Raw genomic sequence first — 72,089 nt, forward strand, 5'->3', positions numbered from 1 at the left:
TCATCTCTATGCTATACGCGCGGGTGCGCTGTGCACCTCCTAATCCACAAGTCAGGGCCAGGACAGAATGGGATAGGGACCTAGACGACCCGCTTACTGTTGATCAGTGGGAAATGGCATGTCAGCAGATTGGACTGGTATCTGGTAGTAGCAGGCTACGCATGCTCCATTTCAAATTCCTGCATAGACTGTACCACACGCCAGCGCGCCTACATAGGCTGCATCTCAGGGACGACGACAGGTGCCTTAGATGTGGACAGGGCCCGGCGGATTTCAAGCATCTGGCATGGTTCTGCCCTAGAGTTGCTGAGTACTGGAGGGAGGTCTTTGCGGGACTCATTGAGATGCTGGCAACCTATATCGAGCCGCATCCCACCAGGGCCCTACTGGGCCTGGTTGCAGACATCAGGACACCACATCGCAAATTTCTAACTATGTGCATATTACTAGCTCGAAGACAGGTAGCATGTAGATTGGGCAGGGGCAGAGCGCCTAAATTTAAGGGGTGGATACAGGACATGACCACATGGCAGGAATATTTACAAGCTTATGCGGAACAATTACCGATGAAGTCCCGGCCAAAAGATATTTGGGGCCCCTTGATATCTTACCTTGTGAGTCAGCAGGGGGGGGGATGATTCGGGTGACATAGGAACAGAGGTCGAAGAAGCTGTTGAATGAGATGTGAGAATGCGGGGTGCGTGGAGGGCGTTGGAGGTGAGGGGAGTATTGGAGACGTGTGGAGGGGGGATGGGAACTATCTTGGCGGTGTGTGGTGCCATGTAGCTTGTATCTCGGAACTATGGTTAGATGGAAGACTAGGATAATGTGACACACGTACTGGACTCCATCACGAACTCACTGGTGGACTATACCCAACCCACGGAAATTCACTTTTGAAGACCTTAGGGGGGCTCAGGGGGGAGGTAATGGAGGGGGGGGGGGACATTGTGGGGGGAAGTTTTGGTTAGAGGAGTGTATACATGAATATGGAACCATTAATGCATGGATGCACAATATGTACAGCATGTCATACAATGTACCATGATAAAAGTATACAAATAAAGGTTTAAAAAAAAAAGTATGTTGGTTGGAACTCATGCATTCTAATATCACAAGAGAAGATGCAAACTAACTGTGTTTACTGGAAGACTGTTATTGTTGATGATTTCCATAATGATGATATCTAGTTTAAATTAATTAATTCCAGCTTTAAATAGCATTTTTATCAACACAATCATAAAAAATAATTTGTAATATTAAATGATATTGTTTACCCTAATGCTTGACTGAGACAGTAACTGCTGCAGATGGAAGAATATAAATACTGCAGTCAGAGTGTGTACAACACAGATAATAAAAAACAATAAAAAGGCTTGAGGTTAATCATTCAAACTGCTCTCAAGAGACTTTGTGCCAAAGAACATCACACACGTGATGCGCTCAGTCATCAGAAGATTGAGAAACTGGTACCACATGATTCAAGTGCAGGGGTGCAAGGGATAATTTCTCTTCTTGGTATTTCCTTTGAAGTGATTACACTGCTGGAAGGGTTTTGTGGTAAGGCTTATGATTTGTGAAGAGTTTTCAAAGTATCTGTTAAGAAACAATCACACTGTGGCCTGTGACCCAGAAGAGATCTCCGCCTCGGTGGCTGCAACGCGCAAATCTTACCCACTACAAATTCCCTGGAACGACTCTGTAAAAATGAATGTCACAGATGTTATGAAAGGTGTGCACATATTCAGCGATTTCACTGCAGGACACTCTGTGGCTGACTAAACAACTCAGGCAGCCCCAGTGACAAGGCAAGTGAAGGGTTAGTGCTTCCAGTTCCAGCTGGTACTGTGGCTTCATTGATCCAGGTTTTGTCTCAGCCTGGACAGGTCTCGCTGTTGAGCCTGGATTTCGCAAGTTGTTTTTGCATATTTCTGTCTTCTTTCCATCTGCAGTTTACAATTCCTGTTGAGCGCTCAATTATATTACTACATTGTGTATCTAATTTCCACGTACCTTGCCTTTCTGTTTAAATTAGTCATTTATTAACATGTATGCTTAATTTAGTGTGCCATGTTGGGACGTCAAAAATGAAGTACAGTAGCTCTTTAAACATACATTTAGCATATCCCTCTCTTCATGTTTGTTGAAATCATATGTTGGAGTTCTTAATTGCAATAGTGGTGCTGTTCTTCCTGAAGTCCCTTCCAGTCCATCTCTTCCAGTTACCGCCCTGGTGTCCTTGAAGACGATACGCACATTCTGGGCAGTGTGAAGGGTGACTTCAAGGTTGATACAAGACTGCACATGGAATCCCAAAATACCACTTCTATTAGCCATGATGTTTGATGTCATGTGTTGTGTGGCAGAAAATGTATTAAGGATTTGTTCACCCTTACTGAACTCGTCTCACCTGGGTTAGAGGCTACAATCTGGGTATTCTTCAGGACACCTGCCATGCAAGAATGAACGTAAACCTGTGGTCACAAGGTGGATGAATAATGTTTATTGTGGATTAATTAATCCATGAAAATGTTTGAAAGTGAATTTAATACGGCTTGCATTGTGCCAAAGGTAGCTTCGCTGCGTGAAGTTGTCTGTGGTTTTCACTACAGGCAACCTATCTATGTTTTACTGCAACCTCTTCTGCATCCAGCATCTGCAGCTCGGACTATTTTTCTAACCTGATCCCACATTTTTCCTGTGCAAGGCTCGGCGGAGCCTGATAGTGAATTTCAGTGAGTGAAGTGTACATGTCTTGGCCAGTACTACACACCACACATACTAATAATGTGAGGCACATGGAGATGAATGGATTCCCAATAATCTCAAATTTATTGTCAAGTGCCAAATTTGGGATTAAAATCCAAGTTACCAGAATTGAAGGTCAGCAGAGAAGTCAGTAGACCACGTCTCCGCATTTAGTTAAGAATATTGACTCCCTTGGCCATTCTGGTGCTAAGACTGACTGTACAATTGACTATCTTCTCACAGTGAGTGTTCAGTTACCCTTGCCCCTAGGTCTGTCCCTCTCAATAAGATCCATGTTTAAATGTAGGAGTGATAAACCGTTCTTGTCCTTGCGTATTTACTGATATAGGTTCCACAATAGAGTGCACTGTTTTTTAACCCACACCACTGTCTCGGTGATAGCAGATTAATTTTATAAGAGCTCATACAGTCAGTGAAATACACAATGCATGCTACCAGTGCATTATTTAAATATATATTTTTATTTTTATAGTTCTGAGAGAGTAAATAGTGGAATGATGTCTAAGAATAAACTAAGACGAGGCACAGTGATAGGTGTCTGAGCAACAGAAACTTTACATGGCAAGAAACAAAGATCAAATGCATTCCTGTTTCAATTTCTGAAAAAGTTGTCAGGCATTCTCTACTTATAAGTTTACTACTGGTGTGTACAAGGAACATAAAATTATCGATATATTCTTTCCTTAGTAAAGTCAGAAATTCGGTAAGCTTGCTTTTCTAAACTTGTCTTTACTTTTAACGGTTCACAATTTACAAGAGGAGTTCAAGCATTCACATGTTTAGAAGAGGCGTTATTGAGAGCAACTTTCAATTTCCCATAGCTACTGTTTGTCATGACTTGACCCATACTGTAGTTATTGGTGGTGGCGCAAGAACTGTCTACAACGTAGCAATAAAGCATTTTCTACTATGACAATGTCATTTCCCAATTGTGTACCTTTAGCACTAAGCGTTTATTTGTTTAATCCATTGGGGCCTCCAACAGACATGACTTGAGCACAACGTGGAGTCTGATTTTAGGTCTGGGGGTGACTAATCCTATTAATTCATTACAAAAGGTCTCTATTTTGGTGCCTCCTCACCATATGTGGCTCTGCCCCATGTTTTGTCCCATACTTCAATATAAATGCAAGTAGATAAGTGTGCGCTTCTACTACCCTCATATTTGATCCTACGCAGGACGGTTTCTCTGACAGAACATTATTATCTCAGACTTGCGGCCTGAATTAGATCTCGGCAGACGGGATGCTTCACCACAATGGTGACGGATATCCAGTCTGCCGAAATATAAATCAGTTTATATCCTGTGGGATTTATATTTCAGTGGATGTCAGGTCACCGTTGACATGGAGTAACCCTTCCGCCCAAATGTAAATCAGGCCCTTAGTGCAGACCGGGCACCAGATATCGGTCTCATCTATGTTACCTCCATTTCTTTTGCTATGGTTTCTAGTGCAGAGGGATTCCTGGAAGGTGTTTCTTCTTGAAAGTGAGAGTAGTTAGCGGACCAGGGTCTCCCAGGGTATCAACTAGTCTCCCTCTACCTCTCATTGTGTCCTTATATTCCTACTGTTTTGTGCCCATCTTGTTCTTACGTCATGTCTTCTTTCATCTCTTCATTTGTGTCCACCAGTACCTGATTTCCTAAACTCCATGCCTCTTTGTGCTGTGCCACAACAGAGTTTCAAAACCTGAAATGGTACACCAGTCAGCCAAACCCTTTTTATGCTTTGCTATGCCTTAGTTGGATTGGGTTATATTTGCATACATTTAATGGCAAGAAATAATATTATTCCAAAATTGGAACAGGTTTATTTGATCATCTGGCTTAATCTACCAAATGTACTGGAAGTCCAAATGTTGTCAATTCTAGGCACTGTCGATCGAAGCTGTCGCAGAAGCTTTTCTCATCAATCCCAGGGCACTTATAATGCAACAAAAATGGCAGGGATTCCCTTTATTGCTTTGTTTCCAAGTTTTGCTTTTCCATTTTTTTACCACTAGTTATTCCATAATCCTGAGTGTTTCTTTCAGCAAGACACCATAAACCAAGGTTCTGATATGTCTAAAATCGTAGCTCCTGGTCTTTATATCCCGGCTATGTGTTAGGATCGCTGGCACCAGTTAGGAGAGTGAGGGCCCATCCTGTTGCTTTCTTTCCTGTGATACCACGCTTTACGCCGTGTGTGTCCTCTCATGTTGAATCAAGTGGGACTTCTGACTAAAGCTCTTCTGGCAGTCAGTGCACTGATAAGGCTTTTCTCCCCTGTGTGTCCGCTCATGTTGAGTCAAATGAGATTTTTGAGTAAAACATTTCTGGCATTCACCACACTGATAGGGTTTCTCTCCCCGGTGTCTCCGCTCATGGTGGATTAAACTGCTTTTAAAACTGAAGCTTTTTTGACATTCTCCACACTGGAAGGGTTTGTGGCCTGTGTGTTTTGCTCTATGCAGGTTCAAACTGTTTTTCTGAGTGAAGCTTTTGTCACAATCGGGGCACTGAAAAGGTTTTTCTCCCGAGTGTATTCTCACATGTAGTGTGAGGCTGCTTTTATAGGTGAACCTCTTCTGACATTCAGGGCACTGGTAAGGTTTCTGTCCTTTGTGGGTTCTCTCATGCAGAATTAGGCTGGCTCTCTGTCGAAAGCTTTTCCCGCATTCAGTGCACGGAAAGCAGTTGAGTCCGGTGTGTTTTTTTTCATGCATAGTCAAGCTAGATTTCCAAGTGAAGATTTTGTTGCACTCAGAGCACTGATAGGGTTTTTGACCAGTGTGTGTTTTCATGTGCTTAGTGAGGTTGTATTTCTCACTAAAGGTTTTGCCACATTCAGAACATCGATATGGTTTTTCACCCGTGTGTAGTTTCTCGTGCTGCACCAGATTACATTTCTCACTAAAACTTTTCTCACATCCAGAACACTGATATGGCTTTTGCCCAGTGTGGGTTTTTTCATGCTTAGTTAAATTGAATTTCTGGCTAAAGGTTTTTTTACATTCATGGCATTGATAAGGTCTCTGTCCAGTGTGAGTTCTCTCATGTTGAGCAAGATGAGATCTTTGAATAAAGCTTTTCTCACATTGAGGGCACTGAAAAGGCTTTGCTGGATTGCGACCTCTTTCGGGTACTATGGGATTGAGTTTAGAATTCAGCTTTCTCTCACATGCAGTCAGCACATCTGGGTTTTCACACATTTGCATTCTCCTGTAAATCTCAGGTTGCCCCCTTTCAGTGGACATATTCTTATGACCCAGGACTGCATCAGGCCTCCAATTTACCCGAGTACTTTGCTTGCAACTCAGAGCAGTTTCATTTCCTGCGTTACTCTCCCTCTCATCATTTGTGGTTGATCTCCTAAGACTTTGATGTAAAGTGAAATCCAATGGGTAACAAAGATCACTTTTGTTTTCTGGCATTTTCTCCATTTTCAGTTCCTGTATCGTAGAATCAGTTTCTTTTTCGTCGTAGTCTAGCATCTTCTCTTTCAGCCAAGCAGAACTTTTCACTGTATCGATTTTCTGAAGCATGTTACTAAATCCCCATCTTGCGTTTCCTGTCCAAGCTTTGGTCACCTGTAGAAGTAAACAGAGTGGTAATAGCTCTTCTTACAAATAACACAAATTAGCAGATTTCATGCTGAACATTATTCTCAGAAATGTTGTAACCATAGCCTGAAATTCTATTTAGAGTTGAAACGGTTCTGGAGCACTGCGCTTTCGACCGTATCTATTTTACAGGAAGCACATGGTGAACCGATACTCCTAAGTTTACTGGGAAACCATACCCATGACCAAGAGTAGTCTGTATCCACCCGATCAGTGATACTCCTCTTGTGCATGGGCTTCAGGGTCACTTTTCTCCTACAAGCCCTTCAGTTTATGGGAAGGTGTCGCAATAGCCTATCAGTCGTAATACGATGAGTATGCAAGGCTTGGTTATGGAAATCAATGAGAAAGGTTTGGCAATATGGACAAGAGGATAGAATAAAATGGGGAATGGCTCTAAATGTGAATTGTCCCCCTAACCAGAAGGTATGACTTGGGTATAAAGAGGATGTGTTTTGTGTGAATGTCTGGGATGTGTTCCTCTCAATAAGCCACAAACCTGATGGGAGTCTGTGGATTGATAAAAAGAGTTTAGGATGGATCAACAACAGAACATGAATATTCACTTGAGGGCAGACAGTGGGGCAGTACCTAGCGAAGGCAAAATATGCCATGCAACAGATCCGGACATGTGCTCCGGCTATAGCTCAGCAAGCGCGATAACAGCAGGGTGGATGTTGTGCACTTCATTTATTCCTTGAGTAGGGATTTTTTTTTTACAACTGAGAAGGCAGTTTAGATGCACCACGGGGTAATGATGGCTGAAAGCGATCATTTGGATTTGAATGTGATATAGGGACTCAGAGCTATTCAGATATTGAAAGATAAAATGTTAAAAACTCTTGGGCGTACTCACAAACTTAATTTTGTAGTACTTTTAATAGTACTTTTTTGTCCTCACATTACTAAAAGCTACTGCAATCCCAGGTGAACAAGATGGAGTGGCACTCATACCAGATAAGTGAGCAGTGGCCCTGTCACACCAACGAGGGCTTTTGTACCCATATCATATTGGCGCTTCGGCGTAATCATAGGACTGCAAATTATTCTGAATCCAGGGCACCACTCCATCTCAAAAAATCAGTCTAAATATTATCTGCTCGACCTGAGATACAGCCCAAGTCCATCCTACAAGTCCAATGCAAACCTCTAAACCAAACTTCCGGACAAGGGGCTGCAGAATCTAGCCATCGTTTACAGATCTTCCTTCTCGCTAAGCAAAAGGTAAAAAAGTAGAGACCTCCGCGTCCTACCCAACAGACTGTGCGACTCCATATCAGTTCCCACCAATACAGGACATGGAGGGGTTGAATCACCCTCCGAGCGAGGGGGGATCTCTTTACAGTGAAAGGTCTTTTAACTCGGGAGGCACTTAAGGCAAAGACTGGTGTCCCCTCCCTAGATTCAAATTTGTCCGGGTACGGGAGTGCTAATTTGGAGGTCGGTGGGGCTTGGGAGGTTGAAGCACTTTTGCAAGATGTGCAGCCCATATGTAAGGAGGTCTCCTTAAGGTATTGGAAGCTCTTGGAGGCTGAGGATGAAAGCTTGGGGGAACCCTACGGAGCTTAGAAGGGAAGGACCCCAGAATCTGTGCTCCCTCAGATATGGCAATGCTCTTTAAAGCTACTTTACTCTACAGTTCAACCAGCCAACCTAAATAATCTAAAAAATAATAACTTCTTCATTATTACTAGACTATAGTGGACTCCTCAAAACATGGCATGATTTGTGCGAGCCCCGATACCAAGATGTAAGAGATGTGGTCTCCCCGAAGCAAATGATGAGAATATGTTTGCTACCTGCCACGTGATCAATGTGGAATAATGTGAGCAACATTATAGCCGACATCTTTGGTCTCAGAATATTGTTAAGTCCTGTATTGACATTTAGTATCACTAAAACATTACTGCTCAAGAACTACACACCGCTATCTACAAACCTAAGTGCAAAGGTTTCTTCCTCTGCCCTCCTATCTTTTATGTGCGGAGATCTCTGCCCCGACTACAGAAATCTTCACACACATAGGCCTACGTTTGAGTAGTAAATGTGGGAGGAACAAGGCGGACTGGCTACAAAATGGAGAATACTTACTACTAGATGAGAGGGAGTTAGTACGGAAAAGTCCCTCACATGGTGATGGATGTGTACCCTTGCCCCGAGTGTCCCAGCTGCAATGATGTCAGGATCCCTGGTGCAGATTTTTGTTGTCATGAGAAAACAGAGATCATGCATGAGAGCCATGAGATAAGTCTGTCTCATGGACTGCGGTCTTGTTGAATTGGGAGGGACTCCCAAGCGCTACCCTCATAGTGGTGAAAGGCTACTGCATTTGCAAGGAGTTAAGTAGCACGACCGCAGTTGTGGCAGCGGACAGTGTAGTGATCAGTAGAAGTGAGTGGGCTCTTTTTACCTGTGTCACCAGAGTGAGGCCTACAGGCGCATTCATTTAAAGTTTCACTGCCGTGAGCTTAACTCACCCTTGATCTACTTCAAGTTTGTATGTAGCGCTGTGCAGTACGCATGTGCAGGGTGTATGTGTGCCTATGATTGGTACACAACATGGAAGATTCTGGTTTCATTTTGGGAGCTGAATGAGGAGGTAGGGGAATCCCGCCAGACAGATTTGTGGGTTGCTACATTCCTGCAAGCAAGGTGGGACACACTGGAGGGAGTAAGAGCCAGGCTCTTCCATACCCTTCAAGGGTGCTCTTCGATTCAGAGAGAGGGCAGAAGAAAGGGGCTTGGGCACATGTCAGGAAGGAGATGGGGTTGAGGAGGGAATAAAAGAGTAGGACTGAGGCCCTGGGTAACCTTTTGTTACAAATATCACAGTGGCGGACATCCAGGTGTGAACCTCTAGTCACTCCCATGGCCTGTGGTTGTGGGGCGATTAGGTTTGGAGTCACTCCTTATATGACAGACTGCTTTCCAGAGAAAGGGCAGAGGGTACTTTAAAAGGAATCAGACCCCCAACATAAACGTCAATGACTCAGACGCTAAATCACATTTGGTGTTGGGAAAATTACTTTAAGAAGGGGAGCTTGAGGCCCCCAAAATTGCCATCTGTCAAGCTGCAAGTCAGGCTGTGCAAGGAGGAGAAGCTCTGCAAGATTTCAGCCTGTGACCAGGACTGGGGATACGTCCTGCTAGTCTCCCAGTTGGGTAAGGAGACATCACCCAGGAAAGATCCAAGACCACCTTCCACTGGAGCCCCGAACACCAAGGACTGCCAACGTGCCACGACCACTGTGCCCTGTGAGGTCGAAGAGATTGCTAGAGCGAGCGGGTTCCAGCGGGGGATCTTGGTAAGTGTCCCTGTAGCGCGGTGTGAGGAGAGGACTGCTGAGCGGATCGGGCCGATGCCCATGGGTGGTTGAATCGGCGGCACTGTTTTTCGAAAGGGAACCGCAGAGAAGAAAAAAAGTACACTATTTTGTAAGTCGGTAAGTCCTAAAGAGTCAGTGCAAGTGACGTACATGAGGATAGATAGGGCAGTGAAACAGAGTCAGAGATAAATTTCATGAAACTAAGTAAGTGAATGGGATGTATTGCACTGCGTGGTATGCAATCAGGGCCCTGTCTCCATCCAGGCTCTACATTGACTGCTGGGATTGGAATGTGCTCTGCTTGGTGGACCGTTGCGTTCCTTGCCCTGAGCTCTCATTTCAGAGTGTCTTGGTTTTGGATTCATGTGTGTGAAGGTATAGGCCTGTTTCTTGATGTCAGTCCGTTCCGGGACCTCAAGAGGCACACCAAACATGCTCTCCACAGTGATAGAAAGTTACTGTGCCTATCAAGCATTCAAATGTCATGGGGTGAATGAATGAAAATATATGAATGAATGAATGAATACATGAAAATATTTACTGAGCGCCAGCTAATGCCCAGAGGCGCCTAGGCACTATGAAGACCAGACAAGTGATGAAACCTTGAAGTTTCCTAGTTTGAAGCAAAGAGCCAGGTTTTTAAAGAGTTTCTAAAATCTTGCAAACCGGTGGAGGATTTAAGCTTCCCTGGCAAGGAATTCCATAACAGAGCAGTCAATCGAAAGAATCCTTCCCGCCACCCCAAGTGGCTTTCCTAAAAGGGACAAATACAAGATTTTTTGCAGAGCTCGAGCAAAGAGTCCTGCTCGGAGTGTACCATCGAAAGTGCTCACTGAAATACACCGGACATTCCCATGGAGGGTCCTAAAAGCTGTGCACAGAGCTTTAAACTCTATCTGCTGCTTTACCGGAAGCCAGTGAAGTGCCCTAATGGCTCCCTCTGCAGATTCAAATCTTGACACCTTTAGGAGAAAGCGGGCTGGAGCATTCTGCAGAGTTAGCAGCTTTTTTTGGAGTCTGGCCCAAATATTAAGGTAAAGACTATTGCAATAGTCGATCCTTGTCAAAACTAATGAGATTACCACAGTTTTCAGGCCTTCGTAGGGCAGATATTTCTCCATTTTTTTTTATAAGCCTCAGAGAGTGGTAAGAGACCGAGGTGACTTTAGAGATTTGGTCCTGCAGCTTCAGATCTTTGTCAATCAGAATCCCCAGGTTTTTTGCCTTTGGAATTGGGGCAGCAGGAAGTGCTCCCAGTTCGGCTGGCCACCAAGAGTGTGACCAAAATGTGGAGTTGTTTCCAAACAAAATAACCTCCATTTTGGAGAAGTTCAACTCATCCATTCGTTTACTTCAAGCATACATTCCCTAAAGGAGTTCCCAGTCAGCTGTGTTTTTGGCGACAGACACTATAATGTGCGTGTTCTATACGTAAGATGCCATGGAGAATGAGAAGGACTTGATGAGTTTAGCCAGTGGGGTAACGTACAGATTGAACAACGTGAGGCTCAGGGATGAACCCTGCGGTACCCCACAGGTCAGGTGATAGGATTGATAAGTAAAATTACACACCAAGACTCTTTGCTGCCTATTTGTCAGGAATGATTGAAGAATGCTAAGTGCTGTACCCCTATTCCTATACTCCGCAGACGGTCAACCAGCACCGGGTGGTTTACCGTGTGAAACGCTGCATATAGATCCATCAACACCAGGGCAGCGTTCCCTCCTTTATCAAGAGTGGCTCTTATTTCTTCATTTGCCACTACCTGTGCGGATTCGGTACTGTGCTGTTTCCAAAAGCCAAACTGGGTATCATCCAGCAAGTGACTATCAATATAGGCCGTTCGTTTTTGATTAAGAATTTTTTTTGCCCGTTTAGCTGGATAAGGTAGCCTAGAAATTGGACTATATTTGCTCAACTCTTTAGTGTCAAGATTGGGTTTCTTCAAAAGTGGGAGAACTGATGCTGATTTCCAGTCATTGGGAAAGACTCCCTGACTGCACATTGCTGCCATAATATCGGCTACTCGAGGTGCAAATGGTCTTGTGCCATATGGAATACATGGTGGGCATCGATCATTTAATGATGGTGATCAGTTTTCTTAGCTGCTCTGCTACTGGTGGATCGAATTTGTTAAAATTCGAGCTCTCTAGCTCAAGGTCAGGGCATTGCATTGTAACTGTGGAGGCATTATTAGATGTAGTGAACTGATAGTGAATATTGATAATCTTCTCTTGAAAGAAGTAGGAAACTGAATCACCGAATTCTTGGTGTGTGGTTTGAGTGTAAACACAGTGTATAGGTAGATAACACAATAATGTTCGGAATGATAATGTTACATGTTGTATATATTTTTCATCTTCAGAAATCGTATTTCCCATGGAGGTGTAATGTTTCCAGGTTGTTACAGGTCGTACCGTATTCAACCTTTTTTCTAAGTCTATTCACTTGGTGAAGGTGGTGTTTGCTTTGTTTTTCACTACTATTTAAGTGCAACTAATAAAAGAACAAAGGCCCTGACGAATGCCATGGGATCTTTTACCCGGTATGCAGAAACATGTTGGACCGTTACAAGACAGATATTTGTTGACTGCCTCTTTTGCACTGTTCTTGGTTTTTAACTAGGAGGTGGGGTTCGTCCGCAGAATTAAGTTTTCTATAGGAGAACACTCCATCCTATTTTAATGTCACTATATAATTTGCGTTGCACTATTTTTCACTTGACCATCATGGATCGGCCATTACTGACGTTTCATTTGTAGTGGTGGTCCAAATCCTTTACCAGCAACAAATGGTGTGGCGCTTGATGTCCCAATGATCAGGGGACCAGCCGGATTTACACCTGGGTTTGGGCAGATGATAGGACTGATCATTGAGTCAATTTGATGGTAACCCATTGCTACAGTGTTTGGATTTGTTAACCATCTGTGATTCTTTCGAATGGTGTTGGGTCTTTCTATACACAGTGTTCACTCTTCATTATAACACGCTGTCTCCATGCGATTTATACGCTCTGTGATTTTGATAACTCGGTTTGACAGTGAAGCCATATAATAGATTTGGCAGACCCTCTGTTTTCTTGTGTTATATATATCGAAGTAGCTGGGGATAATAATCAGGTACAGGTCTTTAAACTATATATCCCTTGGACCCTCTTTAAATTGTTTTGTTGTTTGATGCTTGTGTTTTATGCCATGCCTTACTTGAGGAGAGAAAGTTCCTGGGCGCTTATCATACCATGGCCTGCGCTGATAGCTGCCATTTCACAGCAAAGTGGTCTGTCCAGGTTAGTGGGAAATTCACTGGGTCGCTAATATATGGGCTGTTGGAAAACATTACATCCAACATATGGCCAGCCTGGTGAGGGGAGCCCTTTGTTTTCAGCCGGAGTCCCAAGCCATTAATGGTTTCTAATAGTCTAACCGAGTCTCTATCTTTGCTGGACATTGATGATTCCAATAGGGCACATAGTCCATCTCCAAAAGTGGTTCTCGGTCCAGGAGGCCGATAAACCAAAAGACCATTGAAAGACTGAGATTTACAGATTTCAATGGAGAAAAATAGCACTTCAAGGACCTCCTCCTGAGATGGCATGAAGATTGCCTGAAAATGACTGTGGTGTCAAGATGTTGTGGAATATTTGGAATGTTGTGTCTTCCTTGAAATCTCAACATTAATGATGGTGGAGAGCCTATAGTAGTAGCCAGAAGTCACTACTTAGTTAATTCATCAAAATGAATGAGTTATCTATGCCCAAGAAATTTTCAAACTTTATTTTTCTTCTTCAGTTTCCCAGATTATGTTTTGTTCTGATACATTTCAATGGCTCAGCCAACACGTGTCGTCCCTGCCATGGGACTTCATCAGAGCAATCATTAATGTTGAGATTTCAAGGAAGACAAGACATTCCAAACATTCAGCTGTTCTGCATACTCACTTGCTAAGCTGGCAGCAACCAGGCTCCTGCTGGCTTAGCGAACGAGTGTGCAGTACCGCAGAACATGGTTTGAAATGAATGGACATCACATGGATAAGGCTTTTACGTGAATTAAAACATATTTCACTGCTGAGGAAAATCATACAATATTTTCCATCTATTTCTGACACTTTTTGGCCGGTGTTTAGAAGCTTGTACTTACTCTTACCTGAACAAATGGAATTTGACTAATATTTAGTAATTTGGGTATTTCAACACAGAGTGAAAAGCCATGAGAATAGAGTCAAAAGCAAGCTACTCAATGTTGCAGACAAAATGGTTACTGGGTTTCAGAGTAACACTCAAAACTCTTGTTAAGGACGTGGGATATTTTTAATGTTAGAATTACAAACAGGCAGAACTTTGCACATTGTGAGGTATGGTATGTAGCAAGGTAGAGAGGCTGCTAAAAAATCTCAGCTTTGTTGGTAAGACAATCGCATTAGAATTTTATCCAGGAGCCAGTGCAAGGACCTCGGAAATTGTGTTGGGCGATCAACTTTCATCAAATAAGTACTGAGAGGGGTGCAGAGTGAAGTACAGACTACTATAAGGGGAAGAGATGCATATTTTAAAATCCCTACTAAGATGGCACTTCCCCGTGTATGCATGAAAGCAGGATGGCTTGCACAGTGTTTCGAAAGGATTAAGGAGGGAGAAAGGGTTTATGCCTCCTAGGAGGTACAGTTTGGCATGAAGGAGGAAGGAAGCCACATGAGCACAGTGATTCAGCCATGATTGGGGATGATTCCATCATTTTCTCGGAAGGGATCCATAATTTGATGTCAGAGCCTGTTGGCCTTCCTGGGTCAAAGAGGTTGTACTTTGGCTTTGCAGGTTTAATTTTAAGGCAAGGTCATGGGCACCCAAGTATCTCAATTGTCTTGTCTGGTAACAGCAGGCGTGTGATGTGCTGCAAGTTGCTGTGGTTTAATACTATCTTCCACACCAAGTGCAACTGCATGGTAGTGCACAACTCAGACCTGAGAGATGAGGTATTATTTATCCTGTATCGCTACTCAAGACCTAGTGACCTATGAACCGCCATGTGAAACTTCTCTTAAACTCCACACACTGACATATTGTCTCCTTGGGCTACTGTGAATCCAATCACAATAAAGTTTTACTAAGACATGCAGATGGGCAGCAACCTCCTTCCAAAGTCAGGACAGATCAACATACTGCTCTATGCTCGGGAATCTTGCAAATCTGTGGACTGGGCATGAGGAAAGCACTTCTCAGTCCCAGAAGGCACAGGCTTACACTCCGTGCAACATGAGCCTCAAGTATAATGGAAATTGCAAAAAACACAGTTGATGAACAGAATGTAGAACAATGTCATACATTCACCCCAGTACAAGGATCTGGGCCTAAATCCCTCGTTTTTTTGCACTCCACACCACCCTGGGTTAGACACTGGCTATATGCAAATCAGCTCTGACCCTGTGCCTCATGGGAACAGTCCAGTCCGAACTACCAAGCCTAGTCTTTCCCAGACCGGAATCAAGCATCCAAGGACCGGTTTCTGGCTATCAGCCTTCATTCAGCCTGGATAGCTTGACTCCAGTGGTGTGGAGAGCCTGGGACTCACGTCTGAGCATCCCCAGCCCACTCGGGGTGAAAATTGCAAAAAACACAGTTGATGGACAGAATGTAGAACAATGTCATACATTCACCCCAGTACAAGGATCTGGGCCTAAATCCATCGTTTTTTGCACTCCACACCACCCTGGGTTAGACACTGGCTATATGCAAATCAGCTCTGACCCTGTGCCTCATGGGAACAGTCCAGTCCGAACTACCAAGCCATGTCTTTCCCAGACCGGAATCAAGCATCCAAGGACCGGTTTCTGGCTATCAGCCTTCATTCAGCCTGGATAGCTTGACTCCAGTGGTGTGGAGAGCCTGGGACTCACGTCTGAGCATACCCAGCCCACTCGGGGTGAAAACTGCAAAAAACACAGTTGATGGACAGAATGTAGAACAATGTCATACATTCACCCCAGTACAAGGATCTGGGCCTAAATCCATCGTTTTTTTGCACTCCACACCACCCTGGGTTAGACACTGGCTATATGCAAATCAGCTCTGACCCTGTGCCTCATGGGAACAGTCCAGTCCGAACTACCAAGCCATGTCTTTCCCAGACCAGAATCAAGCATCCAAGGACCGGTTTCTGGCTATCAGCCTTCATTCAGCCTGGATAGCTTGACTCCAGTGGTGTGGAGAGCCTGGGACTCACGTCTGAGCACACCCAGCCCACTCGGGGTGAAAATTGCAAAAAACACAGTTGATGGACAGAATGTAGAACAAAGTCATACATTCACCCCAGTACAAGGATCTGGGCCTAAATCCATCGTTTATTTGCACTCCACACCACCCTGGGTTAGACACTGGCTATATGCAAATCAGCTCTGACCCTGTGCCTCATGGGAACAGTCCAGTCCGAACTACCAAGCCATGTCTTTCCCAGACCGGAATCAAGCATCCAAGGACCGGTTTCTGGCTATCAGCCTTCATTCAGCCTGGATAGCTTGACTCCAGTGGTGTGGAGAGCCTGGGACTCACGTCTGAGTATACCCAGCCCACTCGTGGTGAAAATTGCAAAAAACACAGTTGATGGACAGAATGTAGAACAATGTCATACATTCACCCCAGTACAAGGATCTGGGCCTAAATCCATCGTTTTTTTGCACTCCACACCACCCTGGGTTAGACATGGGAACAGTCCAGTCCGAACTACCAAGCCATGTCTTTCCCAGACCGGAATCAAGCACCCAAGGACCGGTTTCTACTGTACTGGGGTGAATGTATGACATTGTTCTACATTCTGTCCATCAACTGTGTTTTTTGCAATTTTCACCCCAAGTGGGCTGGGTATGCTCAGACGTGAGTCCCAGGCTCTCCACACCACTGGAGTCAAGCTATCCAGGCTGAATGAAGGCTGATAGCCAGAAACCGGTCCTTGGATGCTTGATTCCGGTCTGGGAAAGACATGGCTTGGTAGTTCGGACTGGACTGTTCCCATGGGGCACAGGGTCAGAGCTGAATTGCATATAGCCATGTCTAACCCAGGGTGGTGTGGAGTGCAAAAAAACGATGGATTTAGGCCCAGATCCTTGTACTGGGGTGAATGTATGACATTGTTCTACATTCTGTCCATCAACTGTGATTTTTTCAAGTATAATGGAGACTGCGCTGGAAGTATGTGTGAAGCCTATGGACGAGACACAGATATGTACATATATCCAGTTTACAAATGTTGCCTTCTCTAATGTAGAGAAAAACATGTTGCACTGACTGTCAAATGTATTATGCAGCACAATGTTTCTGCTATGAATACGGCCCTGAAAACAAATGTACTTTTAATTGCTTCTTTACCTAATTTCTTTTCAAGATGCCAAAGCCCGCTCCAAAATTTCCAAAGTCCCCATAATCCAACTTATTCCAATACACTTTCTTTGCTGTTTAATCTTGCTTTCACAAGTAGCAGGGCCCTCTCCATATGGCGTTTCCAGCCTGCATCCCTGCACTTGTCACCAATCCTTCCGGTGAGTTTGTGGTCTTATTTCCACACTGTTCCCAGAATCACCTCCAGCCTTCCATCCATGCTTTCGGAGCACCCTGTATTTTTTTTAATCTTTCTTAAACTAATTAGCTCTATGTTGTACCTCCATGCAATGGGTGCAAAGATTGTAAGGCATTACATAACTTGTACTGCATAAAGAGAAGCCCTGTAGACCTTGCACCAGAAATTCTGTTCAACGATCCTTGCCCTGTGGCTACCAAAAGAGCTGCCTTGTTTTTTCAGGCCGGCTTTGGAAACAACTGTAGTTTCCGTTTGCTCGTCCCTTTACACAGCGTGATGCATTTTTTGTCATCTCCTTGGTCCAATAGCTTTTATAGAATCAAGGGGCATATTACCAACAAATAGCGATATTTATTGCTAAGTAGGGTTATTTTTATCGCCGCGCATCACCGGTTTTTATCGCAGAGATAACTTGCTAATAGCAAGGTTTATCTCAAAAGCGATAAAAATCAGGCGAAATGCGTGAATATCGCTGAGAATACAGTGATATTCACGCATTAGCGACAAAATGCTCTTAGCCATGTTATCCACCTCCCATTGGATAACATGGCTAAGAACTGGTCGGAGCAGGCGTTAGTTTTTGGCGATAGCGGGAATATTTCCATCGCTACGCCTGCCCTGCTAATAGGCGATAGCGACTTTGCTTGCAGTCGCTAACAGATTGGGTACGCCCACTTTGCATGTCATTAGCGATAAATATCGCTGACATGCAAAGCAGGCCCCAAATCGCTCGCTATCGCCTAAAAGCTGTCGCTAACATCAGTTAGCGACAGCTTGCTAATAGAGCGATAGAATTATTGCCGCTTAGCGGCCGAAAACGGATAATTGCATATCGCATCCCTTGGTAATATGTCCCCTACTCTCCCTTTCATTTAGAGGGAGAGGACCTCTCGTCCACAGCACATTTTTCACTCATATTACATACCTGATCATGCATTTTCAGTTTTCAGCCTTCTCTGCATGCTTTGCCCAGTACATAACATTTTTACCCCAAACCATGAAGTGTTTCCCACATTCTATGTAAGTAAACAGAGTTCATTTCTTTACCAGTTCAGTGGCGGGTCTTGGTCCTTCTTCTCCAGGGCTCCTCCTCATCGTTTGCGCATCTGCAAAATGAAAACATCTCTTAGGGAGCGGAGAGTCCAGGTGATCTCCCGCAGGAGAAACTCTGCACCTGTCCGATTTGGAACCATTCGGAACCTTCTGCTCCAAACATTCTGGACGACTTGGAATTATTTCAAGACATGAACATACATTCCAGATACAAAGTTTCTCTCCCCTTACAAATAAAAGCACACTAGATTAATGAGACAGATCAAAATGAGCATATCTGCAAATGTAGTCAGCACAGATCGGGAGGGACTTTCACTGTTAGGAGTCCTCACCTGTGATGCCTCTTTTCTCCCTCCTGCAGTGTTTTCGCATGTGCTGGTCTGGGGCAGCTTCTTTTTAGGGGAACCAGGGAAATCACTGTTCTGATTTATTTAGGTGGGGCATCAATTTTTTCTTCTACTTATATACATTTTGTCACCTAAGAGCCATTCGCAGAACATTTTATGGTGTTGTTTCCTTACTGGCTTGCAATGAATGTCACAGAGAGGTGGCAGCACTTGGGTACCATTGCACTACTAACTGGCAGCAAAAATCTAGTCGCAATTTGTCACCAGTATTTTTGTGACCAGCGAGGAATTTAACAAACCAAGCTTTGTACTGACAGGTTAGTTCACTAACTTCTGATTTCACGTGGGTTACAATCCAACCTCCTCAGTAATATTAATTAGGTAGGTCACAAACTGTGTTGGGTCAGCAAACCACCAGGTCTGTGACCGTCTTTTTTTATAAAGTAACCTTTTTTTCTTTTAGATGCAACCTGTTTTCCTTGAAGTAAATGTTGCTGTGTTTAAAAGAAATGTTTTCTTTTTGTGCCAAGTTATTTTGTGAGTTAGCAGTGGTTGCAAAGACCACTGCCTACTCCCCCAAAAACATTTTTTGTTTTACACTCACAAATGAGATGGGGTCCTAGGGGATCCCTTCCGCTGTGTCAATGTATTACTATCCCAAATCGGGAGTCTAATTCTAATTTTTCAATGTTTTGCAACAGAATGTAAGTTTCAGAACATTGACATATCTATTTTGAATGGACACCTAAAGACACTTCCTTTCAAATAGTGATTTGGATTAGAATCACAAAAACAGTTTAAGAGTTGGTAAAACCTGTGGTTTATTTTTACATACGCGGCAAATCAGATCTCCTTCGGGAAGCCCAACTCAAGTAGTTTCAATGTTCAGTACAGAACTAACATCCCTTCTCTCCTCAGATCCAACAGGCAACAATTATCACATGGTACTTCACTACGAGTTCAAAATACCAAGTGTTAAAAACTCTTATTATTTAACAAATCCCAAGCAGGTTATTGGGTAGAGTTACTGATTTTACGCTGAACTACTCTTCATAGGCATCCTATGATTTAAGATGCTGACAGCCCTAGTTATTAACCCAATCTCTACAACACGCTGTGCTATCTCACGCGACTGCCCATGTCTCTGCAGGACCCAACAGGGCAAAGCTGGTAACATGTCTGGATCTGCACAGGTGACATCCTACTGCCCACATGCAAGACCGACTCTACTTAAAGGGCGCTGATTGTCTTAGACATGCCGATGTTCATCATTACAAATTTCACAACTAGGAAGCCATGCAAAAACAAGGAAATATTTGCGGAATATTTATTTTTTTAAAACAAGTTAATGAAATTGCCTCATATTGCTTTGGAACAATGACAAAGAGCGCATGAGTTAACTAGCCAACAAATAATAATCCAATAGACACAAACATAAATGTAACCCTTTTAAAGTAGCAAACTCTCTTAGTGAAGCTGCATCCAAAATCTAGAATTTGATATCGCCCCCAACTGACTATAGCAAACAGTAGATACGTCCTTGGTAAGTGCACCAATACCATGCTGCCGATCAGCTACTATACTACCACGAACAACCGTGTGGTCTGTCCAGCTTTTTTTTTTGTGGTCTGTACAGCTTAACCGTATAGGGGTGGCCAGAAGTCAGTGGTCGACGGTTACCCTACATTGGCAAACACTGTGGAGGCACCTAAAGGCCCCTGTGGTGCAGAGCACCAGAGGGAGTCCTTTAGTATGTTTTAAACTCTGGCTTCCTGGGCAGTGAGAGTCTTTTTTCTGCAATGATGGTCAGCACGCCCTAAAGTGAAAGTAAAATGAGCCAACGGGCGTGATTTACTTTCACTGCTTCAGTGCTCAGGGGGCATATCTCAGCCCCTGCGCACTGGTTGGGGTTTGAAAGGTATTGTTTGAAAGGGAAGAAATCACCCTTTCCTATGATGTCTCTGCCCAAAGGATCCCTGCTTGGGGATCGTCAAGTAGGGATCCACCCACTAGCTCCAGGGAGTTTGGGGGAGCGACCCCTTGGGCAAGGGTGCTCACCGCGGCTGCAGGAGAGCCCTCCGTTCACATGCTGCCGCCCCCGCTGCACGGGTTCCCAAACTGGGGCTGTGAGCAGCTGGACGCAGGGATCCGGGGCACAGTTACAGCCCGGCTCGAGCCTCGGCAGCACCGCGACGCCTGTGGGCGAAATTCTGGGTATTACGAGGTCCAATCAGAACTTGGACTGAACAGCCCAGAGTTCAGTCAACAACCTGGACAACTGAAGGCTGTAAGCCACCCCCCTGCGCAAGGAGGCACCTCGGGTGGACAGCCATGAGCCACCGGCAAAGGGAGCGCCTAGGAGTCCGGGTTCCATCGGAGAGGGACGAGAGCATAGGAGGAGGAGGAGTTCGGGGCAGGGAGAGGTAAGGACGGCCCCTGCTTCCGGTCCCGGGTCCATGGAGGGTCCGGTCCGGATCGGCACCCCGCGGGATGTGCTTCTCGGGTGCGGAGAGCACCAGTGATGCCCTCTGTGTTGCTTACACACCCCAACCATCCATGTTATTTCCCTCCACCCAGGCCCTCCATGCCCAGAACCTGGATGCCTGGCCCTAAGATGGCGCCCTTCGCCACTAGGCAGTGCATAGAAAATGGGGAGCACAACAGGAGGCAAGAGACACGTTGCCCTACTAGAGCTGCCCAAGAGAAAATGGAGTACCAGCCTAGGAGTACTTGTATTGCCTTTACCGAACACCTGCTCCTTATGAGGGAAGCCTTTCACACTCTTCTGCTCAAGGACATTTACTCTGGGAACCCTCCCTTGACTGAGACCTAGCTATTCTGACTGATGCCCGGTGGAGCTACTCCAATAGCTATTGGAGAGAAGGGTTGTGGATTCCCTTCTCTGCAGTCTTCTGATGCCCTGTGGAGCTACCAGATAGCTAAAGAGGAGTTGGGTTTATGGACTCCCCCCCCGGAGGTCACCTACCCAGCCGGACCTTGGACAGATTTTCCCCTTGTCTCTACGTCTTATCTTCCTCCTACCCCTTTAACCTATCCCCTTACCCTTCCTTGCTCCATTCACCTTGTCCCCTATGTTCTTTAAATGCTTTTCTTGATACTTATGTACCTTTTAACTGATGTTAATTGCAACATTATTGTTCCTCATGTAAAGCACTCTGATTCCTTCGGGTCTTGCCTGCGCTATATAATAACTCATTAATTAAATATGTTCCCATTTAGTACTTTTTCTCTCTTTGTCTACTTCCCTAGCTCCTATCCCCTCTCCCCTGAATCTCTCCCCTTGCCTGCTACTCTGCCTAGCCCCCTGTCCTATGTGCCCTTTGACTAAGCACTCCTTCACCCCTTGTTGGGGAAAGATCCAATCGTTACCCGCTGAGAGAGTCCACTGCGCCAAGGGAGCCACTCACAGCTGAGGTATGGTATGGCACCCCTTGCCAAAGCACTCCTTCTCCCCTTTTTGGGGAAGGATCCAGTATGAAGGCCTTTCGAGTCACAAAGACCCCTCTGAGAGAGTCCACTGCGTAAAGGGAGCCTCTCGCAACATAGATAGTGAAGTGATACCACTTCCCCTGGGATCCCAGCTTACTGGACTTTGGACGTTGCTTTGACTCGTCTACCGGTTTGTGTCCCCGTCGCCCTTCCCCTCCTCTCTCCATACGGTGTCTCTCACCCTCCCCTCCTCTTTCCCTCCTTCATTATCTGTCTACTTTCCCTGCTCCTACCCCCTCCCCTGAATCTCTCCCCTTGCCTGCTTTTCCCCTCACGTATTTCTGTTTACTGTTTATCTCGACCTTACAAGTAACTATGTTGCCATGCTCTAATAACTGTGTAACCTTTGTAACGATTTAACCTGTAACTATGATCTGATTCTCATGTAAAGCGCTCTGATACCTCTGGGTCTGGCCAGCGCTATATAAAACCTTTAAAATAAAACAAATAAAAAATTTCCCCTCACTAACATGGCAGATCAGCCTTTCTGCAGCCCCCTGGGAGTGGATGGGGGAAATTATCCCTGATCTGACCCTCCCCCCCCCACACCCCAAGGGGTTGGAAAGGTGGCAGGGTGGAAGAGTAGAAAGCCCACTAGACATCAGGGTTGTTTAAAAAAAACAATTATATGGGATGGGGGCTGCCCATTATCATCCCATAATCTATAGCGGTTTTAATATTGTTAGATCTGTCAGCCGCTTTTGACACCGTGCCCCATGATAGACTCCTTCAGAGATTGAGTGACTGCGGAGTGGGGGGCACGGTGTTGAAATGGTTCTCCTCCTTTCTGGGGAACAGAAGGCAGGAAATTTGGAACCCGCCTTTTTTCTCCTGTATGCCTCCTTTGAAGGTTGGGGTACCACAAGGATCTATGCTAAGTCCTTTACTGTTTAATTTATACATGACCCCCCCTCGCTCCTCTGGCTGAAGAGGCGGGAGCCATAATTATATCTTACGCCGACGACACTCAGTTATTGTTCACCTGTTAAAAAGGAGAAGTTTTTGATGGTGAGAAAATCAATAACTGCCTGAGAAAAGTCTTTTCCTGGTTTAGTTTTAACCAGCTTCAGTGTAATTCGGCAAAGTCAGAAGTGATTCTCTTCGGGGCCTCTGACCCAGATGTATGGAGGCAGTGGTGGCTGTCTGATATGTCCCCCCCCATAGTCCTCTGTGGGGGTAGCTAGAAATCTTAGGGTACAAATGGATGATTCCTTGGACATGAAGAAGCAAGTTCAATCAGTGGCAGGAACCTGCTACGGAACTTTGAAAAAACTCCGTAAATTTCTACCTCTTCTTTCACTCTCCCACAGAAGGACGGTAGTCCAGGCTCTCATTACATCACGGCTGGACTACGCCAACGTCCTCTACCTGGGTCTTCCAGAATATCTATTAAGTAAACTCGAGGTGGTGCAGAATGCTGCAGCTAGAGCTATCCTTATGCTGGGCCCTCGTGCCCGCATTTCCTCGCATCTTAAGAACCTACATTGGCTCCCTATCTGCCGTAGAATTCAGTTTAAGGCTCTGACACTGGCTTTTAAAGCTCTGCACGGCTCCGGTGCTCATTACATCAGGAGAAGAGTGAGCTTCTACTCGCCTGGCAGAGTCTTAAGATCATCCCATCTGTGTATGATGAGTGTGCCTAAATTTGCACGCTCTCGCAAAGGTGGTCGCTCTTTTCAAGTAAAAGCTGCTCACTTGTGGCACAAACTTCTTGCCACAATGAGGGAACTACCTGATATCTGGCTTTTTAGGAAACAGCTTAAAACGTGGTTATTTCAGCAGTAACTCTCCCTCCCTTTAGGAGCTGTCTTTACTTGTTTCCAATAAATCGCTGTGCTCTGCTAGCGCCGGGACACTCTTTGCGAGTAGCTGCGCGCTTTATAAATACGTTACAACATAACATAACATATAGTCACAGTCATTGTACCCCCCCTTTAGGGGTGATTATCCCCAATCTGCCCCCTCCTCACCCCCCGGAAAGGCAGAAAGCCCACTAGACACCACAGAATGTTATTTTTTTTTTTAACCATACCCCCAACCCAGCAAGAGAGTCTTTCTGCGCCCACGAGCGGATGGGGCTAATTATCCTCAATATGCCTCCGGAGGGAAGCAGAAAGGCCACTAGAAGGCAGGGGAAAGTTTTTGTTTTTAAATATGATGGTGGGGCAGCCCACCCTGGGCATGGCTATGCCCCCACTTCAGCTAAATGTGGCAACGGTATTTCTGCCCCCTGGGGCAGATAGGGTAATTACTCCCGATCTGCGCCCCCCCCCTCCCCCGGGGGCAGAAAGCCCATTCTCTGGCAGCAATATATATTTTTAATAAAATAATGGTGTGGGTCTTTCCCATCCTAACATCGAGGCCCACCCTCACCCCATAAACCTCCAAACTCTTTCTGCTCCCCTGCGGATCAAAGCACTCCATCCCAACGACAAGCGAGAAGGCATTTGATTCTTTTAGGTGTTTGTTGTATCTCGATTCCAATGTATTTCTTGCTCTCTCTGTGGAACTTTGCTGTGATGTTATTCTACAGACAGTTAGGAGTCAAATGTTCACAGTTGACTGGGCTGAGCTGCCTGGCTTGCTGCTCCTGGTGGGGTCTTAAATCTGGTCTCCTTGTAATCTTGTACCATCTTGAAAAAACCTCTTTGAATCATCTGAACCTGTGTGCACTTGATCACAACAGTGTTGTTTTTACATATGGGCCAGGAGAGTCTGGCTATTTCCCAATACTGTTCAACTTACAATGCTAAATGGCTGCACTTTTTTGCTTTGGGTAGGCTTCTATCTGGAAGTACCTACCAGACAGACCCAGACAGTTCTGAAAACTAGACATCTGGGGTAGTCCAGCGTGATGTGCTTCGTATCCAGCGTGATGTGCTTCGTATGCATCATACACCACTGGGGGGAGATACCACCAAACCTCAAATGTTGACTAAAAACACATTTTCGTCACATTTCTGTGAGAAATACCTCTGAAACCTGCAGGGAGACATACATTTCCTACCACACAGCATTTGTATTTTGGAGTGTTTTACAAATAATGGGAATAGCTGTCTGTGGAATTGGATTTGGGACATTTAGCTTGACACCCTCTCTCTAGAAGGTGGTGATATCAGCTATCCTAGAAAGGGGAGGCAAGGAAAGCAAGTATTCTTTGACTGAGGACATGGAGGAAAAGAATGGTATGAAGAACATGAGCATTTATTAAACTGTCGCTCTCTACCTAAACATAAGCATGAGATTGCGAACCTAATAATCTCTTATCAACCACCTTCTTTATTACTGGTTGAAACCTGGTTAAATGCCCTATCAGCACCCGACATTCAGGACGCCGTACCTCAGGACTGCCCTATCTTGAGACTCAATCAGCCCAATCAAATGGGTGGGGGTCTCACAGTGATTTTTAAACGATACTTGCGCTGCAATGTTACTGAGTTAAAGATCACCAGCTGTGAGGCAGCTTTCTTTACCCTATCTCTCAAAAATAGCTGTACACTAACAGATTTCCTTATTTATCGTCCTCCTATCCCTGCCCTTACATTTGCTAATGCGCTAATGGACATGATACCATCCTATGCCATTCGATAACCTAATTATCTAATTATAGGGGACCTTAACATTAATTTTGGAAAGGACAAATGCCATATAGCAGCCTGCTTGGCTGAAGACCCTGGGCTGTTCCAACTTAACCAGCTAGTGCAATCTTCCACCCATACTTACAGTCATATTCCTGATACAATCTTTACAAGCCACGCTGGATGATGCAGTTTCTCCATACCCATTGCATGATCAGACCATTATCTGGTCCCCTTTCAGATCTCTGGTACCTCCTCCTCCACTGTCCAAGCTCATGCGAGGAGAGTACGCATATGGTCTCTGATTACGTCATCTGCCTTTACTGCAGCTTTGAACCAGGAAATCCCAGAACTTAACGTCTGCCCCATGCTGCCAACCCTCAAGCAGCAGTATGGATTATCAATGCTCTGAAATCTCTAGCACCCATGAAATTGATTACTAGTACTCGCTCCAAACATTGTACAAAATGGTTTGAGGAGGAACGCTCAGCCATGGAACGCCTTTGGCGTAGGAACTATAATGTAGCGGATAAAAATACCTACCTCAATATGCTGAAAGAATACCATAAACAACTGAGAAACAAGTGAGCCCAATTCTATGCCCAGAAGATTGAGCGGTCAGGAAACTCCTCTAGGGAGCTTTTTCAGATAGTCACTGACTTCTTTGGAAACGAATCTCTGTTGCAAGCTCTCCCTCGGCCAATTACCGTGATCAGATTGCACTCTATTTTCTAGAGAAAATAGACACTATCTATGCGTCTTTCCTTGAGTGTGCTAGGAATTTCCAGTTCCCTATACCTGGGCAACTGCCATCCACTCCAGCTGGAGGCTTCCTTAGTCTAAAAACTATCAGTGACTAAGTCTCACCTTTTACTCTCTAAAGTGAAATCTGGATCTTCACTCGATCTAGCCTCCCCCGCTGTACTTGAACGGGGTGTGGAGCCCATTGCTCCCCTGCTCTGTAATCTCCTAAATTTGCCCTTTTCCACTGGATGTGTTCCATTGGATTAGAAATATGCCATTGTAGTTCCCCTCTTAAAGAAACCTTCATTTGATCACTCCAAACCTGAGAAGCTGAGACCTATATCTCTGCTACCTTTCTTTGCTATGATTGCTGAAAAATATGTCACCCAGCAGTTGATACATTTTGTGGAAGAGAAGGAATTGCTACATGAGTTCCAGTCTGGTTTCAGACCACTCTTCAGCACAGAATCTGCCCTTTTATTTGTTTCTGAGTCACTGCGCCTCGCTGCTGATGAGGACAAGACAGCTGCCTTAGTCATGCTTGACCTAAGCGCAGCCCTTGACACGGTCCCATGGTCTGTTATTAGAACAGCTATGGAGGCTCTGGTAGGGGGCTATGTACTGGGCTGGATTGCAGACTTTATTCAAGGTTGGACGTTTCAGGTTCTTCAGCTGTCCTATGCTCTAAGATACAACCTCTGCAGCATGAAGTGCCACCAGGCTCTACCCGGAGTCCAAATTAATTTTATTTGTTTATGAGCCCCCTTTAAGAAATAATTGAGTGCCATGGTGTCAAAACTGTGTCCTACGCTGATGACACCCAATTGATCATAACCATGGTGCCGGACAACAGAAAAGCCACAGACTATTTCAGAGCATGCCTGGAGGATTTGGTCAAATGGATGGACTCCAGCTGCCTTAGACTTAATTCAGGCAAAACCAAAATCTTGGTGGTAGGAGAATACTCTTCTTTATGGTCCACTGCCTGGCGGCTGAACAAACTAGGCTCTATGTCCAGTCAAAGGTGAAAAACCTTGGCATCTGGTTTGATTTCACCCTATCTTTTGATGACCAGATTTCACCCCTTGTTGGAACCTGCTTCAGAACACTAAAGAAGATTCGTAAAATCTTAGGGCTCCTTCCTGATTCTTCTAAACAAACTGCAATACTCTTGGTATCACGTACTGATTACTGTAACGTGCTCTATATAGAGGCCTCTAAAGCCAGATTGAAATTGTTCCAGCGGGGGCCAAATGCTGCGGCACGTCTGCTTTCGAACATTCCTAGACGCTCGGCTATTGGCACAGATCTTGATAAACTTCATTGGCTTCTTATTGGGGAGAGAACTTCTTTCAAAGCTTTATGCTATGTTCATAGAATCCTCAATCAGAAAGGCAGGCCTCGGGAAATCATAAAATCGTTACTAGACCTGCAGGTCCTGTGACTTAAATGATCTACTCGACCTAGTTGGAATACTCTTGACCCATAAACTGGTCTCACATTATGTGATACTGGACAAATATTTTAATTCACTGAGCGCCATTTTCTTCATTATCACATACGAGAGCATCTTCAAATATGTGAGTTCAGCATGTCTGCTGTACAAAAAAAACTCTTGTTTGATTTCATAGACCAAACCTTTGCTCCACATATAATACAAATCTGGCCACATATAGGAGATACATGACCCCTAACTTGCCTCTTAGTTCATTAACAGCACTGTCATCAGGGCGGGGCAGGAATGTTTCTCAAATCAGGTTTAAAAACTATCACTTTTAATAAATACATAACTAGGGCTCCCGGTTTTATGGTATCTATTTTTTTGCCATTTCCGTCTGTATTTATCCATATTTATTTTTTGGGCATTTTTTCTGTATTTATCCACATTTATTTTTGCCACAAGCAAAAGACGAAGCTACAGCTAGTATTTTTCCACATTTATTTAAATTGACAATGCACACCTGCGCCCGGTTGTTATTGGTCAACACAATACATTCATTTGAAAACTTTGCCATTGTAGTACAAGCACATGTGGGCAGGGAAAGAAGAAATAGAGTCAGGTGAGCCCCCAAATAAAGAGAAAAAGTTATGAGGGCGAGGCCGTAGCTGTGTTAAGGCAGGTGGAGGACAGAATCATCATGGCTCTCGAGTCGGTCTGACCTCTATCCCACGCCCTCCCCCCAAGTTTGTTAACCTCATGCTAAGTAGGCCATCCTAAACCCATCTCTAAAACCCAAATACAACATCTGGGCTTCTTGTTCATCTCTTCAGTGTGACAAGCAGTAAAGCACAGTATAGAGAACAGTAGGCGAGAGTGCCGGGTGGCAAACACAAATTGAGACAGAGGACTCCACCAGTAGCCTGTGGTGAGAGAGTAGGTACTGTTGATCAGGGGCGCAACTAGGTCTAAATTTCGGGGGGGGCTAACATGGCAAATGAAGGGGCGGGGCTAATGTTAATCAATGGGGCGTGGCTAAAATGGCAGATAATCAGGATCGATTAATGCTCAGGTCAAGCGGAGAAAACGTGGTGAATTCTGCATTTGAAACTGGACAGCAATTAGAGCACACATTTTTGTTAATTTGATGCATTTATATGCTATTGTGTTATGAAAAAGGAACAGAGTGTACTGAATTAAAAGGCCAATTTAATATATTTTACTACAAAGCACTTTAGGAACACAATATAACCAATTTTCACAATGCCATTTCAAAGCGACGGCCCTTTTTCGCCAGTTCGTCAACAATTGCCTCTATAGGAGGACAATGTGCTCGTGAAATGTTTATCATTGCAAGTCCAGAGAGTCGTTCTTACCCCATTGTTGAACGAAGATAGGTTTTCATTCTGCCAAGACAACTGAAGCACCTTTCTGGGGATGCGGTTATCACTGGCAAAGTGGCAAATTATTTTAGCAGGCAGTATATGTTGGGATAGAAGTCAATGTGAGCATGAGTTAAGGTGTCATTTTAAAATATAACAACCCCCAATTACCCACCAGGACGCTTGGCAGACAGCGCGGTAAGCAGATATTAATATCCCCTGTTTGGGTGACCGGGACTCCCGCGCCAACCCCCGCAAAGGACACCAGGCAGAGAGGTTGCGGCGGTCAAACAAGGGGGACCCGAGGGGGCACCGAAGTGTACATTTGCCTCACCTCCCCAATAGACTTTTAATGGCTGCGCCTGTCACGGAAGCCGACTCGATCTTCATCACCCCACAGCATTCTTCAATTTCCTCGAGGCACAGCATTGGGGCTTTGTGGGAAGTATAGTTCCACTACACAGGACTACACAGTTTGATTGCATCACATCGTGGGGGCGGAGCATGGCAACTGTTAACAACAGCGTGACAGGCTGACCATTCGCAGCACAAGGAGCAGCTGGAGAGGGGCGCTGAGGAAGGCAGAAAGTGCCGAAATGCATTCGCCCGAGACCTGTGTGCAGTAAAGTGCTCCTTTGAATCTCCCTTCTGGGTCACGTCTCTTTTCTTTTGGAGGAGGGGTTGTTTCATATATATATATATATGTATATATATCTATACACACACACAAACATCTATCTATACACCCACATATGAATATACTAGCAGCCCGTCCCGACCTTGTCCGGGAGCAATCAGGCTTCAGGGCCACCCCCCCAACATTGTCCATGGGTCCCCCGGAGTAGTAGCCCATCCCGACCTTGGCTTCAGGGCCCCCGGCCACCCGATATTGTCCGTGGGTCCCCTGGAGCCTTACCTCATCCGCCGCACCTCCCCGCGCTCCTGAGTTCACCGGTCCGCCGCTCCTCGCCACTCCTCCCCGCCTGTCCGCAGCTCCCCACCGCTCCTGCCTGCCTATCCGCCGCTCCTCCCTGCGCTCATGTCCGCCACTCCTCCTCGCGCTCCTGGACGCCGCTCCTCCCCGCGCTCCTGATGTCAGCACGCACGTCACGGCCGGCGCTACTTCCATGGGACTACTTATTTTTCTCGTAAATTCTTTAAATAACTTTTTTTTAAAATTTATATAGCCTATGTCCATCTGCACACCTTGACAATTACAACGATGTATCGGGTGTGTGGATTGGCGCTGTGGTTCCCGAGTTTACCTGCCTCAAAGGTTCAAAGTTCTTCCTTTATAATAGTAGTATAGATATAGGTTTATATTTACCTGTAAATGGCTTATTTTTTTAGTAAAGTATATATATATATATATATATATATATATATATATATATATATATATATATTACATCAAAAGAGTCGCCTGCTGAGGAGAGAGCCACACGACAGGTAAGTCTTCGCCATTAATTTTATTGCAGGGTACAGCGGGGAATCTTGCCATGCATCGCACAATTATAGTCCACTAGAAGCGACTCTTTTGATGTAATTTGTTGCGGCTCAGCCTGGGCCGCGGAGAGAGCCCTGTTGCTGTTCTCGGCATCCTGCAGCGACGCCAACCGACGCCGCTGCAAATGGGGACAGGTGCCGAATGTTGGAGGATAGAACGTATGAGCGGGGACTCGAACAGTGACATTGCAACCCCTAAAATTAACCCAAAACCCATACCCACACTGAACCCTAAAATTACCCCCGACACCCTAAAACCCATTACCACCCTGAACTCTAAAATTGCCCCCCTGGCACCACAAAACCCATCCCCACCCTGAACCCTAAAATTACCCCTGGCACCCCAAAACCCATACCCACCCTGAACCCTAAAATTAACCCTGGCACCCCAAAACCCATACCGATCCCTAAGATAACCCACCCTGGAACCCCAAAACACATACACTGATCCCCAAAATTACACCCTTGCCCCCCAAAATCCATTACCACCCTGAACCCCCAAATTACACTCCTGGCACCCCAAAACCCATACCCACCCGAACCCTAAAATTACCTCCTCACACCCCAAAACCCATTACCACCCTTAATCCTGAAATCATCCCCCTAGAACCCCAAACCCCATACCCACGCTGATCCTTAAAATTACACCCTTGCCCCCCAAAATCCATTACCACCCCGAACCCCCAAATTACACCCCTGGCACCCCAAAACCCATACCCACCCGAACCCTAAAATTACCTCCTCACACCCCAAAACCCATTACCACCCTTAATCCTGAAATCATCCCCCTAGAACCCCAAACCCCATACCCACGCTGATCCCTAAAATTACACCCCTGCCCCCCAAAACCCATACCCACCCTGAACCTTAAAATTACCTCTGGCACCTCAAAATTCATACCCGCGCTGATCCCTAAAATTACACCCTTGCCCCCCAAAATCCATTACCACCCTAAACCCTAAAATTACCCCCTGGCACCCCAAATCCCATACCCACCCTGAACCCTAAATTTACCCCTGGAACCCCAAAACCCATGCCCTCCCTGAACCCTAAAATTACCCCTGGCACCCTAAAAGCCATACCCACTCAGAACGCTAAAATTACCCCCTGGCACCCCAATCCCTAACCCACCCTGAACCCTAAAATTACTTCTTGGCACCCTAAAACCCAGACCCACCCTGAACCCTAAAATTACCCCTGGCACCCTAAAAGCCATACCCACTCAGAACGCTAAAATTACCCCCTGGCACCCCAACCCCTAACCCACCCTGAACCCTAAAATTACCCACTAACACCCCAAAAAATGAATTCCCTACAAGTGCACAGACAGCAGGGGGAAAGGGCCGGCCAGTACAGGTGAAGCTTTTCCTTTGTAAATGAATTCCTGCTGCCCTCATTGCCCAGGGTTTGCTGTCTGTGCACTTGTATGTAATACACATCCATACAAGTGCACAGACAGCAACCCCTGGGCTATGACTCCAGTGGAAATTCCTTTACAAAGGAAAAGCATCATCTGCACTGGCCGGCCCTTTCCCCCTGCTGTGCACTTCACACCCCATGCTGAATACATTAAGTGCTTAGGAGAAATCCCTGCCTTTAGGCAAGGATATCACCTCAGCGCCAGTAAAGGAAAACAAGAGGTGGGGGCAGGGGGGTTCACTGAAACTGTTTAGAGGCTGTCTGTCTGTCTGTCTCGGCTGCTGGGCCTCTCAGAATGCATCATAAAAATGACATTCTCGGCTCCGATGCGCAGCCTTCTTTCATCATTTCAGTGCGTGTCAAATGAGCCCGGGCTGAAGAAGACGACGGGGGGGGCTGAAGCCCGGTGAGCCCAATGGGTGTTGCGCGCCTGCTGTTGATTCCCTTCATTAGCTCTTGTTTTGTTGTGGCATTGGCACTCTGGGCGGAGGGCAGGCCACGGAAGGAGCGGACTTGCATTGTATTTGCCAGCCACAGGGCTTCATGGCCAGCTCTTCTCAATGCAAGCTCAACAGCTTCCGTTTCTGTCACCCTGGACCGGGGGGGAGTGGGGGGGCCTTGAAGGAATGTCCTGGCCACAGTGTCTGACTGAGAAGATGGTGTTAGTTGAAAGGCCGCGGCGCGCTCACAGCAGGAGGTGTTTCGTCCACGTCAAGTAAGTGGGCGTCACAGTGCCCCCCTGAAGTGTGTATAATTAATCTGTCCCTGCTACATTTATTGGGCAATTGTACCAGGTTTTAAATTAGCAGTTGTAGCAATGTCAATATTGAACAGAAGTTCACACACAGTACTTGGCAGGAGCCTGCCAGCAGCGTCCCTTAGCAGAGCAGCATTGGAAAGCTCTCTGTAACATCGAGCCTGCCCTGTTGTGGTGTGATCTCTGCATCCGAGGCAGGGGGGAAAGCGGTGAACCGCGGTATAATTATTTATGGGAGAGTCGAAGTGAGTATTGGTCTGCAAGTCTGATGAGTCACTGACTGTATTTCAGCTGCCTGCGATGACTCCGAGCCGCGGGTCCCACATACAGCCGTACTAAACTCTTTTTGGGCCGGTTGAGCATTGTGACTGACAGTGTCAGGCTGGCAGCAACGTCACTAAGTTATCAGCAAAGCCTAGTGTAGCTCTGTGTCACTAAAATTATGAAAATGTCACACATAGCAATCAGAAACCTTGGCAGCTATGCCAATAAAAGAAAATTGTTAAAATGGGGCTCTATTAGGGGGCCGGTATGTGACACACTCCAGCATGAAAACTACAATTACGTCCTAATCGCGCGATTCCCTGTTCACTTAAAAGAAGGGATCCATATTAAAATAAAAGCATGAACATCTTCATGTGATCTTTGTATTAACATGCGAGCACGAAAGATGGTAGTGGCAAATACTTACCAGGTGAGTGTTGACTGTCTTTTTGTTACGTGTGTGCTGAATGCCACAGGGTGCTTTAGTTTATCACATTGGTGGAGGGAAAGGGTCCACCGTCGCGCCATTCCACGACTGATGGCCTACTTAGCATGAGGTTAACAGGCTGGAGGACAGAACTGGTAATTCACTCGATTTTCAAGGGCTAACAGCTGTCGGTCTGACCCCTATCACGCCCCCCTCCAGCCTGTTAACCTCATGCTAAGTAGGCCATCAATCGTGGAATGGGCCCTTTCCTTTCCCTCCACCACCGTGATAAACTAAGGCACCCTCTGGCATTCAGCACACACAGTAATTTAAAAATAAACAACAGCCCCCACCTCCCCCTCACCCACATGATGACTGTGAGCCCCCATATAAAGGGAAAAAGTTATGAGGGTGAGGCCGTAGGTGTTGGCACACCCACACACATAGGCTTGATTCCGACGAGGATTGGCTCAGGTGAACGGCTGTCCTTGAAAGACCCTGTGCCAATTTGTCCACACGAGGGCGCCAAAAGACTGATTGGAAGGGATTCAAATGAATTCAGGCAGCGGCAGCGCGGCAACATTTGCCAGTGTTTTGCCGTTTCTAAATATAAATACAGACAAAGGAAATATAGATTTCCGTCTGTATTTATATGTAAACATCCGTAAATACGGAAAACCGGGAGCCCTATACATAACTTAAGCATGAAGTGGTAGCACACGGTCATTTCAATCAGCAGATTTTACATTGAAATGGCCACAAAATTTCCTACCGACCTGGTTTTACTGACAAAATTATATAGTGTACAAACAATAATGTTTGGGAAAAAATAATCTGCAAATATGTGTAATTTGCACATCACCAAATAAAGTGATCTGAATTGCTTTGCTCCTATTTAAATCTTTGTTTGCATCACACTTCTTACTTATCAAAAAAAACGGGCATTCATATTTCCTGATATATTTAGAAATATTTGTACTGTCCACTTACAGGCTTACTTTAAATATTATGTGTTAGAATAAAACTGACATTTTCAGACAGCTCACTTGACAAAACTCCCAACTGTAGTGAGAGAGAGAAGAATAAACTCCATTTTCCAAGCAGCAATTAGTAAAAAGACAAACTGACATTTGACCTCTTTCCTTGAACAGACATCAAATGTGTAAAGATAAAAACAAGATTTAATGGCATCTTTATTGCTCATTCACTCTCTGAATGAATAGAACACCTATTCCTTTAAAGTTCACTCGCCAGAAAAGACTAGTAGGTTCTAAAAATAGCTCGACCTGATAAAATCTGACTCGACATTGCGAGTGGGCGAGTAGATTTTTCGAGGCTTTAAAGGGCCCGCTGTCTCTTTCTCCTGATTAAACCATATCTCCCAAGACGATGATTGAGATCTTCAGGGACTGTCCAAACAGTGATTCCTAACATTCGCAGAACACGTCTAGGTGGCAGCTCTTTTAGTTTCCTGGCTGCCAAACTCTGGAATTTGCTACCTCTAAATTTCAGACTTGAACCCTCCAAACTTCTTTTCGGGAAACATCCCAAAACTTTTTTCCAGAAAATCCTTAGGTCATTTGTCTGCTTCTAGCTGGCTCTCTCACCAGGCTTTCAGTTGAAATCTAGTGCGGGGTGACTCCGAACTGGAGTAACCAGCCGCTTTACAAATTTCTAATATAACGGAGCTTGTGTTAGGTCTTTCTCTAGTCACCAACCCAACAGCAGCAGGCAGGTCTATAACTGAAAGGCACACCTTGCAGCCGCTGGAGCCTGTCAAAATAGGCCAACGGGTTCCTTCTCTATTGGCACAGACTTGGTAACAAGACAACTGATGGGACTAACCCATTTGTTTCATAAAATGAAGCACCCCATGGCCTCCTGGGACTTAAATCTGGTCCAAGTCAGGTTCATGTACTAATTTCTTGAGCCACTGGCTTCATGTGACTTTAAGCATCTTACATGAAGACTTCTTTCTTGGTAACTGTCTCGTAAGCCAGGCATATAACCGAGCTGTAGTGAATTTGCACTGCAGATATGAGTCTGCTAGAATGAGCGATCCTAAGAACTCATCCTACTTCTGTACCAAATGTGCTCCTTGAATTCCGTCGCAACAGAGAGATCGTTCTCCTGGCATTTATCCATTCTATTCAAGCTTCCTAAAGTAGGGAGATGTTACACAACCTGGATGTCAGGCATGCCGTACTTTTTTATTTTGCAAGAACGAGGATATGATATTCTACTGACCACCTTTTGATAACTTTTGAGGTAAGGATACCAGCCTCAAGGCTAATGAGGATATTAGCACTAGGTAGCAAGAGTGTTCTGTGCCCTATATCACCAACTGCTACAACCTGCATAAAATCCAGCTTCCATCTGGTGCCTCACTAAATGAGAGCTAGGACAGAAGTGAGCGAGAAAAAAAGAGAGAAACAGACACAGGGCTAGGCAAGTACAGCGACTAGTATCATGAAGGAGAGTAGGTCGGGAAGGCCAAAGGAGAAGAGGTGTTTTTTAAATAAGGTGCTTTCTCAATGTCTGGCTCCACCTGATCCCACAGTTTCAGCAAACTTTCTCCACACAAGCCAGTACATTGAAGTATAGTTGCATGGAATGCCACGGTCCTCACTTAGGTGTGCTTTTTGGGATGCTAAGACCTTAGAAAGTATTATTATGCCTTGTACTTTAATCGATACCTAGGCCAAGGTTTACCTTGGCATTTGGTGCCTGCTCATACATCGCTAAAATTAAAAGATACATAGAAAGAACAATAAATATAAGCCTGAAATCAGTGCTATATTAAGGCTTTCCAGCCGGACAGAGTGATTTTAATAATGTTTCAGATCACAAAAGCAAAGTGTCCCACTTTATTATTGCTTTTGTGATCTGAAACATTACTAAAATCACTGTCCAGCTGGACAGCCTTAATATAGCACGGATTCCAGGTTTATATTTATTGTTCTTTCAAAGTATCTTCCCTGTCAGAGACATTTGTAATTGTAACGAACTACTACCCAAGGTCCCTGACCATTACAATTGGGTTCCCTTGTTTCTTTGAACACAAACATCGCTAAAAGCGTCATGCTCTTTGATAACCCTGTTCCAGCATGAATCCAGAGAGGATGGTGTGCATAAATGGTTAGTATTGTACTTTATAAAATACCTTCGTGCTAGCCTCTCAGAGTGATTCATGTAGTGTGTTCTGGTGCGCATCACAAAAGGTATGTAAGAAATAGTCTCTCAATGCAGGTCTCCCTACCTTCAGTTGAGTTTTGGATCCTCCCTTCTTCCGCTGAATGCTGAGGATCCCTGGACAATCCCTCCTCCCCGTCTTTAAATTTGATAGAGTCGTGAAGATCTCTTTTAGGGGGTTTCTCCTGCACGTCATTCTTCCAATGGTTCTTGGACTCTTGACAGTATTCAATTGGTATCTCCTCGTCTTCAACTTTAACAATATGAATTTCATCCTTGTAATCATCTGCAGATAGATCCTCCACTTCAGGCAGCGTCATCAGTTTATTCGATAACCGGCAGTCCTTGGCCTCCAGCGCGGCTTCATCCTTCACCCCGTCATTAGAGCTCCAGCTATTACTGGAAGAGGGGTCGTCTGACTCTTCAATCTTTACCAGGTGGATAGAGTCCTGACGCTCCATAGAAGGCTTGTCCACCACGTCCCTCTTCACCCAGTCCCCTGAGTGCTGGTGGTACCTGTCAGATTGCTCCTTCTCCTCTTCAACCTTTGGTAGGTCGATGGACTCCTGGCTGTCACTGGGAGATGGACTCACAACCTAGACAGAACACAGGGATGTTCAGTTAGGAGAATGAATGAAATATCTCAATGATCTAACTGAAAGGAACACTGGTCCTACCACTCACACACGTCACAGGCAGGGGTTATGCTGCTGCTAGCACCTCACAGATATGCGTGCTCCACTTGCAAGGACTTGAAAGTCCCAGCACACAGAGCGCCACTGGGTAAAGGACAAGGGCTGCTGCGGTTGAAGAGGTCACAGGTCATGGGGTTGCTTTGCATCCAAGGTTTTCGGGATGGGAATGGAATCTGGATTTGTGAAATTCATAATTGGGTGTTTTGTGGTATCTGGACAGAGAAGGATAGGAAGTGTGTTGGTAGTGTGGGGAGTGGTGGTTGTAGTTCAGGTAAAGAACATGTGTGATGTAGAATGGTTCTGGGGAGGCACCGAGATTTGTTTTCTGTGTAAGTGGGGTGTGATGTTTTGGGATATTTGTAGTGTGTGAGGGCTGAAGGAAGAAACCGTCAGTGAACAGATATAGAGCTAACCATCTGTGCAGGTGTTTGTGGATGTTTCTAGGGGTGGACGAGAAACTGAAAGCTTGAGCCAATTTCGAGCCAGATGTCTGGCTCTGATCAGCTCAAAGTCCTCTTGCAACCTTGGCACCAAAGCGAGCCGAGCTTTCATGGAAGCGATATGACATACTGGTCAGAGCCGACACCCGTGCAACACAGATGGACAGGACGCAATGCTAGCCTCGGCTCAATATCCAATGAATCACAGCAGATCTCCATGCGCTGATATACAACATGCGCTGTGTCTGTTGAGAAGCGAGCTTATGTCCTGGGACAAGGATCATGCCATGTCAAACTGACAAAAATAAAATGAGGCTTTTGCAACAGTGTGTTCAAGTTTATTGTTTGATTAATTAAAATCATTACAATACCCCCCTACATAAAATAAATGAACTTCATCTAGACAAACAGCTGAGAGTGACGTTATGCAAGCAATTATAATTGCATGTGTACTCTGATTCCCATACATTTCAAGTGTGTTAACTTGTATTATTATAAAAATCATTCTAAAACTAATTATCAATCAAGTTACAGCAGAAAAGATTAAAAAGTGTGTACCATCAAATAAAAATATGGGGATTTTGCATGTCTCCTCCTCTCCAACCTCATCCTCTAAGTATGAAGGGGGAAATGTTAGGTGTGCAGACCCCGCCAGGGAGATCTTGAGTCATTGTAAATGTGTCACATATATGTATATGTTTTCTTACAGCGTCTGTGCCTGCTGTGCTTGCGACAGTGAGCCTGATGCCTGCGTCGCTTGGAATCTATGGCCTGATCCTATTGTCTGACACCTTCGGGGAAAGTCCGCGCCTTGTAAGAATGCATTAAATAAATACATATAATGTCTGTGCTGCGGGTGTTGCAGTCTCGGGGGGGCCTTCCATCTCCAACCGCAGCCGAGCCCCCCACCCCCGCACGGACAGACCACGGACACTCACCGCCACGGGCGCCGGGCCGGGCATTTCTCCGCCCTCCGGCCGTGTCTCCCCCCTCATGGGTCGGGGGCCTCGGATGGACCCGCGCCCTCTGCCCGGCTCGGAGGAGCAGGGAGCCCCAAGGACGCGGCCATGGCCCCTCTGCACAGAACCGGAAGGGTAGGCACTGTGCTGGTGCGCATGCTCAGAGCAGAGACACTACACAAATGCGCATGCTCAGAGCAGTGACACCAATCCAAAAGCGCATGCCCAGGGCAGAGACACTACTGCGGAGCGCATGCCCAGAGCAGGCGTTCCAACCCGAAGCGCATGCCCAGAGCAAAAATACTAATCTGATGCGCATGCCCATAACAGGTTTAGTAAGATTATTTCTCTAAGGCGCATAACCAAAGACTTTGGCATTGTATTACGCATGCCCAGAACAGAGATGCCTCTAACTGCGCATGCGCACAATAGGACTATAAAAAGACTATTAAAACAGTAGTTGTAAGAATATGATTATTCCGCGCGTGCTCACTGTCATACATATGAAAGGCGCGCGCACAGACAAGGTCCCATTCTGCACGTTTAGGCCAAAGCTTCTGAACAAGATCCCAGGGCCAGAATCCCACGCAGCTTCCCATAGACCCGAGGCTGCGTCAGGACCGGAGGCTCCGATTATGCTTTCTCATTTCTTGACTACTTTTTTCATCAACCAATCAAAATAAAGTAAAAAAGAACTACATTTCCCATGATCCCCAGCTGTATCACGTGTCCAACCATAGAGCCGCCGCCGTATATAAGTCCTTTATGACGTCACAGTGTCCTCTGTCTTTGCTGCTTCGCAGCCAGTGAAGTCATCATTCTTATATCGCTCTAGTTTTGACTAAAGTGTATTTTGGGCACTTGTTTCGGTGCAATGTTGTGATGCTTGCTAGAGGCGCTGTCAGTGCTCGACTCTTATGCTGGTTGCTCACATTGTGGGGATAGCGCCGACAGAGCCAGGCGCCAGTTTCTTTTTTCTGTGGATAGCGAGGCGCTGCCGCACGCTGCAAGTTTAAACCTTTGTTCTCACTCAAGCGGCACATCTCGTTGGGCCCCCTGAGAGCACTTGGCCTCTTGACCGGGCACCCAGCGCCCACGTCTTTTCTCTGTGTGGAGCGGGAGATTGAGAGCGAAGATGCACATCTGTGACGCGCAGGCCTCTTTTTAGTTTACCTCAGTGTGTGGCACCGCGCATGCTCGGCAGCCATTTTGGGTCGTTTCCCAGTGCCCGGGAAACTTCGAATAACGCGGACAGCCGCGTATAACTTCTCCGGTTATTGGTGACCCTGGAAGGCAGCTCCCTTCTGACACCCGGCAGTTTCTCTTGCTTAGGGTTGATCAATAGCGCAAAGGCTCTGCCTAGAGTATTTGACACGCCCTCTCTCCACCGCATATTAATTTTATGTCAAAGGCCAGGAGGCCAATATTATGCATAATAATCCTTTATTTCTCCTCACACAGCAGCAACAAGAACTTAGAATTAGAACATTAAAACAATCCAGAACACTGTACATGCATATTGTCCAAACACCAGCAGCCATCTTTCTCTTTTGTTGCTGCTCACACTAGAGATAAGTACTCCTTTAGGATTGTTAAGTTTAAATTTAATATGTATTAAGGAAATCATTTTAGAGGTTTGATGATGTTTTTGATATCTGGATGTTATTTAAATGGAACCTATTGTGGTTAAATAAGATGTAAATTTTCAGTTTAATTATATGATAACATAATTTTGGAATGTATAACTGTCTGGTTTGAGTTTATTTAAAAAATAAATAAATCAATCACAAAAATAGGTAGGCAGGAGCGATAGGGATTACAATTGTTTTAATTATATATTTAAAATAAAGTAGTCCTACCGTTGGCAGCGCAAGCGATTTTTGAATAGAGGCGCAAGGCATGCGAGACAGGTTTCTATGACACGTAAAGTTCTTTGATGTCTGTGCTTGGCTTGTCTGGGGTTGGTGTTACTTCCCCTGTATTGCTCCTGTATTGGGTTTTTTACTCAAACCCTTTTTGGCTTGTGGCCTCGGTCTTTCCAGCAGTTCCATGATATTGCTGATACAAGGGAAATGGAAGATTACTTTGAGAAAGAGTTTTATTACGAGGAACCCACTGGGTCCCTGGAGCAGGAACTGGTCAATGCTTTGGATATGGGAGTACCAAACTTGGTTAATAGGGCATTGGTTCAGGCGATTGAACCCCTTATACGCCACCTATGTGGTTATGCAGCGCAGCAGGGATGGTTAACCGCCTGTAATGATGTGAAGTCCACACGTAGAGTAGTATTTAGGTGATGCTTTATTCCAAGATGTAAAGACAGACCCCACCAGGAGCATCCAACATGATGCTCAGCCCAGCCAACTGTAATCTGTCAGGCAGATCACCAACATTCTCAAAGGTGCATCACAGGAACATTCCAATAGAGATAGAGAAGGATAACATAGGGAATATCAAGATACTACATTATCCTCTCTCCTTAAACAGAAAACAAAAAGCTAAAAACAGCAGCGGAGAAAAGGAAGTGAAGAAAGTGAATTGAACAAAAGTGGAAAAAGAAGAACAGAAAAGAGGAAATACCTTAAAAAGAGAACAATATAGAAGAATGGAAAAAACTGTATTAACCATCCACCCTTCTTACTCCATATAGACCATCCTCTCTTCTTACAGAACTTAAAGAAAAGGACTTAAGGAAGTCAATAGAAAAGAAAAGAACAAAAGGAAAAGTAGAGGTGAAACCGCACGAAAACACTATTACTGCTAAGCAAAATACAATAATGTAATGAAAGAGATAATAGTGTAAGAAGAGTTGCAATAAAAATACATAGGATCTGAAAACATGTAAATCTGAACATATTTAGCACAGCAAAGAAAAACACAAATGTACATAAATAGTAGGCATAAGCTAAATATGATATAAAACTTTCAAAATCTAAATGTGAAAGAAAAATATACTATTGCGAAGGGACTTAAACCCAAGCATGGCTCTTCTGAAGGAGACTAAAAATATACACACCTAAAAGGGCATAAAAACCCTGTGTACAACTGACGTAGTGTCAGGTGGGACTAAGACCCACAAAATGGGACATGAACCCCATATCAAAAATATAAATTAAATAGATGGGACTAAAACCCTCTATAAACAAATAGGACTGTAACCTATCGCAAATACACAGAACTAGCGCAAGTGAGACTAAAACCCACTGCAAAAATATTTAATTCAAGCAGATGGGACTGAAAACCCTCTACAAGCAAATGGGACTATGACCCATTGCGAAAACCTTTAACTTAGATAAATGGGACTAAGATCCTCTGTAAGCAAATGGGACTGTTACCCATGCTAATCCATTGTGCTATGCACGCGTGGGTTCGAATCCCATCCTCGTCGCCATGAATGTAATGATGTGAAGTCCACACGTAGAGTAGTATTTAGGTGATGCTTTATTCCAAGATGTAAAGGCAGACCCCACCAGGAGCATCCAACATGATGCTCAGCCCAGCCAACTGTAATCTGTCAGGCAGATCACCAACATTCTCAAAGGTGCATCACAGGAACATTCCAATAGAGATAGAGAAGGATAACATAGGGAATATCAAGATACTACACCGCCCCACCCCCCCATTGCGACCCAAACCCAAGGGGCCTCGCCCTGCGGACTTCACCAGGTTAGCCTCAAGCATGTCCACGGAGCATGATTACAGCCCTCCAGCAGAGGCTGCCCGTTCTGAGTCGTTTCAAGAGGACGATGTGTAAATGTAAAATGTAAATGTAAATGTGGGGATACTTGTATAGCGCACAAATCACCCCTAGGGGTCTCTCGGCGCTTGTACGAATACCGCTGTGGAACCCATCCTGGCTTTCCCTGTGAGGTGTCCACTCCTGGGCACCCCCAAGGTGGAGGCCAGGCATCCTTAGCGTTGTGGGGGCCGTTGTGGAGATTAAGCAAGCTATTGCCCAGAATTGCAGAGTGGGACTCCATGATTGGAATAGGCACCGAGGCGAGAATTATCAGGTCCATGGAATTTAGAGCCCAAGACCCGCCGAGGCGGGGAATTGAACCCTGGTCCCGGGCTAGACCTCTGCATCAGGGTCTGCCGCTCTAACCATTGAGCCACACTTCTCCACTTCCCCCCAATGCTCAGACCAAGAGGAGGTATCCAGGCCCAGCAAACGCTTGCGGGAGGAACGTCATCTGGACACTTCCACGCAACCTAAACTGCTCACCTTCGAACCATCTGAAATCATCCACCCTAAATCTACAGCATGGCTGTCCCCCCAGGAAGTGGCTGACTATGTACAGGACCACTTGCACCAGGCCTTTTATAAAGAGGTTTGCGCTAGGCTACTATCGGAATGCCCCAGACCGGTACTCCAGGGCAAAGTAGCTGACACCCAGGAGGTAGACCCCAATACGGTAACCTATCTCAAAATGTACTCAAAGGACCCAAAGAAGGGGATAGATAGAGCCTGGCACTCATGCCAGGACAAGCTCCTTGACATGTTTGGCCCTCTGACTAAAATTCTGGAGCTGGGTTATCGGGCAAAATAATCCGCTATGGCTATTGACCCGGACGAGCTTATGGGATGGGCGCAACAGGCCATATGCCAGTTAGAGAACGCCAACTGCGCCATGTCCAGTGAAAGGAGGCGCTCTATCCATTTGAAATTGGACCCGAAGCTCGCTGAATTATCCACTTTGGAAGCCGGCCCTCTTGCTCAAGGCTTCCTCTTCGGTCAACCTTTCCTGAAAGAATTAACAAAATTAGTCGCTACCTTTAGCGGTTTAGAGAAGGCACAGGGGTCACTAAGGAGAGCCTTTGGACCGGTTTTTGACTGGGCCGGACGATTCAGGGGTTGTTCTTTTGGCCGAGGATTTCAGCAAGGACCCCAAAGAGGTTATCATCAACAGTATTAGCATGGGGGTTACCAAGACTCAGCCAACCCCACCTTCAATCCTACCCGTCGTTCCAATAAAAACTGTTTCAGAAGGGGTAGATACAGAGGAAATCAAGGAAGCATCCAAGATTCTGGGACCACAGGTGACAATAATTCCATGTTCAGAGGTGGTCTTGGGGGGCTGGATCCAGTCCTTCTTACATGTGTGGCAGACAATCTTGCAGGGAGCGGGAATACTAGAGACAGTACAAGGGTACAGGTTAGAAATGTACAGTTCCCCCAGGCAAGTGTCCCCTCCAGCCAGGATGTCTTTTTACCTTCAAGAACAGAGTTTTATATCCGAAATTCAAACGCTCTTACAAAAAAGGGCAATTGTAATCACGGGACCCCATCCTCTGGGTTTCCTCAGCAGCGTCTTCTTGGTGGAGAAGAAAGGAGGAGGATCACGGCTAGTCTTGAACTTGAAGGATTTCAATGGGTGGATCGTTTACCGTCACGTCAAGATGGAAGGCCTACATCTACTCCGCGATCTCCTCCAGGAAAGGGACTGAATGGTACGTCTGGATCTGAAAGACGCATACCTATCCATTCCCATTTTTGCACAACATCAGCGTTTTCTTCAATGCCAGTGGCAGGAAATTTTCTACGGATACAAGGTTTTTCCCTTCGATCTTTCCTCGGTGCCATGGTGTTTCATGAAACTCATGCGCCCAGTGGTAGAGTCTTTGAGGGCTCGGGGAGTGCATCTGATCATCTATCTCGACGATATCATCGTCATGGCGCAGTGCCCCCGACTGGTGGTTACTCATCTCGAGTCGGCAATTTCACTCCTCCAGAGCTTAGGTTTCGTTGTGAACCCTAAAAAAATCGTGCCTGGTTCCAACTCAATCGATAGAATTCCTGGCGTTCCAGATCAACTCTCTCTCGTGCCAGCTTGCGCTACCATCGCAGGAAGTCAGAAACATCAAGAGAGAATTGAGATTGATTCTGAGCAGGCAGACTGTATCCTTGCGGTCAATAGCCCGAGTAGTGGGGCTCCTGGCTTCCTCAATCCAAGCGATATTCTCAGGGCTGCTGCATTATTGCGCTCTCCAGAGACTGAAAATTCAGCATCTCCGGAAAGGCCTCAGTGCAGATTCTCCTCTAGAGGATGCGAGGTCGGAGAAGACGTGGTGGTTGGACAACATGGAAGCCTGGAATGGCAGGGCCATCTTTGGATCCAGCCCGGAGGCAGTGACCGAATCGGATGCCAGCCGCTGGGGCTGGGAAGCCAGGTGCGGACCGATCCCCACAGGGTGCCAGTGGTCGCAGGATAAACTGACCATGCACATAAATTGTCTGGAGCTCCTTGCGGGCTCATTTGCGATTCGCCACCCATAGCATGTGAGGTCGCACTGCTGCATTCTGCTTCGCATCGACAACATCTCAGCAGTTCAGTATATGAACAAGCTGGGGGGGACAAAGTCCTGGGTGCTAGCGGAGAACGCCAAAGAGTTCAGGCATTTTTGACTGCAGCATCGGATTTCAGTGGTGGCAGAGTACCTTCCAGGCTGCAACACCTCTGTGGCAGATTGGCAGTCCAGGCACCTTCGAGACTTTAGCGACTGGAGGCTTCACCCACGAGTATTCCATTCGCTGAATCGCCTCTGTGTGCCCCTGCCAGATAGACTTATTTGCCTCTCGTGTCAACCACCAACTCCCCTCATTTTTCAGCTGAGGTCCAGATCCGGAAGGCTTGGCCACAGATGCCTTTCTCCAAGACTGGAGCTCCAATCTGGGCTATGCGTTTCCCCCATTCTTGATGATCCTCAGGGTTCTGGCTCAGGTACGGCATGAAAAAGCAGAATTAGTATTGATAACACGCAGGCATGGTTCTCAATACTTCTGGAACTGTCATATGCATCCCCAGTTCTTCTTCCATTTCAGCGAAATCTCCTTCTCCACCCCGGGGGTCTTCCACATCCAGTGATATTGTCGGGCCAACTACCCCTAAAGGTGTGGCGAGTTTCTGTGACAGATGGGTTACCCCAAGACTTTCGAAGGAGGCTAACAACTTCATTAGTGAGGCCCGGTCGACCAACACACACAGGCGTTATGCCTCCTGTTGGAATCGGTGATGTGGCTGCTGCCATGAATGGGACGTTAATCCCGCTAGGGCATCTTGCACTTCGATAATTAATTTTCTGTCTTCCCTTGCATCTTAGGGTATGGCGTATACGACGGTCAACAATTTCAGATCAGCCACTTCGGCAGGCAATGCACCGGTGGATGGTAAACTGGTGGGCGAACACCCCATGGTTTGTAAGCTTCTGAGGGGTATCCGTATGGTCCTTCCCCCATGCCCCAAATATTCAGCACTTTGGGACATATCCATCATGCTAAGATTTCTGGAAGGTTGGCCTGCTAACAATATCTCTCAAGGAAGCAGTTATCCGCCAAACTAACCATGTTACTTTGCCTGGTATTGTGTAAAAGGTTTTCAGATGTTCGCGCCTTAGATTTGGCAGGGCGCAGGTTTTCCTCAGAAGGGGTTACATTCTCTATTTCTAGACGCACTAAATACAACACATTTTCGGTGTCGTACCCATCCTTTCCAGAGAATCCCAAGCTATGTGTGGTGCAATGTCTTAAGGTTTACTAGGTAAGTACAGCTGAATTTCGTACAAACATGAATGGACAATTGTTGGTAGCATTACCAAAGCCTTTTTGCCCAGTGACCCCAGCCACCTTGGTGAGATGGGTGCGTTGGATCATGAGTGAAGCAGGCATTGATGTTTCCATGTTTGGGGGCCATTCGGCTCAGGTGCCATGGCTTCTAAGTCCTTTGCTTTGGGCACTACCCAAGCTGATATCATGAAATCAGCGGGATGGTCATCAGATTCTACATACAAGACTTTCTATTGTAAACCTATTGTTGATGTAGCTTCCGTGGTGGTGGCTAAGCTTTGAACAAGCATGGTCGTAGCCTCCGGTTTTGACATTGAATAAAAAATTTGCAAACATTTGTGACAAGAATTTTCAATACTATTAAGGACACGGAGGCAAGGATTATCCCACCCACATTTAAGAGATGGCATATTGTATTGATGAAATGAATCTATTACTGATTGTTGTTTTATTCCCCTGCTGTTTTGCTTGGATGTTAATGTAATTGGTTTATGACATGGGCGGTGAGACCAGTGTTACGGTATCTTTCTCTCTCCCGCAGGTTCGAAGAGCAAATGAGATCCTCATCAAGTGGACTTTCTACATTCTACATGGAGTAATTTGCTGAAGTTTGACCGTCGACAGGGACTGGTCATTTTGTTTCTTGCAGGCCTTCTTGCTATGCCTTTGGAACTCCTATTTGATCCCTGTTGGGTTTTGTATTATGGTTCCGAGTGAAGGATGAGCTGTCGGGAAAAGTTCTTATAAGGATTTTCTTCTTGTTAGAGGATTTTTCCAATGGTCTTAGCTCTTTTCAGAGCAAAGAAAGAGGACACTGAGCTGTCATAAAGGGCTTATATAGGGCAGTGGCTCTATGGTTGGACACGTGATATTGTTGGGTATCATGGGAAATGTAGTGATGTTTTAACTTTTGTTTATTGGGTGCTGAAAAAAAGTAGCAAAGAAATGAGAAAGCATAATCCTCACCTCCGTGTCCTTAATAGAATTGAAAATTCTTGTCACAAATGTTTTCAAAATTTTTAATTATGCTTATCTTTTTTTACTGAAGCAAATACAGCAGCCAATACAACTTTAAACTACATAACCAAGAAGGCATAGCCCCCCTTCTCTCCACCAATCACCTTTCACCCATCTGGGTATATACCATTGTCACACAAAAATCCGTTCTCTTTCCTGGCTGCTGCAGCAGGGAGTTAAGAGTGCCTTTATTTCTTTAATATAAAGTGATTGCTCATTTGTATATTTACTGGTGTTAGTTGCAGGCGCTGCGCCTAGGAATGCTCGATCCAATTACCCCATAATTGCTAGTGGAGCGGTACGGATGCGCCTCACGTGGCTAAACGAGGAAGTCCCATTTAAATTCTGACATACTCGCACATGCACGAGCACCCGCTCTGAGATAATTACACTCCGATCGGCTCCTCACGCTGTCCTACACAATCAGCTTGTTCCTTGTTCCCTAGAATGCCAGATGAGGCGCAAACGGTAAAGGGCAATGCCCTATGAGAGTTTGGGGTGGCTCCCTCCACATTTAAACATTTGGGCAGGCTGGTGCCTTACTTGACTTTATATACTCATAGATCTAAGCTAACTGACTTGATAAGGGGTTTTCGATCAAGAAAGAGTTAGGAAAAGCGCTTGCCTCTTTGGCTATATCCTTGGGAATTCTGGTTTGCCTGGTGGGTCTTTTGGCCTCTTCGATTCAGGCAATATTTACGCTCCCTCTGCATTATAGGGCTCTGCAGCAATTGAAGATATTGCATCTTTGCAAGGGCTTGAGTTATTGGGAGCAAATTGTACTAACCAGGGAAGCCAGGTCAGAAATATCCTGGTGGTTGGATCATATGGATACTTGGAATGACAAGGCCATTTTTGCATTGATACCAGAAGCAGTGATAGAATCGAATGCCAGTCGATGGAGCTGGGGAGCCCGTTGCAGGTCAGTGGAGAGGGGAGTGGGGGGGGGGGGGCAGATGATCCTCAGAGAAACTGCAACCATATATCAATTGCCTGGAATTCCTGGCAGGTTTGTTTGCTATTCGGACTCTATCCTCACAGAAAATAAGTTGTTGTATCCTTCTGCAAATGGACAATGTTTCAGCGGTACGGTACATCAGTTGTTTTGGGTGCACAAGGTCACGTCTACTCATAGAAAAAGTCAAGGACTTTTGGCATTATTCTCTTCAACACCAACTGTCAGTGACGGCGAAATACATTCCGGGCTGCTGCAATGTGGTGGCGGGTTGGAACTTCAGTTTTCTTCGGGATTCCAATGATGGGAGACTTCACCCCAAAAGTGTTTCAACAACTGAACTTGAAGTGGGGTCCTTGCACAATAGATCTTTTTGCATCTCGATTGAACACTCAACTACCCCTGTTTTACAGTTGACGACTGGATCTTCCGGCGCTCAATTCGGATGCATTTCTTCTATCCTGGATGATGGGCACATTTTATGCATTCCCCCCGTTCATCATGATTCAGAGAGTACTTGCGCAGGTTCGCCGTCAAAGGGCGGAGGTAGTCTTGATCACTCCTTATTGGAAGGCACAGTTATGGTTTCCAGTGGTGTTAACCCTGTGCGGTGCCCCCCAGGTTTGTGTTCTATTATTCTCGGAGCTTCTGCAGGATCCAATGGGATCTCACACCCGCTTGTGATTCAGACACATTGTCCCTCATGGCCTGGAGACTTTTTGGAGACGCTGGCAACTGCCAGGAGTTTTGCAAAACCCAATGTTTTTTCTGTCACAATCTTGGGCTCCCGCTACGCACATACATTACAAATCGGCTTGGCTTGGATTGTTTAATTGGTGTGGTGAACGAGAGGTGGATCCCCTCAGATCCGGTATTCATATGATTGTGAATTTTCTTTCAGATGTGGCTAGCCGGGGACTGGCGTATAGAACTGGTAATTATTTTTGTTCTGCGATTTCGGCGGGCTATCCACAGGTGAATGGGAAACCTGTCGGGGAGCATCCTTTTGTTTGTAATCTCTTAGATTAGGTTGGCTCGACTACCAATACCTAGATATTCCACTGTCTGGGATGTGGATATAGTACTTTGTTTCATCAGGAATTGGCCAGCGAATGAGGGGCTTTCATGCAAACAGTTATAAGCGAAACTTACTCTGTTGTTGTGTCTCATTTCCTGCAGATGGGTCTCGAATATACAGGCCTTGGACTTGTCCGGTAGAGTGTTTACTCTTTCTGGAGTGTCTTTTACAATTTCTCAGGAGGCTAAGGCTACTTCCAAATATGTGAGTTATCCTGCTTTCCCACATCACAATAAAATTGTGTGTAGTTCAATGTTTGAAAAGCTACGAGGATTGTACTCGTGAATTAAGAAGTGATTTGACAGGTCAATTTTTGATATCCTTGCAGAACCCTTTCCGCCCAGTCTCTCCAGCGGCTCTGGCCAGATCGGTTAAGTGGTTGCTGGGTGAAGCCGGAATTGATGTCTCCATCTTTGGGGCTCATTCAGTAAGAGGGGCTATGCATTTTAGCATAAACCAATTGTTGATGTAGCATCTAATATGGTCGCAAAACTTTAAACCAGCATAATCAGAAGCTTCAGTTTTCTGACATAGAATAAAAACATTTCTAGCTAACGGGTCAAGAGTTTTCAATTCTATTAAGGACACAGAGGCAAGGATTATCCCACCCTAAGAATTGATGTGTTGCTCTATTGACTGTTATCTTTGATATATGGGTTACCAGTTGTTATATTTACACGTTATGGTGCTTTGTTATGCATTCCCTCCCAATGCTGATGACGTCTTTCCTATATATGAGATATTATGGCTCCTGTGTTCTTTTCAGGAACTATCCGCTGTTTCGGTGGACAATAGGGGAGTTCCTTTTGTTTGAGGAATTGGTGGCGAGATGGTGCCGGAGGAAAGATGAAGTTCTAGTTCTTCGGGTTCGATGTTCATGGATTTATTTTGACTGGTTTGCAAAGAAAGAGGAAGGACTTTTGTGTTACGATGTTATATACCTGGATGGATGAATGATGATTGTTGGAGAGAAGGCAGGCTCGGTCTGTCCTCAGGATCGGTTTGTTGCTCGGAATGGTCCACCTCTTCATCTACCCAAGCCTTAATAGCCGTAATGGCACAGGTCAGTGGAAGGATCAAGTGGGGGAAGGAAAGGAAGGGAACAGCTGGGAGGGAGATCTGGAATGACAACCACAATCACAAATATTTTCTAGCCATGGTCACATAACACATACAGGGAATAACCATAAATGGGAAGCGCCACCGCCTGTAACAAAAAAGAATTACACCGGTAGAAGGAGATACTTCAATAAAGAGTGTGCCTTCTGTGCTATAACACCGCTTGTTGTGTTATAGCAGCATTGAGGAAAACATAGAAGAAAATATACATTGAGTATGCATCACTTTCTGCTGATAGATACAGACATTAAGGAAGACATGACAGAGAACTTAAAAAACAAAGGGTGAGGACTCCCTGTGATATGCAGTTGCTTTTGAGTAGCCACTTTATTACAGGAAACTGTCAGTACCAGGCTCCAGTCACAACTATAGAGACTGCCAGGCCAAACGAGCTACCTCTGGCAGCTTGCGAGGTACACTGGCAGCTTACCCACAACCTTCCGACAATGCCAGGCGAAAACCCAAGGGACACAGAACCTTCCTCCGCACGAGCAGGACGCTCACCAACGGAGGATGTTACCAACAACCGCACGACAATGCCATGCGAAAACCCAAGGGACACAGAACCTTCCTCCGCACGAGCAGGACACTCACCATAGGAGGACAGTGATCCCAAAACAAATAGAGAGTGATAGTTGGTGGAGAGCACCCTTACCAGACCTCTCCTGGAACTTCGAACTGCAGCAATAACGGCGTGGACGAAGATATTCCTACGCCTTGCCAAGTTCCACTTCCTCCTTATGGGCTGTCTCTCGCGATGTCGAGCGTGACACGCAAGGCCTCATGGGAGTTGTAGTTCCCAGGGTTAGAGGCACTGTGATATAAACGGGAGGATTTCCTTATGTTAACGTTACCAGAGCGCTTAATGATTGCGCACTTAACAGGCTATGCCTTCTGGGTTATATAGTTTAAAGTTTCATTGGCTGCTGTAATTGCTTCATTACAGAAAGGGAAGCATAATCCTCGCCTCCTTGTCCTTAATAGAACTGAAAATTCTCGACGCCTTCACTAGAAAAGTATGTATTCTATTACTGGGCCAGAGGCTTCAGATTATTGCTTATCTTACTTTACTGCAATTTTTTGAGCAGCCAATGAGAAAACGTTTAACACATTAATGACTACATTTCCCAAGAGGCCATGCTCTTCAACCCACCAATCACAGACCACCAGTCCGTATAAGGCCATGGCACCCTGGTGCGCCGTAATGAGGAGCCAGGGGTGCCGCGACCACAGTGGGGAAAAGTGAAGCAGCCTCCGCCAAAATACGTCCCACCTGCAAAAACCGGGGACATGGTTTGTCCCAAGGACGCACTGCCGCCATTGCCGCCATAGGTGCGTACGTATCGTACGTGTGTTTTACAGGCTTCGGAGGTAGTCTCTATTACTGGCATACGATTGCCATACGCAGCTCTGGCCGTTGGAGGGGAAGTTACTTGTGCCGTCTTCTGTGCCCGCCGTCCTCTGCAGCTTGCAGCCTGGAAAAATGGCTCTTTAATACGACGTAGGAAGACAGCAGTTCCGTCAGTCAAACGGCCTTCTTTTAACTTGCCTCCGTGCTGCACGCTGGCTTCAATGTTTTAATCCACTCATGCTTGGTACAGTCGCTACAAAACGTTTGGTTGGAACAGGTTGTTGAAAAATCTTTTTTTAAGATGTTGCTCACAACAGCGCACAGTGAAGTAATCTAAATGACTGTAACCTAATGCCAGTCCACTTTCCTCACTGTCAGTTTACTTATACAGCTAATCGGTCATAATGTCTGTTTTTACTTAAGTCTAATGAAACGGTTTTCTGTCGAGGTTTAACACAATGAATTGGTTTTGACTGCATGGAAATGTTTATGGTTTTAGTTAACTGAAATACATTTTACTTACTTACTGACAAACTCAGGCTTATAAACAACTGAGACTCCCCTCTGCTGTCTAAATTGATTTAGTTGTCAAATTATTTTGCACGTTATGAAATATTTTAGCTTTTGATCTCAGATATAAAATAGAGGAGTCTGCACTGTGCTTTCTACATCTAGCTTTCTTAACATTTTGAAAATGAATTTTCTTTAGCATTGTTTTCTAATTTTAGGGTGGCTTCTCCTTAGTCTCGTAGACCTATAGGTAGGCAGGTAAACACAAAGCTACCAGACTAAAGTTCTGAAACAATGTCCTTTCTCATGTAAAGCACTCTGATACCTCTGGGTCTAGTCAGAGCTATATAAAACTTATTTTGTTACAATATGATTATTATACCTTCATTGCATCCCAATTAATTTAAGGAAGAAAACAGGAAGCAATCTCGAGGTCGGGCTTACATCCTCCCCCACCTGCCCACCGGTAAAAAAATGGTGGGGAGCCACGGCCAACTGCCAATTAGGTCAAGGGAGCCACTGGTCAAAAACGTTTGGGAACCACTGGTATAAGGCATCCCTTTTACATAACATGAGCCTAAGTTTTATTTCATTTATTTATTTATTTGAAAAGTTTTATAAAGTGCGAACAAGAACCTTACCGGTATCAGTGCGCTGTACAGATGTGGCGAAAGCACAGATAAAACACAATTGTACACATGGTGCATTGTCAAACAGAGGGGGGAAAACAAACCAGGTCAGGAGTTGGGGAGTTCGCCCAATCCGTGCCTAATTGCCCTAGAGCCAGATACCAAAATTAACAGGCAAGAATACAGTAAGTCGAAACAACAGAGTAAAGTAAGAATCAGTTGCCCTAGAGAAAGGTACCAAAAATAAGATAAAGATAAATTGCATCAACACAAAGTTGTAAATAGGAATCAAACTTGTAGATGGGGAATGAGAACAAGTTGAATCTGTTAGTGTCCACTCAAGAATAACCGTTTGACATGTTTCTTGAAAAATGTTGCAGAAGGAGTGGATCTGTTCTCAGAAGGCAGAGCATTCCAAATTCTTGGGGCAAGTCCAGTGAAAGGACGATTGTAAGATCTTTTCTTTTTGAATATGGGAGGCTTCAAACGTAGGGTAGACATGATTCTTAAGTTCCAAGATGAGCCAGATAGTTCAAGCTTATTTGCCAAGTAAGCTGGGGTGTTGTAGTGTACGGCTTTATGCGTCAAGCAAGCTAACGTGAAGTGTATCCTAGCTTCAAAAGACAGCCAATTTAGTTGCAAAATGTCGGGGGAAATGTGGCCATGTTTTCTGGAGCCATTGATGAGCCTAGCTGATGCATTTAGAGTAGCTCTGAGAGGGGCCAAGCTAGCTTTGGGCAGACCATCAAGGGTCACTGTTAGAAATGGCAATTTCTGGTTAGCTAAGCCTTGCGCCAAAACCAGGCTGAAACCACCACTCTAGTCAAGGCAAGGGAGTTACACGCCAAGATAACCCCTGCTCACCCCCTTGGTAACGTGACACGAGCAGTAAGGCTGATCCCGGAGGCAATGTAGGTTAAGTATTTGCACACGCACCCACCAGCAACAACATCCCAGGCCCCCCACAAAAGGAACTCCACACAAGGTTATATATAACAATAGCCTTTGTATTATAAGAAACACATTAGATAATAAACACACACTTTACAATGTGCCACAGGCACGGGCAGTATTTACAGGGGATATATGTACAGGACAGGGCCACATGGACCACTGTCAGGAATAGCACTTTTAGAACTAGCACTTGGTAGAAATAGTACTTTGTAGGAATAACACTTAGCACATATAATAACTGTAGCCCCAAATAACAAATGTAGCACACAACCAGTAATGTAATGTAATGTAATGTAATGTAATGTAAATAATGTAATATGCTGTTTTGTAGCGCGCTCAATTACTACCGGAGTATCCTGGCGCGGAAGACCGCTGGGGAACCCGTCCTTGCTTTCCCTGTGAGATGGTCCCTTTCTGGGTATCTCCAAGGTGAAACCAGGCATCTCCGGCGTCTGTGGGGGGCCGTTGTAGAGATGAGGCAAGCTTAATGCCCAGAGTTGCCGAGTGTGATCCCTGGTTAGAGTAGGCACCGAGGCGAGAATTATCGAGTACGTTGACCCTGGTCCACGACCCTGCCGCGTCGGGAATTGAACCCTGGTCCCGGGCCGTTCTCTGCTTCTGGGTCTGCCGCCTCTAACCAGTGAGCCACACCACTCCACTAAGTAACCACTGGTAAAAGGTAAGTACCACCTGCGCAATCCTAACCGCCTTAGGAAAATATCACGCAGGGAATCATGAACTCATTAGCATCACCTATATTAGGAAAAACAACCTCCTAAGCATGAAACACATTCAGAGGTATAGGCAAGAAGCTTTACACATGATGCATAAAAACACATTCAGAGGTATAGGCAAGAAGCTTTTCACATGATGCATAAAAACACATTCAGAGGTATCACAATCGCGTCAAAAAGTACGAAGAACTGACCCCAGGCCAACCTGGCCTCTCAGGGGCTGAAACGCCCTGTGTCCAGAAAAGTCAGGGCAGGCGGCTCAGGCATCCAAAGGAGATGAGCAAGGGGGGCAAGCCTAAACAAAGCAGCTGCCCACTAAGTGCTGGGCAGCTGTAGCAGGGGGCCTGGCACCAGCGTGCCTCCTGGCTCTCATCTGGGCTTCTAAATCACAATGGTGCCCGGGAGCCTCGTGGGCTCTGAAGAAACAAATGGGGCCTCAGGAGCCTCGTGGCTCAAAAGAAAATGCTGCCCACGGTGGGGGGAGCGGCCCGCTGCCAACCGGGGCCGCTCTACCTCCCGAAATGCCCCCCAAATGTAGGGATTAACGTTGGAGCCTCTCGGTCTTGAAATACAGGCTGCCCCCGTCGTTGGGGTCCCCCCTCTGGGGACTCGGAAAACAAAGGAAATGCCCAGATGCTGCAGCCCTAAAGAAAGTACGGGCCCAACTGTGCATGGGAGCCTCTCTCAACAACTGTGGGCTCGTAGGAGCGGCCCACTGGCCAACGGGGGCGCTCTATCTCAGGACAGGAGCCGGCTTGGACCCAGCTCCACTGGCACCCTCGCGGAACCCCCACCAGCCCTCCTCCACTCACCGGGCGGTGTCGGGTGTCTCTCGTGTCGGAAACCTGCAGGGCTCTCCTCCTGGGCTGTGGGCTCTCCCTTCACTCGGGGAGCCTCGCTGCTCTCGCGGTTGGTGCTCTCGGCTTCAGGAGGCAGGCTCTCTCAACGCGGCACTTCCTGCCGCCGGGTCCTTCCGCTTCCGTCCGCGAGGTCCCGCCTACAACCAGGCAGGCCGCGGACCTTCTTCTCTTAATGGGGGCAATGCGGGGTAGGCACCCGCCTAAATGAAAAGGTCCCTGGCGGGGTGGGCACCCATCAGGGGTTAAGACAATGTATAAATACGCGGGGTAGGCTCCCGCTCGTGGGCTAAGACGGCAGATAAGCGGGGTAGGCACCTGCACCGTAAATCAGCAAGACAAAGGGAATCCCTATGTTGGGGAACCCCTCAACACGCTCGCAGCTCCGTGCTGTAGGGGAAAACAGCAGCGCTACTCTGGGGGAACATTCCCAGGGGCTGGCAGGCAAGGTTTAGGAACAAAATCCTTAGGAAGAAAAGGGGGGGCAAAGGCTGGGCCCAGGGGCCAGCTCACAGGGTCCTCCAGGCAGGGAGGCAGTCCCCAGTGGCGGTTCCTCCTGGTGCCCAGCAGCAGCAGCAGGCCCCCCTCAAAAGAAAAGGAAAGAACATTTTTATGGGGACACAGCCCCTTTTTATCCACACAAATCCTTTGTCTGTGTCTGCAGGGTGTGGGGAAAACCAGCCGCAGATGGTTTTGGAGCACTCTGTTATGCTCAGCCCCTCTCATCATTCACTAGTCAGGCTAGGGACATCAGTCGCACCACAGGGGGCGGAGCCAGCTTTGTGTGGGGAAAGCCCAGCCCTATTCAGGTCCCAAGTGCACCCCTCCTTCACATTAACATGCAGATCTCCCATTCACCACCGGTGCAGACCCATCCTGACTCCCGGAGCCAGGCACACCAGCCAGCTCCAGCCAATCACAAGCCAGACAGTCATTTCTCAGTTATTACACAGACATGCCAACTTCTAGAAGTGGCACTTCCACACTAGACACATGAACGCCGCACACATCATCGCGCAGCATTCACTCTCACGAGTTCGCACATACCAAACTCGAGCCTGCACTCCCCACGCATCAGGGACTAACATGGACACATACATTCCCCATGCATTCCTATGGGAGGGCAGGCCAATCTCACCACACGCACTCAGAGTGCGCACGCACTTTACACTGGGACACAGTGAAAGTGCGCAGAAGCCCAAAAATAACTAACACCAAGTCACCTTAACAAGCAAAAAGTGTAGGGGTGAACCTGCCAGAAGGGCCAAGTCCAACAGTCACCAAGCTATATTCCAGTCGAGAGATAACAAAGGATTGTACAGCAGGCCTGGTGTCTTCAGAAGGAAGGAAAGGCTTGATTTTCTTAAGGGTGTTGAGTTGAAAGTTGGCTCCCCTAGTAGTTGGACTGATGTGCGCTTGCATGTTGAAGTATTTATTCATGGTGATGCCTAAAGATTTAGCTGAGTCGACCACATGAGTGGTGCAATTAAGAGCAATGAGTTGTTTAAGCCAGTCAGGATGTGGTAATTTAGTAATAATTAGATTAAGCATTAGCAGAAGGCATCTTGTATTTAGAGACTATCTTGTCCGTTTACAGAATCCACTTTGTATTACGGTCGGCCATTTTGTTTGCCATGTGCTCTGTCCTACCTTCATGTTAACTGCTCTTGAAATCTGCCTAGAGACAAGATATATTTATCCTCCTCTCCTTTGCACATGCCCAGTCGAGCTTACAACTGTCGCTAACTTGTAACTGTCAAGATGTGTCTACCAGAATAGGCTAACAGATAGCCCATCCCACTTGTTGCTAGCACACTCTCTGTATGACCTTATATGTATCTGAAACCCACACTCTGTGCTTTGTACCGCCTTCATTTGAGCCCCTGTGTGGGTATAAAAGGACCCAGCTCCTTCCAGTCAGTGTGCTACCTCATACTTTACCGAAGGGTGTTGTGTGAATGTAGTTCCACCTCTTGAGGTTTAATAAACGTTGTCTTTTCTATTCCAGTTTCTGTGCCAACTTCTTACTATTGGTCTAAGGACTTTAAGCATAGAAGGGCAAATCACTTGCACTAGTAGGCCTGGCTGAGGCTTGCTACCACAAATGGTAGGTGCAGAGTGGTTGGGGCGAGTAATCAGAAGGAATTCCGTTTTGAGCGTATTTAACCAAAGATGGTTCTGGGCTAACCATTGTTGCATTTGTGAGAGAGCATCGTTTAGCATTTTTATGTCCTCTTGAGAGGAGATCTTACTCCTAAAGAGACAAGGGTCATTTCTACAATCCCCCACCCCTCTTGGGCACCCGCCTCCTCCCCCAAGGCTACACTAGCCATCTCCTGGGGCAGTGCACCTTGTAGTGGTAATTTTTTTGGGACACCTAGGGTCCCACTGGAAGTGACCCACCAAACCACAACCATAACAAGCCCTGGAGCCCTTCTGAATAGTCTTACCTGTAGGGACCCGTGGCTTCTTTTCAGTGGGAGGCTGGGAACCTTATGCCTTGGAATTACTTTGGGGACCTTTTTGGAACTCCTTCCGTTTACCCTTGTCCCCCCACTCTTCTTCTGGGGACCCATCCCACCTTTGGCGGAGTCTCCTGCACAACCTTTTAGGACCCTGGTAAGGACCCAGCAGCTCCACAGCGAGCTTCCTGGGGTCAGTCAGTGTTCTGTCAATCAAGTACTGGCGTGGCAATTATCTGACAAGTGCTCCCTTGCACCCAAATCATAGAGCCCCTGCAAATCGTTTTACACATCCATCCAGTGCTCTGCAAAAATAGGAGACATACTCCACCCAAGTGCTTGACTCCAGCTCCTTAAAAGCTCTGAACTTGTGCCTGTATAGCTCTGGAGTCAAATCATACCTCCCTATTAAGGCTTCCTTCATTGGGCATAAGACATCTGATCCTCAGTGGGTAATGCTAGCGACGTATTCCTCCCTTCAGTGACAAAGCGGCTCCACAATCCCGCTCCCCAGTCTCTCTCAGGGACTCTGTAGGACCTCATCCCTACCTCATAGGCCTTAAACCACTGACCAATGTCTTCCTCCTTCACAAAATCCTTAATAACCTTCTTGGGAATGAATACCCTCCCTTCTCCAGGTACTGATGGTGCGATGCCACCATTGGAATTGGATTCTATACTTTTTGCTTTAAGATCTAGTTCTCTCAAACCTTTTTCATGCTGTAAGAGCATCTTTTTCTCTTCCAGGGATAATTTCTTCCTCTAAAATGCCAACTCCTTATCCTCTTTCCCAGCCTGAGTTTTGTGAGCTCCAATTCATGCATCCTGTTTTTCTCTCTGTCCTCAAGCTCTTCTGCTGGAGACAGCCCCTTTGAAGATACATTGCTACCCCCTGGGAAGGTAACCTCCCCACAGGCAGACCCAATAGCCTATCCTGCTGTCCATCTGAATTCTCCACCTCTTCCAGAATTTGCTCGTCATGCTTGCTGGCATCCCTTGACTCCAACCAGGCTCTTGGCACCTTTTGGAATTCCTCCTTTCTGGAGAGGCCTCTTACAGAGATTCAACATTTTTTGCAGATAGGGTTCAATTGTGGCACAGTGTAGGTTTCACCCTATATTCTTCAAAGTCAATGTCCACAGATGCAAGTGATGCTGGCTTTGACAAGATAAAGATTGGCAGTTCTCAATTGCAAGAAACAAAAATAGTCCCAATTGTATATGGTGGCATGATGGTCTGCAATCTACTAGTAGTGTGCACCAATCACTGTATGTGAGACACAAATGCAAGTCTAGATTCTCACCGCTGACCACCAATGTTAGAAATGGGGGTCTCTAGTTGGCAAGGGTTTGCACTTTTGTCCAAGTAGGGACCCTTCTTCCTAGTCAGGGTAAGGGGCTACACTTCTAAAACAACCTCTGCTCACCCCCTTGGTAGCTTGGCACGAGCAGACAGGCTTATCTCAGAGGCAGTGTGTAAATCATTGGGGAACACATACAGTAATACAGTGAAAACACTACAAATGGACACCACACCGGTTTAAAAAAATAAGTAATCTTTATCTAAACCAAAACAAGAACAAAGCGACAAAACAAATCCAGAATACAGTACTAAAAATATGACTCTTAAAAGGTAGAAACAGTTCTGTTCTATGAAAATGTTGTATGTGACACTTTTGCACAAAGTTCCTTGGATGCGTTGAAAAATGCAAGCAAAAAGAGTCACAGGGAAGGTGATGCGTTGGTTTCTTACACTCAGGGAAGGTGATGCATCGGTTCCTTGCTCCGGGGCAGGTGCGCAGGGGAGGTGATGCGCCAGTTCCTTACCGGAGTGGAGGTGATGCGCTGGTTTTACTACATGAGGACGTGATGTGTCAGTTTCTTACTGCGTCCAACGATGCAACAGATTTGATGCTTGGTTGCGCTGCGTGACAATTCAGTATGATACGATGCGTGAAGACCCGGGATGCGCTGCGATTAAATCAGCCGCATCCCCCAATGCTTCAGTTCTTCCACAACAGGGCCGGCGTCAGAATCGGTGCGGTGATCTTGGACGTTGGTGCACAGGATTCGTCGCATGGCAGACACTTCATCTGCGAGCAGGCACACTGTCTATTCTTCAGTGTTGGCGATGCGTCTGAAAATTCTTCTTGCACCGCTGCGATGTGTCAGAAACAGGCGATGCGTTGATTTTCACAGTTCTTGCAGTTTCCAGTCCTAAAACAACCTCCAGAGGTCCAGACACTGGCAGGTGCCTCTCAGCAGGTCAGAACTCCCAGCAAACGAGTCCATGGGGGACTGGGAGTGAAGTCTTTGTGTTCCTAAGACTTCAGAACAGGAGGCAAGCTCTATTTACAGCCCTTGGAGATCTTCCTCAAGTAAGGGACACTGCACACAGCAAGGTTCTTCTCCCTCCTTTCCTTAGCAGAAAGTAGCCACTGCAGGCCAACCCCAGACAGCAAACAGCACTGGGGCAGTATTCCTCCTCCATTTCCCAAGCTCTTCACCCTGGCAAAGATTCCTCTTGATTCCCAGAAATGATCTAAAAGTATGAGATCTGGGCCCCTCTTTTTATAATACAAAATCCTTTGTTCTCTGGAGGCAGAGGGTGTCTTTGCCTGGCCAGAACCAGTTCTGTTCTCTTCGGTGCAGCTTCCTAGTAGGAGGTGGAGACAGCATTGTCCTTGGCAGGGCAGGACCATTCAGGTGTGAAAGAAATCTCCTCCCACTACTCTGAATACAGACCAGGTCTATTCAGCCCAGCCCTGACTCACCCTGGGAAGGCAGGACTCACCTTAACCCCCAGAGTGACTTTCTGAACAGAATGCACATCCCCAGCACCTGTCACTCCAAAGCCAGACAGTCAATACATAACCTAGCAGAGGCACACTGGATGGTTAGGCAAGAAAAATACCTACTTCCTAAAAGTGGTATTTTCAAACCCAGAATGTAAAAGTCACCGTCACTAAAAGATGCATCGTAACATTTTGAGTTCAGGCATATCAAACTTTCTTTTGCTACCTTGTTCCCATGGGCAGTAATACTCATAAGATGTTATGAGCAAACTCCCCATTCAACCCTATGGAACAGAAAGCCTTACAAGAGTGAAAATTAAATTGGCAGTATTTCACTATCAGGACATGCCACATACATCAAGGTATGTCCAACCTTTCACACACACTGCACCCTGTCCACATTGGTACCTTGGGCCTACCTTAGGGGTGATTTACATGTTAAAAAAGAGAAGGGTTGGGCCTGGCAAGTGGGTGCACTAGCTAGGTCGACCTGGTAGTACTAGACTGCACACAGGCAAGGCAATGGCAGGCCTGAGACCTTGTTGCGAGGTTGCTTGTGTAGGTGGCACAATCAGTGCTGTAAGCCTGCTAGCATTTGGTTTACAGGCCCTGGGCACACACAGTGCACTGTACTAGGAACTTAACAGTAAATTAAATAAACCAATCCACATAAACACCAATCCATAACAATGCTTGACAAAGGGAGCACCTGCACTTTGGCACTGAACAGCAGTGGCAAAGTGCCCAAAGCATCTAGACCAGCAAAACGAAGTCCAACTGTTAGACTTGTCAGCCCCAGGGTGGTCTTACCCCGCATCTTTTCCCTGTCGACCTCCATTTTTTTGCCACCATTTTTGTTGGACCTAGGAGTCTGGGTGCCTTACGGCTGCTGAACAGTGCTGAGGTGCAGGTGCTCTCTCCTAACAATATGGCTGCCAACGGCCCCTGCTACTGCGGAGTGGCCACTATCCTATCTGCGCGCTAGTAGTTGGGGACAGGCTGGGACATTGTGACACTGTAACCCTGAGGTCCTGCCCCTTGTCACTAGAGAAGCCACCACAGAGTCCCCAGAGCTTTCTGGAATTTCCAACCCCCCAGATTGGCACCAGAACTTGCCGCCTTTTGCAGGGTCACCTGACCTAGGGGTATAAAGGCAAGGGAGGGAAAACCTGACAGTTAGTTGGAGCACAACTGGACCGGGGAACCCTCCACAGGAGTATAGACTGCTGGGCCAGGGGGAAGCTACACTACTGAGGCCTGTTGTCCCCAAGATAGCTGAGTGAACCTGCCAGCCTGCTGACCTTGCCCAGCGTGAGGGGGAGCCCGGGGTGGCTACTCCAGTGTGCCTGCACAAGCCTGCCATCCTTCCGCCCCATGCCACAACCTTCTGCCACTAATGTCTGCTATCAACTGCCAGCCCTAAGGGAAGAAGCGCTGTGAATCTGATCCCTGGATCTCACTAACTAGTGCTGTCAACCCCGAGCGCTGAGGGACCTTCGAGCGCTGCTGCAGTTGAGAACCACAAGGTAAAGCGCTGTCCCCCCCAAGCGCTAGATTGCCAGCAATTGTCACCTTCAAACAAGCGCAGCTGGGCAAGAACTTGCCCCCTCCTACCAGCACTGTGCCCATTCAGCGCTGCCCTCAAGGAACTTGCCACTGCTGCTAGCGCTACTTCATGAGAGGCTGCCCATGTCTGCTAGCGCTGTGTTGGGGCGCTGCTGTGTGGCCCGGACCTGCTTGGGCCCCTATTACCAAGCACTGTACCTATCAAAGTGCTGTATGCCACCAAGTCACCGCCGTTGCCCTGGTACCTGAGGATCTGCCCTGTGTCAGCCGAAGCGGTGATGGCCCCGTTCACTGCCGTCACCCGGGGATCCATGGGCGGGCGCTGAGCCTTTGGGGGTGTGTGGATTGCCTGTGGAGTCTGACGCAGCCCCGCATGCCAGGAGAGGACGGGCCCCGGTGCCAGAATCACCACCGCCGCTCAAGCACTGAGCAGGGGAGCGGCCGTACGCCCAGGAATCCCGCTGCAGCCCCTGGAGTCAAGGGAGGGCCGCTGCGGTGTCTGCGAGGGCTGCACGAGGCCCGGGTAGCGCGAGGGGAGAATTGCCAGGCGACTGGGTTACCAGCCGCGTCATCGGCTGCGCCCCTGCAGAAGCTGCGCTCCTATTTGGTTTCCACACCAGTGCCCCCGAGAAGCTATACGCCCATTGGCTCCCGGCCCCCGAAGTCTACAGGGATCCGGAGTTTGCCAGGCCGGGAGGAGAGGGATCCGTGGAGGAGCGAGGAAGCCCCTGACGCCTTCCAGGCCAGGACTGAAGACCGTGGAGGCCTGGGGAGGGGAGGAGGCAGCCGGCAATGTCCCCGAGGTCGTCAGCGATCTTCCAGGTAACCGCCCTGCAAGAGAGGGTTGGGGGAGAGCTGTGCCCTCGCTAAAGTAGAGACCAAGACCCCTAGGTAGCGGGGATAGCCAGCCACACGTTACCATAGCGCTGGTAAGTTTCTGCGGGCCCACCTTCCCTGCAAGGGCACTGTGATCCCAAAGGACAGCTCTGGCCTCTGCTAGAGCTTGGCCCTGGAAGAACTGCCTATAAGGGGGAGCCTGACTGTGCCCGTAAGGAAGGAGAACTGATATCACAAATAGACCACAGGGGATACGTTGAATTGCTCCTTTACCAGCCCTGCTTAAGAAATATACCCCGTGATAACCCTTACATAGGGACTGTTACTTTTAGTGTGTACCTGGTTAGGAAATGTTACTGGTCGTGAATACGTGCCCACAAAGTGTTGCCTTATTGGAGATGTGCAGAGGGGATGTTACCTTTATTAATGTTTGTGTAGGAAATGTTGCCTATGTTGTCCCTGAATATGAGAATTGTAACCTGGATTGAATTTAGGCCTAAGAAATGTTGTACCATGTGCATAAGAGATGTGACCTCCAGGAAGTGTTATCTTTAAGGAACAAGTGCCTAAGAAGTGTTCCCTGCATTGAGCTAATGTTATGAGAACTGGTTATCCTACCCAAGGTGAGAACCTTGTGTTACCTACCTGAACTGAAAGATAATAAACCTACTTATTTTTTTTTTTTTTGTTATGAACTTGGTGGTATCTCTTTATTGCATGTGTTTTACTGAGTCAGTGTGAGCGTGTGCTGCACAACCACTTCACACAAAGCTTCCGGAGCACCTTCCCCGCCTCGCGCCAAGCTACCCCGTTGGAGTCGGTGGTCCCTGGGACCTTCCGAGTCTAACACCAACACACAGCAAAAACACAGAAGGCAAAGGCAAAAAAGCAGGGGAAACCCACGCCAATGATGCCAGGTCTAACACCCACCAAGAAATCCATAGTAAAAACAGAATCGAAGTGGCTCATATCAGAAAGTATTACCTTGAAAAGGTTGGCACGAGTGGTGGGCCTACTATCATCTTTGATTCATGTGATCTTCACAGGGCCTCTTCGTTACAGGGCCTTACAGCGGTTGAAAATCAAACATTTACAGAAAGGAAGCCAAGATTGACAGAGGAAGCCAAGATGGCGATGGAGAGGTGACTGGACCACATGGAGGCGTGAAACGGCCGGGTAAATTGCAAGTCCTTCCCGGAGGTTGTTATAGAACTGGATGTCAGCACTTGGGACTGGGGAGCCAGATGTGGGACTCTTCCATCAGAGGAAGATGGTCACAGGATGAGCTGAATCTCCACATAAACTGCAGAGTTACTAGAGAGATCCTTTGCCATCCATGGCCTGCAAAGTAGAATGCAGCATTTTGTTGAAGATAGACAATATATCAGCGGTGCAGAGCATCAATAAGTTGGGTAGAGCGAAATCCAAGGTATTAGCCGAGATCCCCAAGGACTTCTGGCACTTTTGCCTAAAACAGAAGATTTCGGTGTCAGCCATTCACCTGACAAGTAGCTCCAACACCATTGCGGATTGGAATTCATGATTCCTGAGAGATTTTGTCGAATAAAGACTGAATTCCAAGTATTCATTCTGTTGTGCCAGAGATGAGGAAGACTGTAGGAGAGTAGGATCTGCTTCCTATGGTTACCCCTACCTTTTGCTGTATTTCACTGATTTATGGACTTTAGTCTGGCTGGGGCCCTGCTAAACAGGACCACAGCCTAGCTGTTCTCTCTCTAAATTGATTGTATGTACATTAGGTACACTCCAGATTGGTTACTGGGTTACCCTTATGAGTCCCTAGTATATGGTACCTTAGGTACCAAGGGCATAGGTACCCCAGAGGACTACCAGGGGCTGAAGCATGTATTATGCCACCCTTGGGAAGCCTTCCAAAATGGCACCACAGGTCTGCACTTGCAGCCTGGGTAAGGTGGTGTAAGCACCCCTTACTAAGATATAGTATACCTATATCTACCTTTTAAAACAGACACATATAAACCTATAAGTCGTTCCTATGGCAGGCCTTGACAATCCTGAAGGCAGAGTGCTTGGTTTGTGTGAGAGGGTGCCCAAGCATGAGCTGAGCCCCTCTGCAGCTTTCGGAAACCCTTCCTTATAGCTGTTCTGTGATACAGCCATACCATATACTCTTAAGTGCATTATATCCTCGCGGTTAATGCTAACTTTGGAATGGCTGCGTCAAAACATGTCCTGTTTGGTGTCAAACACTTTGGAATACTATCCCCCTGCCAGGTCTGGCTGCGGGGGTAGCATTCCACCCTTCTAGAGGGAGAAGACATATACAAAATGGTCTAACCGGTAATAGTTCAAAAGAGCCCCAGTATCACAAAATGGATGCTGCTGACACAGACACGAGTCTGACCTCCTGCTACTGGATGAATCTCCGGCAGGGGAGGCCTGGACAATAGGTTTCCTGTCCAGGGAGGTGTATCCACCTCCCCAGACAGGCTTTAGTGTATTGGGGCAGGGTGGGTGAATTCAGTGAATGTTTTTTCAGACACTGCCTGGGGCACACAAGGTGTCCCTGTGCATACCCCAGTTCAAACCTGTGGCTGGGGCACTCAGCCCCAGCTCTGGCGCAAAACTGGACAAAGGGGAAGGGGTTTAACCACCCCCTCCCCAGGTCCTCCCATAGGTGGAACCTTAGAGTTAGTCCATTCCCTAAACTTGGTATAAGTATAGGAACCCAGTCCCTAGGACTTTAGATTACCCTGGACGAAATTCTGCAACATATATCTTGGACCTTCAACATTCTATTTTGACTAGAAGACTGAAGAAATCTCCCTTGGGGTCAAGGAGTGACTCCCCTGTTCAAACAGGCACCAAAGAAGAATCTTGCCGGTCTGCATTTTCAAGGCTACTGCCGGATCCCGAAGGATTTGCGACACAGGACACAGACTTCCAGACATCTCTGAGGCCAACACGAGATCACAGCAAAGCTGAGACCCGCAGCCATCACGAGAGACATGGGAACGGAACTCCTGGACACCGTACATATTTGCAAGTGCACCTACTTCCAGAGCTTTCCCGGAGTTGTGCATTGGGCTATTTGTAGTCCAAGCCCTGAACACCATTTGCACCGAAGATTGTGGGCCTACACTCTACGAGTGTTCTGATGGTCCGCTCTTAGAATTCCTGCTCGAGGCCCCTTTGTGATCCCTTGTCCATCGACTGGTGGGTCCCCACGATGGGAACTCTTGTTTCTTGGGCTTTCCTGGTTGCTCCAGACGTGCCCTGACTCCCCTCCAAAGGGTGAGTCCCTCAGACCATGCTGGTCTGCACCAAAGCTAATCTTTGCATTCTGCCTGGGTTGCTGTTGCCAAGGCTTGTTGGGTCTGATCTGGATAACGACACCGCGTCACTCGACATCTGACGTGGGACAGCTCGAATCCAGCTCCTGGTTGTCGTCGACGCCTCCTGGTCCTCGTGGCTGAAGAGTCAAGCTTCACCTCCTGCACCTGAAATTACCCGACATTGGCTGGCATCTTCTTATCGCCTTCCTGGTCACTGGCTAGTGACCCAGACTCTGTTCCCTCTGCTTTCAGGTTCTTCAGATCTTCGATCCTCCCTTGGATCTATCCGGACACTTTTCATCTGGTCGCCTGCAGCACTTATTTGAAGCTCTCCATAGGAAACGACGACGAAACCCGACAAGAAAAGACACCTATGCCTCGAAGGTTTGTGAGGCCCCAAGGGCAAAACGTATACTGTGCTAATTTACTGTGTGCTATTTAAGTTTACTGTTTGTACTTTTGCCTCTATCCTCATAAAGAGACTAGAGGGATGTGTTTAGAATAAGTACATATATATTTTATGTATACCTGGTGTGGTTCTCCTTTTATTTGATCATTCATGATATTATAGACTGGTAAAACAAGCTGCTTTACATTCCTTCAATACTTAGCCTGAAGGCTGCTCTCCACAGCTACCACTATGATAGCTTTCTATAAAGGTTGTCTTAAACCGACCATCAATAAGGGTCGTTTGGACTGGTGCAAGGTGCCCACTAGTATAGTGGACAGCATATGCCAGGCCAACTTCTCACAAAGACCACTCACAGATTAATTTGCGTCGAGACTGAATGCTAAGGTACCACACTTCTACAGTTAAAAGCCAGATCCACAGGCCACGAAAGTGAATGCTTTTCTTCAGGATTGGAGTAAGTATTTGAACTATGCATTTCCCCCATTTGTCATGATCCTTAGGGTGGCAACGCAAGTGAAGCATCAGCAGACGGAATTGATTATAGCGACTCCAATCTGGAGAGAGCAACCATGGTTCCCATTACATCTGGAATTAATTCAGGAGAACATTTTGCCTTTTATGGCTTGGCGCATATCAGGCGAAAATGGAAGGCGGCAGGAATTTCACGAGCAGCTTCATCTTTCAGGGAGCAGTCATGGGCAGCAGATACCCAAAAGAGATAAAAGTCTTCCTGGTGAGCTTGACACAGTTGGTGCGTGAAGAGAAACTTGGATCCCATGGGGGACGACATTGAGTTTTTAATCCATTTCTTATCATAACTAGCTGAGGTAGGTAGAGCATACTCTATTATTAGATACTTTCGTCAGCAGTTTCTGCAGGAGATTTAAAAAAAAAATCTTTTTATTAACAATCAGCAAAGAAAAATATAAACAACACAAAACAAAAGCATCAGGTGGAATTCAGCAGCGGACAAAGACACAGTCCAGTTTATACCATGTTATAAAAACAGTATAGAAGTATCAGGTCACAGGGATTCTAGCGCTTCCACTTCTACCTGCCATGCCGGGGGTGCACAAATCTCTCCTCGGTAACTATTCCAGGTCTCCCAAACCTTCCCCCATTTCTCGGGACAAACCCTGGCCACATAGGTGGAGAAGTGTGGCTCACTGGTTAGAGGAGGCAGACCTGGAAGCAGAGGTCAGCCTGGGACCAGGGTTCAATTCCCGGCTCGGCGGGGTCTTGAGTCCCAAAATGTCCATGGACTCGACAATTCTCGCTCTGGTGCCTACTCGATTCACGGGTTCACACTCTTCGACTCTGGGCAATAGCTTGCTTAATCTCCACAACGGCCCCTCGCGGCGGGATGCCTGGCTTTCACCTTGCGGATACCCTGCCGGGGTTATCTCACAGGGGAATACCAGGACGGGTTCCTTAAGCAAGCGCTTAGAAACCGCTCGGTGATTTGCGCTATATAAATTCCTGTACATTTACATACACCGACCTCTCCCGAAATATACCCCAATCCAAGTCCTCCATCCACTTGGAAACCCGGGACGGCTTGCTGGCTCCCCACAACTGAGCGATATTTCGTTTCACTACCATACACGCCAGTGTTACCCATTGTTTACCATATGTATTCAAGTCCGTGGGTTTCCACACATTCAGTATAAATCTCCGGGCCTCCGGCCGTATCTCCACCCCAAAGCGCCTTGCATCTCGTCGTGAATCTTTGTCCAATACTCCTGCATTTCCGCGCAATGCCAGAGAATATGCATAAAGGTGCCGAGCTCTCCAGACCCCCTTCGGCACTCACCACTCTCGATGAGACCCATTCGTACCAGGCAAGGACCTGTGACATATGACCTATGCAATATCTTTAATTGTACCAAATGAAGTCGCATCTGGATCGCAACCACTCTCTGAGAGGAGATCGCCTCCGTCCATTCCTCATCATCTAGCTCCACCCCGTCTGCACTCCACTGTGTTCTAATACGTCCCAGCGGGTCCTCCATTTTATTAATGAGCTTTTTACATATTAAATAAATTGTCTTCTCAGGGAGGTACCAGTGTGTATGTAGCCGCTGGGATTACTAATGAGTGGGTTTTTAAGTTTGATAGCTCGCTAACATGCGTCAATACTCTCCGTAACGAGAGATGAACGCGACCAGGTTGTGGTTTTTCTGATACTGGCATGCGATTGTGGCGCTATGTGTGGCGCAGGCTGATACTGGTTTGTCTAGGAATACATATAGGTGTAGCTTACATCTATTTTGTTTGTCATTTTCATTGTAGTGCGGTGCATCCACTACCTGAGCTCGTGCCAGGTGAGGTGGGGTTTTTCCTTCCCATCGAGTGGGTGAGTGAATTCAAATGTGCATATTTACGAATTGGTGATTTGTGACTGATTTAGACGGTCTAGTTGTCGGTCAACAACTACATATGACTGGCACAACATTATATAGTATGCATAATACTGCATGTTATAGTTGACAATTTAATGCTTTACATTGTACCCATTTATATTTATATTTTTCTTATATATACACTTTTCTTCTTATATCCAGGATGAGAAGATGATTGTACAGTAACATACACTATCCAGGTGATATGGTTTATTTTTGATCTTCATTTAGCAGTAGCACTAATGGTCCTGAGGAAGCAGCAGGAGATCTCGAGACTCCATTCGACTGCAGAAACATGTCGACCTTACATCTTTAATAAGTGGTTATTTGTTATGCCACTAATTTGCACTGTTTTTATTGATTTAGGAGTGTGAGGGTGTATATTAAAATTGTTGTCCCTGATCACGACCTAATTTTAGAACCTTTTTCTTCTTCTTTTTCACAACACACTTTTTTCTATGCACTGCTATTCAGTTCTCCACTAGACACACCATTTTCTCACATCTACATATTTGCTGTGGTTTTTCCTGGTGCATGGTTTGTCATCAGCCAGTACAGGTTTTTTCACCTCTAACAGCAATAGCTATATGCGTCTAAGAGATCCCAGATGATGAAGGGCGGTCTCGATGGTGGACTGATGGAAACTCGTTTTTGTTAAACTCTTCCCTATTAGATTGTATATTTGGGTACTTTGTTTGTGTAGACTCACTGTTAACATAGGTTGGTGTCATTTCTGTTCAGGGGATTTAACAGGAAGGGTCTTTAAATATACCCCTGGGACCTTTTCTTGTGTTTAGTAGTTTTTGTGCAGCTTTGGTTGCAGGTCCTGTATTATTGCACCGCTGTGGAAAAATACAACTGGGGGGCACTACCAACCAGAATATAAGATCCTTAAGTATTTGCCCGGCGGTGTCGCCTCTTGAACCCACAAAAAAAGTTAAACTGTTGAAGAGGCAGGCGCTGGAGACTGGAAGGCAGGAAACAAGGTTTTTATTTTCTCCGGAGGAGAACACAACGAAACGGACAGAAGGTATCGTTCTGAGGTGCTCTAACGGCATCCCTGAGGCCTGGCCTCTTATACACAAGTTTATCTCTTTATTACATGTAACACATTCTCGTTGATACTTTGATGTACGGAAAGACATCCTCAGAATCCCCCCTTTCCCAGCCCGTTCCCACGCAAGGTTACAGTGGAAGTCCCCGCCCCGTTCACAACAGGTGATGATCATCGCGCAGCTGGGTATTCCGCCGATCCACGGAGTGTGTGGGTTTCGATCGGATCTTGTGGGATGGGGGGGGCTTTGATCATCTCGGGGGTCCTTTGAGGAGGGAAGCTTTCTATTGTACGGGGAGGGGTAAGGGATTGGTATCGGCAGAGCTGGGTGTCGGCCTGGGAACCGGGAAGACAAACGGGCACACGGGGAAATGGGGTTTGCATCAAAGGGCCGGGGATCATAAATGGGAAGAAGGGAGGTGTCGCGCTGGGAACAGGACAAGGGTCTGGGGCAGAGCAGCGCTGAAGAGGGGTTTTATGATTCGCGGCAGGTGCAGGCAGGGGGTTGTCAGTATGCGGGGGATGCCGGCGAAGTTAGGAATGGGAGAGAGGCGCGCTGGCTCTCGGCGGGAGCAGGGAAGCCATGGTGTTCAAAATGGCGGCTGTTTTACGCGCACAAAAAGGTTAAGGAGAGCAAGAGGGCGCCGATAATGTTGACGGTTTCAGCCTAACTTTTAACAGTCCTCCCTTTTCAACATATCTAGCCAACTTGCTTACTCAATGTCAATTTTCATCAAATTCCTAACTTCGGTATCATACAATGCTCTCATATGTTCGCTTCCAATGTCCACAGTTTTGGGAAAAATACAACTCGCACATAAGGAACACATAGGTGGCAAACATTGAATTCCTAAGCATAGGCCACATATTACAACTACGGGAATCAGGATAATGGTGAGCAGTCTCCAGCCCCAGCTTTTGACGGTGTCCCAGAACCAACCACCAAGCGACCATTCTTCTTGCTCTTGGTGAACTTCCGAAGAGAGTCTGTGAAGATGTTCGATGGCTTTGTACACTGAGGGTGAGTTGTCCGGTATGTATGTACAACAGCTGGCCCCAATAATGCGACATGCTCCTCCACGGTCCGCCAGAACCACATCTAGAACGAGGCGGTTCTGCAGAGCCACCAAACGGACCGCTTGGAGTTCGGCAGTGTTGTTGGCAAAGATGCCCGCTGTGATGTTCATGGTTGTCTCGACTGCCTGAGTCAAATGTCGGATGGCACGGCTGTTTGCCATCGGGCCCCAGAGGGGGACGAGTCCTTTCATAGCATCGAGGAACTGTGCCCCTGTTGAGTCGGCTTGCTCAACGTCTTTGGCTCGTCTTTGTCTGTGGTGATTCGCTGGGGCCACATAAGTTGGAGGAAGGACGAAGGAGATGTAGCAAGTGCCCCCCCAGCCTTTGGGGAGCCAGGTGTAGGCCTTCGTGCCACAGATGAAATACATGTTTGGGGATGACACAAAGGAAGGTGGATCCGTGGAGTCCAAAGTTCTGGTAAAGCG

The 72,089-nt window shown here is 46.5% G+C and overlaps 1 protein-coding gene across 1 annotated transcript; it reads right to left on the minus strand.

Annotated features, from left to right (window-relative positions):
- Positions 1–4,559: 4,559 nt before the first annotated feature.
- LOC144770933 (uncharacterized) lies at positions 4,560–39,107 on the minus strand. The gene is made up of 4 exons (XM_078655765.1): positions 38,955–39,107; positions 36,949–37,477; positions 18,312–18,370; positions 4,560–6,339 (listed from the first exon to the last, which is right to left on the minus strand). Exons 1-4 carry the CDS (start codon positions 39,009–39,011, stop codon positions 4,945–4,947), a joined length of 2,040 nt encoding a protein of 679 aa, XP_078511891.1. The 5' UTR covers positions 39,012–39,107; the 3' UTR covers positions 4,560–4,944.
- Positions 39,108–72,089: the final 32,982 nt, after the last annotated feature.

This window comes from Lissotriton helveticus, chromosome 7 (genome assembly GCF_964261635.1).
Source record: "Lissotriton helveticus chromosome 7, aLisHel1.1, whole genome shotgun sequence".
NCBI lineage: Eukaryota > Metazoa > Chordata > Amphibia > Caudata > Salamandridae > Lissotriton > Lissotriton helveticus.

Excerpts from the sequence above, each read along its gene's own strand:
- LOC144770933 (XM_078655765.1), bottom strand. The coding sequence starts at position 39,011 with ATGAGGGGGGAGACACGGCCGGAGGGCGGAGAAATGCCCGGCCCGGCG. Across the intron at positions 37,478-38,954 it reads CCGGCCCGGCGCCCGTGGCG|GTTGTGAGTCCATCTCCCAG; the intron begins GTGAGTGTCCGT and ends TGTTCTGTCTAG. Across the intron at positions 6,340-18,311 it reads CAAGACCCGCCACTGAACTG|GTGACCAAAGCTTGGACAGG; the intron begins GTAAAGAAATGA and ends TTACTTCTACAG.